The sequence below is a fragment of the Babylonia areolata genome, chromosome 25, assembly GCF_041734735.1.
Source record: "Babylonia areolata isolate BAREFJ2019XMU chromosome 25, ASM4173473v1, whole genome shotgun sequence".
Classification (NCBI taxonomy): domain Eukaryota; kingdom Metazoa; phylum Mollusca; class Gastropoda; order Neogastropoda; family Buccinidae; genus Babylonia; species Babylonia areolata.
The window spans coordinates 9,662,362-9,734,450 of record NC_134900.1 but is presented as its reverse complement, the minus strand read 5'-3'; the positions used below and the strand labels follow the sequence as shown (position 1 = coordinate 9,734,450).

The 72,089-nt window shown below is 47.2% G+C and overlaps 2 protein-coding genes across 7 annotated transcripts; one reads left to right on the top strand and one right to left on the bottom strand.

The window, feature by feature from the left end:
* The first annotated feature begins 15,403 nt into the window (after positions 1-15,403).
* Positions 15,404-31,477, top strand: LOC143299806 (uncharacterized). 6 transcript variants are annotated; one of them, XM_076613259.1, is made up of 4 exons: positions 15,404-15,531; positions 16,619-16,870; positions 17,097-19,720; positions 21,151-21,486. In XM_076613259.1, the coding sequence occupies exon 3, from the start codon at positions 17,450-17,452 to the stop codon at positions 19,700-19,702; it is 2,253 nt and encodes a 750-aa protein (XP_076469374.1). In that variant the 5' UTR covers positions 15,404-15,531; positions 16,619-16,870; positions 17,097-17,449; the 3' UTR covers positions 19,703-19,720; positions 21,151-21,486. The 6 variants fall into 6 exon arrangements, with proteins under 6 accessions (XP_076469374.1, XP_076469375.1, XP_076469370.1 ...); XM_076613260.1 differs by lacking the exon at positions 21,151-21,486 and adding an exon at positions 31,244-31,477 and having other exon boundaries at positions 16,619-19,720; XM_076613255.1 differs by having other exon boundaries at positions 16,619-19,720.
* Positions 31,478-36,996: 5,519 nt separating this feature from the next.
* On the bottom strand, positions 36,997-66,253 carry LOC143300032 (sodium- and chloride-dependent GABA transporter 1-like). The gene is made up of 14 exons (XM_076613588.1): positions 65,965-66,253; positions 58,638-58,769; positions 57,238-57,449; positions 55,247-55,362; positions 54,313-54,445; positions 51,897-52,031; positions 51,199-51,302; positions 50,230-50,354; positions 46,851-46,963; positions 45,360-45,491; positions 42,539-42,641; positions 41,095-41,195; positions 38,673-38,840; positions 36,997-37,104 (listed from the first exon to the last, which is right to left on the bottom strand). Exons 1-14 carry the CDS (start codon positions 66,251-66,253, stop codon positions 36,997-36,999), a joined length of 1,971 nt encoding a protein of 656 aa, XP_076469703.1.
* Between the last annotated feature and the right edge of the window lie 5,836 nt (positions 66,254-72,089).

Sequence of the window (72,089 nt, the reverse complement as noted above, 5' to 3'; positions counted from 1 at the left end):
GACGTCCCCTGCTCGCCTCTTCGCAAACAACACTGCTGTGTACCGTCTCATCACTGCCCCAAGTGACCACGACACCCTGCAAGATGACCTGAGGAAACTAGAGGCCTGGGAAGATGAATGGGAGATGAAATTCCACCCTGAAAAATGCAGTGTCCTCACGTGCACCACGAGGAGAAACAGTAGTCCTCGGGAGTACCATTGGCACGATCACTGGCTGGAGTCTGTGACAACCACTAAATATCTTGGTGTCACACTCCAGTCCAATCTTCGCTTCACGAACCATATTAACAGCATGGTGATAAAGGCAAACAGGACACTTAGCTTCCTACGAAGGAACCTGAGGAAGGCGTCAATCAAAATAAGGTCACTCGCCTACAAATCCCTGATACGCCCTATCATCAAACACGCCAGTACAGCATGCGATCCCACCGCCAGGAAAGAGATAGACAAAAGAGAAGCGGTCCAATGAAGAGCAGCATGATTTGCCCTCAATAAACACCAGAGGACTGTCAGTGTCACCGAACTGCTGCAGACACTGGGGTGGGAAACCCTGGAACAGTGTAGGAGGAGGAGAGCCAGACTGGTCATGCTGTACAAGATCAGCAGGGGCATGACCAAAGTCAAGTGCCCACACCTCCACCAGCAACAACAATGGGCCAGAAGGGCTCACATCAAAACATTTGACAGAATCCCCTGTAGAGTGGACATCAGGCTGAATGCCTTCCTTCCAAAAACAGTCTGTGATTTGAATGCCCTGCCCCAGGAGACTGTTGATGCCTCAACTCTTGCCACCTTCGTTAAGAAGGTGGCACTCTATTGATTCACTGCCACTTGATTTTTTTAAATTTTAAACTGGAACCCACCACCACAAAATGCCGATAACGGTCAACTGGTTGACCCTGGACATCATCTGGAAGAAGAAGAAGTAATCAGGGAAAGGTGTACGTTTAATTATTTCTTCTTTAAAAAAAAAATTATGTTTGTGTCTTACAATGCTATAATTGTTTTCTTACCTGAATATTCCTTTCGCACGGTGTTTGATATCTAGATGAATTGTATTGTATTGTAATCACAGAAAGATTGTTCGTTTATTTTTCACTTCACTCATCTATTGACGAGCATCTGAAATGAACACAAAGAAAAATATTTGGGCTGAATTTTTGAAGTAGACAATAAGATCTTTGGAAATGAACTGGAATTGAAAAGAACACGATGCTGATGAAGTTGGCATTCACAGCGACAAGAGTATCAGTTCGGTGTTTTTGTCCTCACGTGAGAGAGAGAGGGAGAGAGAGAGAGAGGGGGAGAGAGGGAGACAGACAGACAGACATACAGAAACAGAGAAAAGACATCGAGAGAGAGAGAGAGAGAGAGAGAGAGAAGGGGGGAGGGAGACAGACAGAAACAGAGAAAAGACATCGAGAGAGAGAGAGAGAGAGAGAGAGATGCAGAGCGGGTTTCACGTGCTGACAAACACCGCTATCTTTCTGCAACATGCGCGCTGTGCAGAATATTAGCTGGGTGCTGAAAACGATACAACGGATGTGTGAAGAGGGGAAGGAGGGGTGGGGGGTGGGGGTGGGGGGGGGCAGAAGGGAATGGAGGAGGTAGGAGGGGGTGTTTGTTGGTATGTTATGTCAGGCTGTTTGTCAGCAGTTGTGTGTGTGTGTGTGTGTGCGTTTGACAACGGACACACAGCACACCTACCTTTACTGGCTGGTACAGCGGTGACCTAGTGGTAAACACGCCAGACGTGGAAGTGAATGTGCACGCGTTCGAGTCCCATGTACAGACTGGAGTTCTTACTTTCCCATAGGCTAGGCAAGGCAAGGCTAGGCTAGGCTAGGGTAGGTAAAATAAGGCTAGGCTAGGTAAAATAAGGCTAGGCTAGGCTAGGCAAGGCTAGGCTAGGCTAGGTAAAAATAAGGCTAGGCTAGGTAAGGCAAGGCAAGGCAAGGCAAGGCAAGGCAAGGCAAGGTAAGGCAAGGCAAGGTAAGGCAAGGCAAGGCAAGGCAAGGCAAGGTAAGGCAAAGTAAGGCAAGGGAAGGCAAGGCAAGACAAGGCAAGGCAAGGTAAGGCAAGGCAAGACAAGGCAAGGTAAGGCAAGGTAAGGCAAGGCTAGGCTATGCTAGGCTAGGTAAAATAAGGCTAGGCAAGGCAAGGCAAGGCAAGGTAAGGCAAGGTAAGACAAGGCAAGGCTAGGCTAGGTAAAATAAGGCTAGGCAAGGCAAGGCAAGGCAAGGGCACGGCAAAATATTATTTACGAGGGTAATGGAAAATCGTGATGATGGACTGGTTTTGAACCTGTGCGGGGAGGTCCCTGCAGAGCCGTTCTGGTCTATCGCCTTACCCGCTGGGCCACGGCCACTTCCTTGGGAAAGACACTACTCCGATTTCACTCACCCCACCCAGCTGTGATGGGTACACAAGATAGTCAGTCGTGTCCGACTATGACCATCAGAACAGCAGAGGAGGCAACTGCTGTTTCGACTATTTGGGCTAGAATTTGATTATAGTGGAGAGTGTCTTGCCCAAGTACATCCCCACTCTCTCGGCCAAGAGGGTTTTAGGACAGTCGGCGTTGGGATGGTTCCCAAAGGCCAACTAGCCCCCAAGGCTGCAGCACTAAGAGCCAGTGCAATTTTGCCTCCTAGTTTGAGAGTCATAGTCCTTCACAAAAGACTAAGCTGTAAATGGTTTCCCCATTGACTGGAGAAACCATTGATAATACAGCTCTCACTTTGCTGTTGGCCCAAATGTAAACTTATGTCAATCTGTGATATAAGCCGAATGGTACATGAGGAAGGTTAAAAGCTGCAGAGGGAGGGATGGGGCCTCGCCTTTCTCTGCCCACCCTCACATACAGTGGATACCAGTTGGCTGTCCCTACGTCCATGGAAATACCATGGACCATTTAAAAACATTGAGAAGCAAGAATGTTGGTTTTTGTGGTAACCCAGTCCTCCCCCTGGCAAGGGACTCGAACCAAAGAGAGTTTGTAATTCTAAAGGGGGTAGGGGGGTGGGGGTGAGGTGTGGATGAAAACGCGATGTTGACACAAAACTGAAATCCCAACCCAGAACCGAACTCTAGTCATTGACGGAAGCACCACTCTTTCGCCTTTTTATTTGAAGGACACTGTACCATCTTGTAAGAGAGAAAGGGGCCTTTACAACGGTATGAACACCACAAGATTGAAGGACACTATACCATCTTGTAAGAGAGAAAGGGGCCTTTACAACGGTATGAACACCACAAGATTGAAGGACACTATACCATCTTGTAAGAGAGAAAGGGGCCTTTACAACGGTATGAACACCACAAGATTGAAGGACACTGTACCATCTTGTAAGAGAGAAAGGGGCCTTTACAACGGTATGAACACCACAAGATTGAAGGACACTGTACCATCTTGTAAGAGAGAAAGGGGCCTTTACAACGGTATGAACACCACAAGATTGAAGGACACTGTACCATCTGTAAGACGGAAAGAAAGGGGCCTTTAGAACGGTATGAACACAAGATTGAAGGACACTATACCATCTTGTAAGAGAGAAAGGGGCCTTTACAACGGTATGAACACCACAAGATTGAAGGACACTATACCATCTTGTAAGAGAGAAAGGGGCCTTTACAACGGTATGAACACCACAAGATTGAAGGACACTGTACCATCTGTAAGACGGAAAGAAAGGGGCCTTTACAACGGTATGAACACTACAAGATTGAAGGACACTGTACCATCTGTATGACGGAGAGAAAGGGGCCTTTACAACGGTATGAACATCACAAGATTGAAGGACACTGTACCATCTTGTAAGAGAGAAAGGGGCCTTTACAACGGTATGAACACCACAAGATTGAAGGACACTGTACCATCTGTAAGAGAGAAAGGGGCCTTTACAACGGTATGAACACTACAAGATTGAAGGACACTGTACCATCTGTAAGACGGAAAGAAAGGGGCCTTTACAACGGTATGAACACCACAAGATTGAAGGACACTGTACCATCTGTAAGACGGAAAGAAAGGGGCCTTTAGAACGGTATGAACACAAGATTGAAGGACACTGTACCATCTGTAAGAGAGAAAGGGGCCTTTACAACGGTATGAACACCACAAGATTGAAGGACACTGTACCATCTGTAAGAGAGAAAGGGACCTTGCGGTTGACGACCCAAATGGCGTGTTAAACGCTTCTCAGTGGAGCGTGCTCACCTCAGTGAGCCGCTCAGTTGCTCAGCCAGTGATGCTCATCGCTGCATGCTTCCTGTCAGACAGTAAACTTGCCGGCACTGGGGCGAGCAGTGTAGTACTGGAAGGTCTTTGACACACAGTGCCTCTCGCCTACCAGTACAGTCTGCAGTCAGTCAGTGCTAGTGACGGTGCTTCCAGTGTGTGCCAGACTGAATACCCATCTCCAGGACTGAACGTAGGAAGGGGGGGGACAGAGATTGAGAGACAGATATGGAGGGGAAAGAGACAGAGATGGGGGTTGCGGGGGGAAAGACAGAGCTGGGTGGAGAGACAGAGATGAAGAAGGAGACAGACAGAGATGCGGGGTGACAGAGATGGGAGGAGACAGAGATGGGGAGAGAGACAGAGATGGGGGAGACAGAGATGGGGAGAGAGACAGAGATGAAGAAGGAGACAGAGATGGGGGAGACAGAGATGGGGGAGACAGAGATGGAGGAGACAAAAACGGAAGGGGAGAGACAGAGATGGAAGGGGGAGAGACAGAGATGGAAGGGAGAGACATAGATGGAAGGGGGAGAGACAGAGATGGAAGGGGAGAGACAGAGATGGAAGGGGGAGAGACAGAGATGGGGATACAGAACAAGCGCAAGGTTCATGACGCTCCAACGGTAACGAGGACCAACAGTGACTCAGTGACCTTCAGTCCACCCCCCCTCAACCTGAAGCCAGTCCTTCACCCCGCCCCCCTCAGCCTGAAGCCAGACCTTCAGTCCACCCCCCCTCAGCCTGAAGCCAGACCTTCAGTCCACCCCTCAGCCTGAAGCCAGACCTTCAGTCCACCCCCCTCAGTCTGAAGCCAGACCTTCAGTCCACCCCCCTCAGCCTGAAGTCAGTCCTTCACCCCGCCCCCCTCAGCCTGAAGCCAGACCTTCAGTCCACCCCCCTCAGCCTGAAGCCAGACCTTCAGTCCACCCCCCTCAGCCTGAAGCCAGACTTTCAGTCCACCCCCCTCAGCCTGAAGCCAGACTTTCAGTCCACCCCCCTCAGCCTGAAGCCAGACCTTCAGTACACACCGCTCAGCCTGAAGCCAGACCTTCAGTCCACCCCACTCCCCTCAGCCTGAAGCCAGACCTTCAGTCCACCCCACCCCCCTCAGCCTGAAGCCAGACTTTCAGTTCACCCCACCCCCCTCAGCCTGAAGCCAGACCTTCAGTCCACCCCCTCAGCCTGAAGCCAGACCTTCACCCCGCCCCCCTCAGCCTGAAGCCAGACCTTCACCCCGCCCCCCTCAGCCTGAAGCCAGACCTTCACCCCGCCCCCCTCAGTCTGAAGCCAGACCTTCAGTCCACCCCCCTCAGCCTGAAGCCAGACCTTCACCCCGCCCCCCTCAGCCTGAAGGCAGACCTTCAGTCCACCCCCCTCAGCCTGAAGCCAGACCTTCAGTCCACCCCCCTCAGCCTGAAGGCAGACCTTCAGTCCACCCCCCTCAGCCTGAAGCCAGCATTTGAAAAAAGTAAAACAAAACAAAAACAAAAACTAATGCACCTAATATTACAAAGATCATATCGATAAACAACAGCCTACAAATCACACACACACACACACACACACACACACACACACACACACACACACACACACACACACACACACACACACACGTGCGCGCACGCGCGCGCACACACACACACACACACACACACACACACACACACCACCACCACCACCACCACCACCAACAACAACAACAACATTATCATCATCAGATTGACCAACCGGTAACCAAATACCAATTCTATCTGCTTCTATTTTGACCCTCAAAATAATCATTTGGGAAACAATTAATGTTTGCACATACTTTGTAATAACAGGCGTTTTGATCATTTTTCTTTTCTTTTTCCGAATATTCACTGTCTCTGAGACGTATTTGGCAAATGAGAGGATAACACTTTCGTCATTTGATGTTCAGGATGACAGATATAGCAAACATGATCTTATAAAAAATAAATCATATTATTTTGATAGGTAAAATGTGTATCAGTATTGCTAAAAAACCCAAAAAGACTGTCTATTTTACAACTGATCTTTGAACAGCAATTCAGTATTAGACATCGATATATTATATAATACCTTATGAATCTCAAAGAAAAAGGGAAAAAGAAAAAGAAATCTATATGTAAGTGGGGGAAAAACAACAATGACATAGTTATGGAATGCAGGGTATTGCTTCTGATTATTGTCACGTTATTTAAAAAATTTTTTTTTATGTGTGTGTGTGTGTGTGTGTGTGTGTGTGTGTGTGTGTGTGTGTGTGATTGCTTAGGTTCACTGTATCCTTTTTGTTGCTGTTATTTTGTTCCCCCCCCTTTTTTTTAATACTTTGAATTAAAATAATGAATTTATATACAAAATAAAACGGTGGTCGACCCAAGAAAGTCCGGGTAAAAAAAACAACAACCCAAAAAACTTTCGTCATTTGATGTTAAAACACTGCCTAGGTCTTTTCTCTTTGCTGCAGCTGTACTGAAGAGGGCACACCTTTCCCGAACCTCCTTACACCATTGCAACTGAACATGAAATGTTTCTCATCTTCTTTACCCTCGCCACACATTGGACAAGGAGATGTTGCTAATCCACCTGTCTCAAACCATTTTTGACTCACTTGTGTAAACAAAGTGAGTCTATGTTTTAACCCGGTGTTCGGTTCTCTCTCTCTCTCTCTCTCTCTCTGTGTGTGTGTGTGTGTGTGTGTGTGTCTGTGTCTGTGTGTCCGTGGTAAACTTTAACATTGACATTTTCTCTGCAAATACTTTATCAGTTGACACCAAATTAGGCATAAAAATAGGAAAAATTCAGTTCTTTCCTGTCATCTTGTTTAAAACAATACTGCACCTCTGGAATGGGCACAAAAAAATTAAAAAAAGAAGCCTAATTATATGCAAACTGCATTTACTGTTACATTTATATTTTTTGTATTCTCTAAACTTGGCACTTTGATCTCTTATTCTGACACAACAAGAAGAGGAGTCATTATTATCATTTTTTGTTCAAACAGGAACTTCTTTTGATAAGCATAGAATTTTTTATTTATTTTGCAAACGTTTTGGTGCAGATGGTAAAAAAAGGGAAATTACTCTGTAATTAATGCTAGGGGACTTGATTCATCACAAGTGAGTCTTGAAAGCCTTGCCTCTCTTGTTTTTTTATTGGCATTCAATCCAACTGTTCTCAATCCAAATCCAGCAAGATTGACTCTGTGCCACCTGTTTGTTACGATTGAGATGCATCCTTCTGTCTGAAATGCTGTCTTGAAAGAAAAGAACCAGCTATATTTATCGATTACTTTCCATTTCTCCATGCCAATTTTGCTTTGAACACGCTATCAATCTATCTTAGATAAACGCATTTTCGTGAGAGAGAGAGAGAGAGAGAGAGAGAGAGAGAGACAGAGACAGACAGGGAGAGAGACAGACAGAGAGAGACTGAGAGAGTTCTAGCCATATTCCGCCTTTCTTTCCCCGTCTGAAATGATTTGTTGTGAACAGACTTTAAATAACTGGAAAGAAGACACACACACACACACACACACACACACACACACACACACACACATTCACTGGGATAAATTCACAAGTTTACTTTCATCGTTTCAAATTTGCAACATAAACGACACAGACATCAACAGTTTATATTCGACATTTACAAATGTAGTCATCACCGCTGCAAATGAATCTATACCCAAGTACAAATCGGTTAAAGATCATAAGCACTCTGGTAATATCTGGTGGAATGAGGCTTGTGAAGCAGCAAAGAAAGAAAAGAAGTCAAAAATTCAAAATATACTTAAAAGTACAATCCATCCCAAATCATTTAGAGATGAAAAAGGCTAAAAATAAAGCAAATAGTGTTAACGCACAAGCGAAAAGGCAGTACTGGTCGTCTTTCTGCACAAATGAAGTTTTCAATCACAAAGATATGCAAAAGGTATGGGAAAAACTAAAATCAATGAAAAATGGAATATATTTACCACAATGCCCAATTAAACTGGACCATACAGATCTACCTTCAAATATTGAAAAGGCAGAAGTTTTTGCTGACATGTTTGGTAATCATAGTAGAAACACTGGTTTGTCAGAAGAAAATAGAAAGTTCAGAGAAAGCCAAGAGAAAAATGAAATATACCAAGGTTCAGAGAGCGTAAATCACCTATATATAAATAGTGAAATAACACCAGATGAAATAAAGGAATGTCTCTCAAATCTCAGCAGCAAAAAAACAGCAGTTGGTTTAGACGGAATTTCAAACGAAATGTTGAGACATTTGCCTGGAAATTTGACTGATTTCTTACACTTAATTTTAAAGAAATGTTGGTCTGATGGTGACATTCCTCTTGTATGGAAACAATCAATTGTTGTCCCAATACACAAACAGGGCAAACGCAGAACAGATAAAAACAGTTATCGACCAATTGCCTTAACATCGCATGTATGCAAACTAATGGAAAAAATTGTTCTAAAAAGACTTGTTCATTATTGTGAGAAGCATAGTGTAATTCCTGTAAACCAAGCTGGCTTCAGAAAAGGTAGATCCTCCACAGAACATCTAGTCAAACTGACTACACAGGTAAAGCAACAGTTTGCAAGGCGAAAAAACGTACTAGCGACTTTTTTTGATGTGAAAAAAGCATACGACCAAGTGTGGCACGCTCGACTTTTATATAAACTGAAAAATATCGGTATCACAGGCAACATGTATGATTATATTAGAAGTTTCTTATCAGATAGATTTATACAAGTAAGAATAGGAAACACCTACTCAAACCCCAGACAATTACATATGGGATTACCACAAGGATCAGTAATTTCGCCAATTTTATTCAATATATTATTAGCAGATCTACCTAACAAGCTAGCTAAAGATACAGTCTTGGTTCAATTTGCTGATGACATTTGTTTATGGATGAAGGTGACAATGAAAAATAAAACGCCTACTAGGACACTGAATTACATAAAGAAAATATACCAGCGGGAACTTGATAAAATCAGCAACTTTATGACGGAAAATGGCTTATCATTGTCCTTAGAAAAAACAAATATGATGCTATTTAACACAGGATCAGACCCAGAAAAGCTCCCTGTGTTTACAATAAATGGTTCTATCATCAGATATACACAATATGTTAAATTTTTGGGAGTTTATATTTCTTCAAAGCTTTCGTGGAATTATCATATTGACTATATACTAAACAAAGCAAGAAAAGGTCTAAATTTCCTTAAAATAATTTGTAAACAGCACTGGGGGCAAGATACCAAAGCGTTGATATCTCTCGCAACCTCTCTCGTACGTTCACGCTTGACATACGCTCAAGAGGTATTTTTCAGTGCTCCACTGCATTTGTTAAAGAAGCTGCAAAGCATCGATTGTAAGGCTTATAAACTTGCTCTAGGTGTGCCCATTCTTACATCAAATTTAGGGACCTACAGAGAAGCAGGTGTTTTATCTCTTGATGAACAAAGGAAAGCTTCAGCTGCGAAATTCGTTATCAAATCTTTAGCATATGAAACCTTTTCAAAAGAAGAAGTTAATTTAAGTTCACAAAAAGATTTTGCTAAACGAGCTAAGACGATACAGTCTATGACATCCATCAATACATTTGCATCAGATATCATTAGTGCTACGGAATCAAGAGACAAGCAAATTGCAAAAATACCTACTTTTTCACCAGTCCCTGAATGGGAGCAGTGTAAAGCTACCTTTGACATGGATTATACAGATTTATCCAAGAACCAGTCACCATTTTTGTTAAAACCTGAAGTGCTCTCCCATATAGAAAATCAATATTCTAATTATCTAAAAATATACACAGACGGATCTGTTCTAGAAGATGGTAATTCAGGAGCGGCTTTTGTAATTCCTTCATTTAGATTAGAAAAATTATACTATATTGGTAGACAATATTCCATTTTCACAGCTGAACTTATAGCCATACTTATGGCCTTAAATTATATTTCAGACATTCCGAAAACTGTCAGTGAAATTCTATTATGTGTAGACTCGAAGTCAGTATTAAAAGCTATAGAATCTCCAAATTCAAAGAAGCGAATAGAGATGACAATGGAAATAAAACATATTATTCACCAACTGACAAAACAGGGCATTAAATTAACTTTCTGTTGGGTACCTTCGCACTGTGGAATATCTTCAAATGAGTGGGTAGACCAAGCAGCTAGAAGAGCAGCACGTAATTTCGAAGGCGCAATACAACTTGACATCCAGTTAGATCTACATGAATACATTAGTTGTATAGAAAATGTCTCTAGAAATCGATTTAAGAAATTACTTATAGATTCAAATAATCAATATTACCAATGTTGTGTAAACACAAAGAATGCAGCTAATCCCAAACATTTTCTAAATTTGACACCAGCAGCACATTCAAGACAAATTACAAGTCTAATGTATAGAATTCGTTTAAATGCCTTTCGTACAAAATTTTCTAAAAATATAAAATGTGTATGCGGTAAGCAAATAACTGTAAGTCATCTACTCATTCATTGTCCGAGCATAAGACCGTTAATTCCTAAAGATGTAGTTGATGACTTTTCTTCCAATATTTCATTAGCCACTGAAAAGATTTTGAATGATTATTCATTGCTTAGAATGTTTTCGGAAATTTTTAACTCCAGTCCAGTTGGTATCCTCCTTTGATGTGTTATAATTAATGTTGTTATTTATATTTACATTGTTATAGGTTAATACTTGTTGATATGCATATACATATTCTCCTTCCCATGACACCTCATTCAATACACACCACAATCTCTTTAGACCTTTTTCTTATAATATACTTTTCCTCTGTTACATAACATGAATTTTTTTTTTTTTTTTTTTTTTTTTTTTTTTTACACTAATATTCACATGCATACCCTTTCCTTTATCCACTTCTTTACTCCTTTCCGTCTAAAAACACTTATAGTGAATAGACGTTAAACTGAAGATAAAACACACATTCACACACACTCCCCCACAGAAGGGGGTAAAAGTGTGTGCTGTTTGACTTACGGTTTCCAATTAACTTGTCATGGCTGAACAACTGGTTTGTCTCAGGCAAGGCTGAGGGCTGAGGGCTTTTTAATGTGCCCACCTCTGTCTGTTTGTATGCCTGTATCTGTCTGTCTGTCTGTCTGTCTCTACCTTTCCTATTTCTGTATTCATCTCTCTCAGTCTCTGTCTACCGGTCTATCTCTTTGTCTGTTTGCTTGCCTCTGTATCTGTGGCTCTGTCTGTCTGCATACTCCCCTCTCTTTGTCTGTCTGTCTGTCTGTTTCCTTATTTTACTGTCTGTCTGCATAACCCCCCCCTCCCTCTCTGTCTGTCTGTCTGTCTGTATTTCTCTCTCTCCCTGTTTGTCTCTATTTGTCAGTCTGTGAGTATTTCTCTGTCTCTCAGTGTTTCTTTGTCTCTGTTTGTCTGTCTGTCTGTATTTCTCTCTCCTTCTGTCTGTATCTAAAAAGGTCAATAGACGCTTCTAGTTAGTAAACTGTGCATTAAGATAGACAGAAGAAAAGAGAAGAAAAGAGAAAAGAGAAGAGAAGAGAAGAGAGAGAGAGAGAGAGAGAGAGAGAGAGAGAGAGAGGGACCCACAGTGACAGAGAAAGAGAGAATGAGACAACAACAACAGAGAAGAAGACAAGAGAGGCAGGGAGGAAGAACAGACGGAGAAAGATCCTCATGTCAGTTCGCAGAGTTGCTCACTAAACACACGCTGTGTGTGATGGGGTGGGTGGGGGTGGGGGGAATGGGGGGGGGGTGATCAAAGGGAGACTGTGAGTCCAGCCATTAGCAGCGTTCACACGTTGACAACAGAGCGCCCCAAGTGAAGTGATCATGTAATGTCCACTGTGTTGAAACATCCAGCCCCCCCCCCCATTCCTCCTTCCTTCCTTCCTTCCTTCCTCCATATCTCTGATTAGATGTCGGATGTATCACTGATTGCCAGCATGACACACACACACACACACACACACACGCACTCTCTCACACACACACATATAAACACACGCACGCACGCACACACACACACAACCACATACACACACACACACACACACACACACACAGACACACACTTCCACCCCCTCCAGCCCTGTGTGTGTGTGTGTGTGTGTGTGTGTGTGTGCGGAGGGTGTCTTGTGAATTACAGACAGCGGCAGTTTGGCGAGGTTCCAGAAACAACTGCTCTCTGATTTACTCCCCGCTTTGTTGCCCTGCATTCCAGGTACACTGCTAACTGGGGCAACACCACACCCACCCCTCACCACACCCCCCCCCCTCACTTCACAACCACCCCCTCCCTCACCACACCCCCACTTCTCACTTCACAACCACCCCCCTCCCTCACCACACCCCTACTTCTCACTTCACAACCACCCCCTCCCTCTACTTCTCACTTCACAACCACCCCCTCCCTCCCCACACCCCCACTTCTCACTTCACAACCACCCCCTCCCTCACCACACCCCCACTTCTCACTTCACAACCACCCCCCTCCCTCACCACACCCCTACTTCTCACTTCACAACCACCCTCTCCCTCCCCACACCCCCACTTCTCACTTCACAACCACCCCCTCCCTCCCCACACCCCCACTTCTCACTTCACAACCACCCCCTCCCTCCCCACACCCCCACTTCTCACTTCACAACCACGCCCCTCCCTCCCCACACCCCCACTTCTCACTTCACAACCACCCTCTCCCTCCCCACACCCCCACTTCTCACTTCACAACCACCCCCCTCCCTCCCCACACCCCCACTTCTCACTTCACAACCACCCTCTCCCTCCCCACACCCCCACTTCTCACTTCACAACCACCCCCAATCCCCACACCCCCACTTCTCACTTCACAACCACCCCCCTCCCTCCCCACACCCCTACTTCTCAATTCAAAACATCCACCTCCCTCCCCCCCCCCCTCACTTCACAACCACCCCCTCCCTCCCCACACCCCCACTTTTCACTTCACAACCATTCCCCTCCCTCCCCACACCCCCAGTTCTCACTTCACAACCACCGCCACCCTCGCCACACCCCCACTTCTCACTTCACAACCACCCCCCTCGCCACACCCCCTCTTCTCACTTCACAACCACCCCCCTGATATACCAGTGACTGTGACATCACACGGTAGATATATCAGTGACTGTGGCATCACACAGTAGATATATCAGTGACTGTGACTGTGGCATCACACAGTAGATATATCAGTGACTGTGGCATCACACGGTAGATATATATCAGTGACTGTGACATCACACAGTAGATATATCAGTGACTGTGGCATCACACAGTAGATATATCAGTGACTGTGGTATCACATGGTAGATATATCAGTGATTGTGGCATCACACGGTAGATATATCAGTGACTGTGGCATCACACGGTAGATATATCAGTGACTGTGGCATCACATGGTAGATATATCAGTGACTGTGGCATCACACAGTAGATATATCAGTGACTGTGGCATCACACGGTAGATATATCAGTGACTGTGACTGTGGCATCACATGGTAGGTATATCAGTGACTGGGGCATCACACAGTAGATATATCAGTGACTGTGGCATCACACGGTAGATATATCAGTGACTGTGGTATCACATGGTAGATATATCAGTGACTGTGGTATCACATGGTAGATATATCAGTGACTGTGACTGTGGCATCAACGGTAGATATATCAGTGACTGTGACTGTGGCATCAACGGTAGATATATCAGTGACTGTGGCATCAACGGTAGATATATCAGTGACTGGGGTATCACATGGTAGATATATCAGTGACTGTGGCATCAACGGTAGATATATCAGTGACTGTGACTGTGGCATCAACGGTAGATATATCAGTGACTGGGGCACCACACAGTAGATATATCAGTGACTGTGGTATCACACGGTAGATATATAAGTGACTGTGGCATCACACGGTAGATATATCAGTGACTGGGGCATCACACAGTAGATATATCAGTGACTGTGGCATCACACAGTAGATATATCAGTGACTGTGGCATCACACGGTAGATATATCAGTGACTGTGACTGTGGCATCACACGGTAGATATATCAGTGACTGTGGCATCACACGGTAGATATATCAGTGACTGTGGTATCACATGGTAGATATATCAGTGACTGTGACTGTGGCATCAACGGTAGATATATCAGTGACTGTGACTGTGGCATCAACGGTAGATATATCAGTGACTGTGGCATCAACGGTAGATATATCAGTGACTGGGGTATCACATGGTAGATATATCAGTGACTGTGACTGTGGCATCAACGGTAGATATATCAGTGACTGGGGCATCACATGGTAGATATATCAGTGACTGTGGCACCACACAGTAGATATATCAGTGACTGTGGTATCACACGGTAGATATATAAGTGACTGTGGCATCACACGGTAGATATATCAGTGACTGACTGTGGCATCACAGCAGATATATCAGTGACTGTGACTGTGGCATCACATGGTAGGCATATCAGTGACTGTGGCATCACACAGTAGATATATCAGTGACTGGGGGCATCACACGGTAGATATATCAATGACTGTGACTGTGGCATCACAGCAGATATATCAGTGACTGTGGCATCACACAGTAGATATATCAGTGACTGTGGCATCACACAGTAGATATATCAGTGACTGTGGCATCACACAGTAGATATATCAGTGACTGTGACTGTGGCATCACACAGTACATATATCAGTGACTGTGGCATCACACAGTAGATATATCAGTGACTGGGGGCATCACACAGTAGATATATCAGTGACTGGGGGCATCACACAGTAGACGATATACACCAATGCGAGACAAGGGCCGGAAACTACACGTCATGTTGACTGCGACTGAGGTGCCCTTCCCTCACCCATGCACCCCACTCCCTCTCTCTCTCTCCCACCCTCTCCCTTCACCACCACCTTCCTTCCACACGAGCAGGAGTGGCGGGAAAAGAACGGTGCTGTGCAGTGAGGCTGAAGGAGGGGGTGGGGGGCGGAGTGGAAGGATGTGCCCGGTGCCTTGTGGTCGCTGTTTTCATTCTCTCCACTTGCCTCCTTTTACCTGAGGAGGAGGGCAGGAAGGGGTGAGGAAGGAGGAGGAGGAGGAGGAGGAGGAGGGGGTTTAAAAGATGTGGGGTGGGTGGAAGGGAGGTGGAGGTGGAGGTGGAGGTTCTGGGTTCTCACAGCCATCAGAGAGAGAACTTCGCTCATAGCCTGTGTCTTCTCTCCGCCTTCACTCTGCTCGTGAGTGCAAGGTGGTAACGGTGCTCCTGTGTTTCACTGTGACAGAGTTGGTGTTGTTCCGCTTTACTGTGACAGTGTTGGTGTTGTTTCTCACACAGTGACAGTGTTGGTGTTGTTCCTCACACAGTGACAGTGTTGGTGTTGTTCCTCACACAGTGACAGTGTTGGTGTTGTTTCTCACACAGTGACAGTGTTGTTTTTGTTCCTCACACAGTGACAATGTTGTTGTTGTTCCTCACACAGTGACAGTGTTGTTCCTCACACAGTGACAGTGTTGTTGTTCCTCACACAGTGACAGTGTTGGTGTTGTTCCTCACACAGTGACAGTGTTGGTGTTGTTCCTCACACAGTGACAGTGTTGTTCCTCACACAGTGACAGTGTTGTTCCTCACACAGTGACAGTGTTGTTGTTCCTCACACAGTGACAGTGTTGTTGTTGTTCCTCACACAGTGACAGTGTTGGTGTTGTTTCTCACAGTGTGACAGTGTTGGTGTTGTTTCTCACACAGTGACAGTGTTGTTCCTCACACAGTGACAGTGTTGTTCACAGTGTTGTTCCTCACACAGTGACAGTGTTGTTCCTCACACAGTGACAGTGTTGTTCCTCTCACAGTGACAGTGTTGTTCCTCACACAGTGACAATGTTGTTGTTCCTCACACAGTGACAGTGTTGTTCCTCACACAGTGACAGTGTTGGTGTTCCTCACACAGTGACAGTGTTGTTTTTGTTCCTCACAGAGTGACAGTGTTGTTGTTGTTCCTCACACAGTGACAGTGTTGTTCCTCACACAGTGACAGTGTTGGTGTTCCTCACACAGTGACAGTGTTGTTCCTCACACAGTGACAATGTTGTTGTTCCTCACACAGTGACAGTGTTGTTCCTCACACAGTGACAGTGTTGGTGTTCCTCACACAGTGACAGTGTTGTTCCTCACACAGTGACAGTGTTGGTGTTTCTCACACAGTGACAGTGTTGTTCCTCACACAGTGACAGTGTTGTTGTTCCTCACACAGTGACAGTGTTGTTGTTCCTCACACAGTGACAGTGTTGTTGTTGTTCCTCACACAGTGACAGTGTTGTTGTTGTTCCTCACACAGTGACAGTGTTGTTCAAAGAAGAAGGCGCGTCTTTCCAACCAATGTGAATGGACGTGTATTCATGGAGAAATGCAGAAAGATGAAATCTGTTTCCCGTCCTTGGAATAACAGTTTAGTTTCGTGGAAGTGGTTCACAATTCAGGTCATGCAACTTCTTTCCGTACCTTCTTAGCGCACGTAATTCAAGTACTGTCACCGTGTTTGCGCACGTGAAGTAACCCCTTGTGCTACCTTCTTAGCGCACGTGCATCGGTACTGGCCTGGAGAGTGACGTGACAGCGGGAATGTTGTGTGAAGAGCAGAGTTCCCTCAGTGTGTCGCCCAGTGATCGTTCTGTGTACCACGTGTTAACAAGCAGCAGAGAAGAGTGACCGTGTGTGTGTGGTAGGGGGTTGTGGTGTGTGAAGGGTGTGGTGGGGGGCAGGAACGAATCACAGGATGTGAACCTCAACCATCCTCCATCTTCCTGTCTCTCTAGATCCATGAAGACAGGACAGTGCAGGTGTCAGAAACCATGAACTCCGGACAGTGCAGGTGTCAGAAGCCATGAAGACAGGACAGTGCAGGTGTCAAAAGCCATGAAGACAGGACAGTGCAGGTGTCAAAAGCCATGAAGACAGGACAGTTCAGGTGTCAAAAGCCATGAAGACAGGACAGTGCAGGTGTCAGAAACCATGAAGACAGGACAGTGCAGGTGTCAAAAGCCATGAAGCCCGGACAGTGCAGGTGTCAGAAACCATGAAGACAGGACAGTGCAGGTGTCAAAAGCCATGAAGACAGGACAGTGCAGGTGTAAGTCATGAAGACAGGACAGTGCAGGTGTCAAAAGCCATGAGGACTCAAGCCGTGTCCTGCTGTGTGCTTGGCCTGTTGCTGGCGGCTCTGTCTTTCCACCTGTGTGGGGGGTGGGTGAGGACGGGGGGCAGCCCAGACCAGACCTCCCCCTCCCCTCCTCCCTGCCCCCAGCCCTGTAACTGCTCCCTCTCCCCCTTCCCCTCCTTCGCCGCCCCGCTATTCACGCTGCGCTGTGCGGGGGAGGGGGAGGGGGCGGGGGGTCGGTTCACGTGGCCTGTCGTCACGTGCAACGCCACCCAGGCCCTGGTGATGCCCCACAGTGACCTGACCTCCCTGTCCCCCCTCCCCCCGCTCCCCCACCTCCGTGTGCTGGATGTGTCCTCCAACCGGCTGACCTGCTCTAGCTGTGGGCAGGTGCTGCCTCACCTGGGGATGCTGGTGCGCCTCAACCTGAGCGGCAACGTGGTGCAGGTGGTGCACAACGACACCTTCCGGGGCCTGGCGGACCTGGAGGTACTGGACTTGTCCCGGAACGGCCTCACCCTCCTCCACCCACACGCCTTCCGCGGGCTGCTGCAGCTGAGCGTGCTGCGTCTGGAGCACAACTCGCTGTACCGCCTGGATCGGGCCTGGCTGGCGCCGCTCGCCTCCCTGCAGGAGTTGTACCTTTACGACAATCACCTGGGGGACGTGGAGGGCTTCACCTTCACCCACAACCCCCTCCTGCTCCACCTGGACCTGTCCAACAACGCCATCAGCGCCGTGTCCGACAACGGCTTCCTTGGCCTGCAGAGGGTCAAGGTGCTCAACTTGTCCTTCAACGACCTGGACACGGTCCCTTCCCGCGAGCTGCAGCGACTGAGCGGCGTGGCCATCCTGCTGATGGACGGCGTCACGGTGCGCGTGCTACAGCCTCGAGCCTTCAGCGGGCTGCCCGTGTCCTCCCTCTCCCTCTCCTTCCTTCCCCACCTCACCCTTGTCAGCCGCGCCGCCTTCTCCAACCTCACCCGGCTGCGCACGTTGCAGATGCATGACAACTACGGGCTGGTGTTCATCCACCCGGGGGCCTTTGAGCACGTGCCGGCGCTGCACCGACTGGCCCTGCACAACAACGGGCTGGTGACGCTGTCCTCTGATGTAAGGGACTCGCTGCCCAGCTTGGACGAGCTGCACGTGTACCACAACCCGCTGCACTGTGACTGCGGCATCCACTGGCTGCGCAGCGACATGGTGGCCATGGACGGAGGGGGGGTGGAGGGGGGTGGTGTGGGGGGCAGGGGGGCCTACATCCGGCACTGGGACAAGCTGGAGTGCAGCTCTCCAGGCACCGCCGCCATGGTGCACGTGGCCCTCCACCCCCTCCCCCCCTCCTGTCCCCCCACCTCCCTGCCCTTCTTCTCGGACAGCTATCACGTGACTGTAGGGGACCAGGTGGTATTGGTCTGTCAGGCCCTGGGCGTTCCCCCTCCCTCCCTCACCTGGCAACTGCCCGATGGACACGTAATCAACGGCACCACGAGCCCGGGTCAGGACGGGGGTCAGGGTCAAGGTCGGCGGGTGTCAGCGGACGACACGGTCTTGACTCTGCCCGCCGTGGGGCTGCAGGATAAGGGAAGCTACTCGTGCCGTGCAGAGAACGGACTGGGCTCAGACACCAGCTCCACGCTGCTGCACGTGCACAACCAGGACCTCCGGCTGACAGTGGTCAGCGCCTCCGGCACGCGGGTCACCGTGACCTGGGAGGGCTCCGTGCCCCACCAGCAACTCGGTCACTTTCAGCTGCGCTTCTGGCAGATCGGGGTGGAAAGCCGGGTGCACAGTGGGGTGGATGGCGGGATGGACAGCGGAGTGGATAGCGGGGTAGATAGTGGGGTGCACAACGCAACAGGGCGGGTGGACCTGGAGGCGGACATGGCCAACTGCACGCTGACGGACCTGCGGCCTGTAACGTCGTACCGCCTGTGCCTGGTGTTCCGCAAGCTGTTCACTGTGCATTGCCTCAACGTCACCACGGGGAGGCGCGTCACGCCGGACTTGACCCCCAGAGCCGGTGACGTCAGCAGCGCCGTGCTGGGTGCGGGCGCCGTGCTGACCCTGGTGGTCGTCCTGGTCCTTGTCCGCTGCCTCAGGCGGCGGGAGAGGCGGCGGAAGGAGCGGGAGCAGCGGCGCGACTCCCTGGCTGAGGACAAGGAGATGGAAAAGATCCTGCTGGAACCCATCGACCTCCGGACCCCAGACTCCCCGCCCTCCACTCCCCGCGCAGCCCTCCTGCCCAGATCATACGTCTAGGGCACGGCTGGGGCACAGGTGGGTACAGGTGGGCACAGTTGGGTACAGGTGGGGGTACAGATAGGGCACAAGTGGGTACAGGTGGGGGTACAGATGCGGCACAGGTGGGTACAGGTGGGCACAGGTGAGGCACGGGTGGGTACAGATAGGGCACAGGTGGGCACAGTTGGGTACAGGTGGTGGTACAGACGGGGCACAGGTGGGTACAGGTGGGGCAAAGGTAGGGCACAGGTAGATGACAGGTGGGGCACAGGTAGAGGACAGGTAGGACACAGGTGGGGCAAAGGTAGGGACCAGGTAGAAGACAGGTGGGACACAGTTGGGGCACAGGTAGAGGACAGGTGGGACACAGGTGGGGCAAAAGTAGGGACCAGGTAGAGGACAGGTGGGACACAGGTGGGGCAAAAGTAGGGACCAGGTAGAGGACAGGTGGGGCACAGGCAGAGGACAGGTGGGGCAAAGGTAGGGCACAGGTAGAGGACAGGTGGGGCACAGGTAGAGGACAGGTGGGACACAGGTGGAGCACAGGTAGAGGACAGGTGGGGCACAGGTAGAGGAAAGGTGGGACACAGGTGGGGCAAAGGTAGGGCAAGGTAGAGGACAGGTGGGGCACAGGTAGAGGGCAGGTAGGACACAGGTAGAGGACAGGTAGGACACAGGAGGGGCAAAGGTAGAGGACAGGTAGGACACAGGTAGAGGACAGGTAGGACACAGGAGGGGCAAAGGTAGGGCACAGGTAGAGGACAGGTGGGGCACAGGTAGAGGACAGGTAGGACACAGCAGGGGCACAGGTGGGTACAGGTGGGCACAGGTGGAGCAAAGGTGGGTAATGGTGGGTACAGGTGAGGTGGGTACAGATGGGACACAGGTGGGTACAGCTGAGGTGGGTACAGGCGGGCACAGGTGGGTACAGGTGGGGTACAGGTAGGATGCAAGTGGGGCACAGATGAAACAATAAACTGGAATCCCTTGTGCAGCATGCAATAAGTGCACGTCAAAGAACCATCTGCAAGAAAACAGTTGTTTCTGGATTTTTTTTCCTTTTCTTGTGGGTTACTTTCTGTTTGAACAACGTAGTTCACATCACGTGGGTTACTTTCTGTTTGAACAACGTAGTTCACATCACGTGGGTTACTTTCTGTTTGAACAACGTAGTTCACATCACGTGGGTCACTTTCTGTTTGAACAACGTAGTTCACATCACGTGGGTCACTTTCTGTTTGAACAACGTAGTTCACATCACGTGGATCACTTTCTGTTTGAACAACTCATCACGTGGGCCACTTTCTGTTTGTACAAAGAAGTCTTACATCACGTGGTTAACTTTCACCTCCAGTGCACGTGGTTCATAGCCACAATCGTCAGTGTTTTATGCTAAGTTATTGAAGTAGAAAGATTGATTTATTGATTGGTTGGTTGATTGATTGATTGATTGATTCTGTTTTTAGTTTACAAACTGTGGAGGTGTGGCCGAGTTTGCAGTGTGCCAGACTAGGAAGCGAATGTCCACCAGTTCGATTCCTGCACTTTCTCCTCCATTGGAGGACTTTGTGTGGTGATCTGGGTGATAGTCTTTCAGATGAAACAATAAACTGGAATCCTGCTTGTGCAGCATACAATAAGTGCACGTCAAAGAACCATCTGCAAGAAAACGGTTGTTTCTGGATTTTTTCCTTTTTGTGTGTGTGAAAAAACCCATTTGGACAGCAAAAACAAAGTACACTTGCTGACAGCAAAAACAAAGTACACTTGCTGACAGCAAAAACAAAGTACACTTGCTGACATCAAAAATAAAGTGCACTTGCAGACAACAAAAATAAAGTGCACTTGCAGACAGCAAAAACAAAGTACACTTGCAGAAAGCAAAACAAAGTACACTTGCAGACAGCAAAAACAAAGTACACTTGCAGACAGCAAAAACAAAGTACACTTGCAGAAAGCAAAACAAAGTACACTTGCAGACAGCAAAAACAAAGTACACTTGCAGACAGCAAAAACAAAGTACACTTGCAGACAGCAAAAACAAAGTACACTTGCAGAAAGCAAAAACAAAGTACACTTGCAGACATCAAAACAAAGTACACTTGCTGACAGCAAAAACAAAGTACACTTGCTGACATCAAAACAAAGTACACTTGCTGACAGCAAAAACAAAGTACACTTGCTGACAGAAAAAAAAGGTGGCGTTGCACTGTGGCGACATGATTTCCACAGAGACAGCAGCCTGAATTCCGGCTACACAGAGATATGTGTTGTGACAGTGCGACACGACACAACACGACACGACACAGAGATATGTGTTCTGGCAGTGCGACACGACACGACACGACACGACACGACACAGATATGTGTTGTGGCAGTGCGACAGGACACGACACAACACAACACAACACAGATATGTGTTGTGATAACACAACACAACACAACACAACACAGAGATACATGTTGTGACAGTGCAACACAACACAACACAGAGATATATGTTGTGACAGTACAACACAACACGACACAACACAACACAGAGATATATGTTGTGACAGTACAACACAACACGACACAACACAACACAGAGATATATGTTGTCACAGTGCAACACAAAACAACACAAAACAGATATATGTTGTGACAACACAACACAACACAGAGATATATGTTATTACAACACAACACAACACAACACAACACAACACAACACTGAGATGTATGTTGTGACAGTGCAACACAACACAACACAACACAACACAACACAACACAACACAGAGATACATGTTGTGACAGTGCAACACAACACAACACAGAGATATATGTTGTGACAGTACAACACAACACGACACAACACAACACAGAGATATATGTTGTGACAACACAACACAACACAGAGATATATGTTATTACAACACAACATAACACAGAGATATGTGTTGTGACAGTGCGACACAACACGACACGACACGACACGACAGAACACAATACGACACGACACAAAAAGTACAACTGTATTGCTAATGTTCACAAAGAGAGCCTTTTCTTGGATTGGCTTTCGTGTCTGAAGACGTTTGACTTTTTTTCAGAAATGTTTTCTTGCTATTTATTTTCTTAAACCCTAAGAGTGTTTAAAGAAATGTTGTTTAATTGTCATTCATTTTCTTAAACCATAACAGTGTTTGAAGAAATGTTTAATTGGTATTTATTATAATGAATGTCACCACCAGTAAATAAATGTATTGCATATATTCATAAAGACAGATTTATTTTTTCATGCAAATTAACTGATTGATGTTATGTTACTATTTGATGTAAAATGATTTTCCTTATTGCTATTGTACGAGGGCCGTATTGATCAGTTTCATCATGCATCCATGTTGGCATACACATGAAATATAATTTTTGGCTGTAGCTTGATGAAGCCTTATGTACAAGAAAGTGTGTCTTTACAAGTGACTGAGAACGTTGATGTTTTTGACTTTTTGCATTCATTATCAGTTGTTTCGCTTGTCAGTTTAACGACTTCTCTTCTACGAAGTCCTTTAAAAGTAATTTCCTGTAATTGTATTTAGATTTTTTCTTCTTTTTTTCAAATTTCACCCACATTTCACCCTCATTTGCCCAGTTTCCCCCAGCACTCCATTCATTCACATCTCCCACCCCTTCTAACCGATAATACTCAAATGTATTCATAAATACTTTAACAAAATGTCTTGAATCACCGATATGTGTGACGGGACATTAAACAAAATTCCTCCTACCCATGAAATGACTATTCCATTTCATTGATGCGTTCTCCCTTAGCTTTCACGCATTTTACCATTCTTTTAAACCACGTGTACATTACACCCGATCGTGATGATTTAACTGTACCTAAAATAACGTTCTCGAAGAAAGCTCGAGCGTCTGAAGCACTCTGGAACTGCCTTCCTCTCAGCTGTCGCTTGTCCAAAGGGAACATGAACCAATCCCAATGGACAAATCCAGGAACTATGGGGGTTGTGGGTGACCAGCTGTACACACTGGTTTCTGTCAGAAAGTGGAGTTGCTGATGCAGTGTGTGCACTGGCATTGTCTTGATGCAGCCCGTCACATAGGGTTCCAATTGTGGGTCACTGGCTGCACCGTGCCTCAGACAGTGAGGTAGACAGTGGCTGACACACCAGTCTGAGGTCGCTGTCTGCACCATGCCTCAGACAGTGAGGTAGACAGTGGCTGACACACCAGTCTGAGGTCGCTGTCTGCACCATGCCTCAGACAGTGAGGTAGACAGTGGCTGACACACCAGAGGTCGCTGTCTGCACCATGCCTCAGACAGTGAGGTAGACAGTGGCTGACACACTAGTCTGAGGTCGCTGTCTGCACCATGCCTCAGACAGTGAGGTAGACAGTGGCTGACACACCAGTCTGAGGTCGCTGTCTGCACCATGCCTCAGACAGTGAGGTAGACAGTGGCTGACACACCAGAGGTCGCTGTCTGCACCATGCCTCAGACAGTGAGGTAGACAGTGGCTGACACATCAGTCTGAGGTCGCTGTCTGCACCATGCCTCAGACAGTGAGGTAGACAGTGGCTGACACACCAGTCTGAGGTCGCTGTCTGCACCATGCCTCAGACAGTGAGGTAGACAGTGGCTGACACACCAGAGGTCGCTGTCTGCACCATGCCTCAGACAGTGAGGTAGACAGTGGCTGACACACCAGAGGTCGCTGTCTGCACCATGCCTCAGACAGTGAGGTAGACAGTGGCTGACACACCAGTCTGAGGTCGCTGTCTGCACCATGCCTCAGTGAGGTAGACAGTGGCTGACACACCAGAGGTCGCTGTCTACACCATGCCTCAGACAGTGAGGTAGACAGTGGCTGACACATCAGTCTGAGGTCGCTGTCTGCACCATGCCTCAGACAGTGAGGTAGACAGTGGCTGACACACCAGTCTGAGGTCGCTGTCTGCACCATGCCTCAGACATGAGTGTTCCTGTAGCTGTTCTCTGGTCAGACACATCATGAATGTTCCTGTAGCTGTTCTCTGATCAGACACATCATGAATGTTCCTGTAGCTGTTCTCTGATCAGACACATCATGAGTGTTCCTGTCGCTGTTCTCTGGTCAGACACATCATGAGTGTTCCTGTCGCTGTTCTCTGGTCAGACACATCATGAGTGTTCCTGTCGCTGTTCTTTCTTCAGACACACCATGAGTGTTCCTGTAGCTGTTCTTTCTCCAGACACATCATGAGTGTTCCTGTAACTGTTCTCTGGTCAGATACATCATGAGTGTTCCTGTAGCTGTTCTCTGGTCAGGCACATCATGAGTGTTCCTGTAGCTGTTCTCTGGTCAGACACATCATGAGTGTTCCTGTTGCTGTTCTCTGGTCAGACACATCATGAGTGTTCCTGTAGCTGTTCTCTGGTCAGACACATCATGAGTGTTCCTGTAGCTGTTCTCTGGTCAGACACATCATGAGTGTTCCTGTAGCTGTTCTCTGGTCAGACACATCCTGTAGCTGTTCTCTGGTCAGACACATCATGAGTGGTCCTGTAGCTGTTCTCTGGTCAGACACATCATGAGTGTTCCTGTAGCTGTTCTCTGGTCAGACACATCATGAGTGTTCCTGTAGCTGTTCTCTGTTCAGACACACCATGAGTGTTCCTGTAGCTGTTCTCTGGTCAGACACATCATGAGTGTTCCTGTAGCTGTTCTCTGGTCAGACACATCCTGTAGCTGTTCTCTGGTCAGACACATCATGAGTGTTCCTGTAGCTGTTCTCTGGTCAGACACATCATGAGTGGTCCTGTAGCTGTTCTCTGGTCAGACACATCATGAGTGTTCCTGTAGCTGTTCTTTCTTTAGACACACCATGAGTGTTCCTGTAGCTGTTCTGTGGTCAGACCCACCATGAGTGTTCCTGTAGCTGTTCTCTGGTCAGACACATCCTGTAGCTGTTCTCTGGTCAGACACATCCTGTAGCTGTTCTCTGGTCAGACACATCATGAGCGACCCTCGTGCTGGCAAGGAGTTCCACATTGGTTTTGTTTCCAAAGAAGTGTTTGTTGTTATTACCATGACATATTTGAGATTAACGAGCACAATATAATATTGTCACCACATTATGAACTCTGGTTTGTTCTGCATATGAAGATGAAATGATACTTATAAACATCTCTAATAGCATACGTCAACTTCGCTGGTTGCTCATCCAGTACATATTTTTGTACAAAGTTGCGTATTGCATAATCTCCACTTCGAGAGATATCTTCCATCTTACTTATCTTCTGTCCTTCATATCTACATCCCTTCCAGCTCTCTCAGATCTGGGGAAAAGCTCCTTCGAGTCCCCAAAGTCGCTTCAAAGACATTTGGTCAAAGGGTTTTCGGTACCATGCACACTGTATCTGGAATTCTCTTCCTGTGGATCTCCGTTACTCGCCAACTCCGTCATCTTTCAAAACTAGTTTAGAGCCTGACTTTTTTCTTTTTGTTTGTTTGTTAGCGTGTTTGTTTTCCTCTTTGGAGTCTTCATGTAGCGTGTGTGCTTGAAGATGTATAATTTCTCTAATTTCTCTCTCTCTCTCTCTCTCTCTCTCTGTGTACACACACAACACAGCACATCACAGCACAGTATGATACAGTGTGTATTTCTCCTTTGTCTGCATTGCAGAAAAGCACATGGGTACTGCATTACTGATGTCCACTGACAAAGAGTGCCATTTTAATCAATAAAGTTGTCTTTAAAATGGTAACAATGTTTGTAGAAATGTTTAATTGTCATTATTCATTCTCATTGCATATCACCACCAATACGAATTTTTATACATACTAACTGTGATGAATAGTGTGTCGCTAATGATTTTAAAGACCTTATGATTATTGTTATTATGTTAACACCAATGAGTTTTGTATCACTATTGTTTCCAAAGAGATTTTTATTATCATTGCCATGACATGAATGATATTAAATTAAGGTACACCGCGTAATACTGCCATCAAATGATGAACTTCGAGTTGGTGCTGTATACAGATATGTAGTGATGGTTACATTAAACACGAATGATATTATGCGGTGGTGTTGCAAAGAGATCATTATCTTTATTGTCACTGTGCGTGTGTGAGACTGTCGTGAGAGAAATCTCCTTGCTTTGGCTCCGTATACTGCAATAGAAATACGGTGGGTTTTTTTTTAGTATCAGTATCATTTGATTAACATCTGATTCATTTTGGATTCTGTATTGCTGATGTGAGCAAAATCTGTCTCTTTATTCATAATGCAGTTGTGAATGTGGAAAGATATTGTGACATACATATACATTTATTGTGACATACATGCACAGACATAAAGCACTTATGCGCATTTATAGTCTCCAACTCTTGACCAACACGCACACACACACACACACACACATAAACACACACACATAAACACACACAAACACACACACACACACACGCACACACACACACACACACACACACACACTTAGATAGATAGATAGAGAGAGAGAGAGAGAGAGAGAGAGAGAGAGAGAGAGAGAGAGAGAGAGAGAGAGAGACGTTTATCCACAGTGTGGGTGTAAGAGAGGAATGAAGTGCTTTTACGCCACATCAGTGACAAATAGCATGCAGGTGTGAACGTCATCCCAAGAGCCACTGGTGTGGGTTATATGTATATGTATATATATCAAATGTATATGTATGTACATTAAATACACAGTTGACCTACCAGAGGGGAAGAAACACCCGGAAATCACCAGCAAGGGCGGCTCCACTCTGATTGAGCTCACTGTGCCATACGAAAGCACATCAACAGTCTTGCCAGCAGCCTGAGAGAATCTGGCTTCCAAGCCAAAGTCCTCGCCATAGAGATTGGTGCAAGAGGGTTTGTGGGCGCATCTGCCTACAGCCTCATGAAACAGCTGTGGATTTCTCATGGCAGAGAGAGGACATGGGCTCTCAAGGCAGAAGCAGCAGAAAAGAGTTCCAGCTGCATCTGGTCTAGGAGGAATGAAAGGACTAAATTTCCCTACTCAAACTAGGCGTACGATGGCTCAGTGATTAAAACGTCTGCCAGAAAAGGTGACTCAGTCCTGAGTGAAGTGGCGACCACCCTGGAGGCGCGGGTTCGAACCTGATGAGGACCAGGAAAAAAAAGAAGAAGAAGAAGAAGGAGAAAAAAAAGGCGGCAATACAAGGGCATCCAGGAGTCATGACCTGGGTGCGGCCTGGCCCCCTTAAAGTGTGAGGAGTTAAACACTTGACGGAGGGAGGCTTCTTCTCTGAGGACCTTGTACTGTCCAGCTCTCCCTTGAGTTTCTTATCACTACACACACACACACATACACACACACACACACACACACACACACATGCACACTAAGTATGTAGGACAGTGACTGTGGTTGTATATATTAAGTATTGCAATAGTGGTTAGACATACAACTACCTGTGTATTCAATGAACTCAAATCAAATCAAGTAGGACTGTTGACATATTTGTCCATAAGGTGTGTATGGTATTAAAAAAAAATTCTTGATTGCTTTTCTGTACATCAAAATTGGATGAAATTTTACTCCATAAACAGCCTCCTAAATAAACGGGACTGGATTTAAACAGATCTACTCTTGGAATGGGGATCTTAATCTTGTTGGACTGATGGATTAGTGTGATGGGAAATCTATTTCTCAAAGATGGAGCGTGATTAGACATGATTTTATGCATAAAAAATGCTTTGTTTTATTCAAGTTTAAGCTTTAGGGGAAGAATATTTAAGTGTCTGTAGTCGTCAGCAGTCAGTGATGAAGATTTCAGGAAGGACTGATTAAGGAGCTCGTCTATGTAGATTCATTAAAGGTTTAAATACATTATCGCCAGCTGAATCCCTGAGTGTATACGCATAGTTAATATGTGATTCAATATAAGCGAAAAGAATTATTTTTGACAATGTTAATCAAGAAAATGTTTAATTCTGGATAGCTGATCAAATCGTTTTAGATGGAGTTTTGCATAATGATATAATATGATTAGACCAAGATAAGTTGTTATCAATGGTGACTTCAGAGAACAGTAAAACAGGACTTCATCCTCACAACAACAGCAGCAACAACAACACTCACCATCATCAGGGATACAGTCCACTGTCAGCTACCGTGTACCTCACAGATTTCACAGAAGTTCACACTCCAATGAAAACGAAGTATTCAGTCAGCAGTATCAAAAAACACAACACAGTTTAACTCAGTACGGCCAGTCCTCTCTTCTCCTCTACACAGACCCCTCGGATGTCCAGTGGGTGTCTGAATGACCCAACCTTTAGCTTCCGTCGTCAGAATTGTGGTATTCTTTGTCAACATTCACGCCTTCAATATAAGAGCCTTCCGCTTGCAATATTTTGATGATGGTAATTGGGGTGAAACGCTGTTAACGTCGTCTCTTTCGCCGTTCGTATGGAAAGAGTTAACCAGGTCAGCAGCTCTCTTCTGTCACACTTTCAACAGGAGCTACTTTCTTCTTTCTGTTCTTCTTCCCACCTCACAGCTCAAACGAAGAGCTTGCTGCTGGCACGAAAACAACGCGGACTCCAATCCAACAGCAAACCGCTTTCCTTGAACTCTGAAGCCTGACTGCCGATTGAAAGTCTGTCCAGGCCTGTGTCCAGTTAAAACAGTCACCCGTGAAAGAGTCGTGTTTCACGTGCAGCACGTGCAGAAAGTGTGAGTGGGTGTGGTTGGGGGTGGAGAGAGGGCTCTGCTTGCGCAAGTTGTAAGAGCGTGATCAGCCAGACCACCCGTGAGATGAGCAAGCAGTGATGTCCGTCCTTACCACAGGGAAAAGATAGCGCACTGTCATACCGGGGTGGACGTTCGCTCAATCCTCACTGCTGTCTGTGTTCAATCCTCACTGCTGTCTGTGTGGCTGTTCAATCCTTGTTGCTGTCTGTGTGGCTGTTCAATCCTCACTGCTGTGTGGCTGTTCAATCCTCACTGCTGTGTGGCTGTTCAATCCTCACTGCTGTCTGTGTTCAATCCTCGCTGCTGTCTGTGCGGCTGTTCAATCCTCACTGCTGTCTGTGTTCAATCCTCACTGCTGTCTGTGTGGCTGTTCGATCCTCACTGCTGTCTGTGTTCAATCCTCGCTGCTGTCTGTGTGGCTGTTCAATCCTCACTGCTGTGTGGCTGTTCAATCCTCACTGCTGTCTGTGTTCAATCCTTGCTGCTGTCTGTGCGGCTGTTCAATCCTCACTGCTGTCTGTGTGGCTGTTCGATCCTCACTGCTGTCTGTGCGGCTGTTCAATCCTCACTGCTGTCTGTGTTCAATCCTTGCTGCTGTCTGTGTGGCTGTTCAATCCTCACTGCTGTGTGGCTGTTCAATCCTCACTGCTGTGTGGCTGTTCAATCCTCACTGCTGTCTGTGTAGCTGTTCAATCCTCACTGCTGTCTGTGTAGCTGTTCAATCCTCACCGCTGTCTGTGTTCAATCCTCACCGCTGTCTGTGTTCAATCCTCACTGCTGTCTGTGTGGTTTCAATCCTCACTGCTGTCTGTGTAGCTGGGTCGAAGGGCAAGTTAACAACCAGCCGACTGTTGCTGATGCTATTACAACTCCTCTGCTGCTATTGCTGCTGCTACTACAACGTTTAGACTGCTATTGCTGCTGCTGCTGCTACAACGTTTACACTGCTATTGCTGCTGCTACTACCACCTTTACACTGCTATTGCTGCTGCTGCTACAACCTTAGACTGCTATTGCTGCTGATGCTACTACAACCTTTAGACTGCTATTGCTGCTGCTACAAGTACCACTGCTGGTGCTGTTATTATTACGCATCCACTGCTAATTTTGCTACCAAACACCATTACTATTGATTGCGCAGCAACTACTGCTTGTGTATACGTGTTTGCGTGTTTGCGTGCGCGCTCGGGCGCGCACGCGCGCGAGTGCGTGTGTGTGTGTGCGTGCGCGCGATGAAAAGACGTGCAAGAAAATGAATAGTACAGATGCACAATATTTGTATATGCATGACAAATTCACACACACACACACACACACACACACACACACACGCACACATACACACACACACACACAACGCGCGCGCGCGCGCGCGCGCACACACACACACACACACACACACACTATCTCTCTCTCACGCACACACACTCTCTCACATTTTCTCTCAACACAACTACCTTTTATAATTTTATTGAATAATGTTTATAAAAGTACCAGACAACACATACTTGTTGTGGCAATGTAGAAATACATGAGCCCACGGTTTAGCATTGTGTAATTGTTACATGTACACATGTTAACTGCTACATGTACTAGCAAACGTTACATCAATACTGTGTGTGTGTGTGTGTGTGTGTGTGTGTGTGTGTGTGTGTGTGTGTGTGTGTTAAAATGTGTTCTATAAATTGCATGATTATAGTCTCAAAAGCATCACCCATGGTGTGGATGTGGGTATGTACCCAGCATCAGTGACCTCATGCCAAAAGGTCGCACTGCACATCCACCATTAACTGTGTCCACATTGTCCTCCTGTGACCTGTTCATATTTCCAGGGACACCCAACGAAGAGGCACAACCAGAACCTCAAGGCCAACCTCAAACGGAGCAAACACTCAGCCATGGCAAACTGCTGCTGACACTCAGTAGGAGCTGACGTGTCCCGACAAACACTACAACCAGGACGTTTGAAGGAGACTGCCGCCAGCTGCTGGAGACGGGTGACACAGAGTTGTCTGCCCCTGCCCTGCCTGCTGGCGTTCCTTGTCCCTCCTGTGACCCTGTGTGCTGCAGACCTCTGGTTGTGAAGACATGTGTGTCCACCGGCCATGTTTACTGCAGACCTCTGGTTGTGAAGACATGTGTGTCCACCGGCCATGTTTACTGCAGACCTCTGGTTGTGAAGACACATGTGTGTGTCCACTGGCCATGTTTACTGCAGACCTCTGGTTGTGAAGACACATGTGTGTCCACCGGCCATGTTTACTGCAGACCTCTGGCTGTGAAGACATGTGTGTCCACCGGCCATGTTTACTGCAGACCTCTGGTTGTGAAGACACATGTGTGTCCACCGGCCATGTTTACTGCAGACCTCTGGCTGTGAAGACATGTTTGTCCACCGGCCATGTTTACTGCAGACCTCGGGCTGTGAAGACATGTGTGTCCACCGGCCATGTTTACTGCAGACCTCTGGTTGTGAAGACACATGTGTGTCCACTGGCCATGTTTACTGCAGACCTCTGGTTGTGAAGACACATGTGTGTCCACCGGCCATGTTTACTGCAGACCTCTGGTTGTGAAGACGTGTGTGTGTCCACCGGCCATGTTTACTGCAGACATCAGGCTGTGAAGACGTGTGTGTGTCCACCGGCCATGTTTACTGCAGACATCAGGCTGTGAAGACACATGTGTGTCCACCGGCCATGTTTACTGCAGACCTCTGGTTGTGAAGACATGTGTGTCCACCGGCCATGTTTACTGCAGACCTCTGGCTGTGAAGACATGTGTGTCCACCGGCCATGTTTACTGCAGACCTCGGACTGTGAAGACATGTGTGTCCACCGGCCATGTTTACTGCAGACCTCGGGCTGTGAAGACATGTGTGTCCACCGGCCATGTTTACTGCAGACCTCTGGTTGTGAAGACATGTTTGTGTCCACCGGCCATGTTTACTGCAGACCTCTGGCTGTGAAGACATGTGTGTGTCCACCGGCCATGTTTACTGCAGACATCAGGCTGTGAAGACATGTGTGTCCACCGGCCATGTTTACTGCAGACCTCGGGCTGTGAAGACATGTGTGTGTCCACCGGCCATGTTTACTGCAGACCTCTGGCCATGTTTACTGCAGACATCAGGCTGTGAAGACGTGTGTGTGTCCACCGGCCATGTTTACTGCAGACCTCTGGCTGTGAAGACATGTGTGTCCACCGGCCATATTTGCCCTTGATTGCACAACACCCTCGGTTTTCCAGGGACAACCATGGCGTTTGCGCAAATCATACAATGATGGTGTTTACGAAAAGTGCGTCAAAAGTGAAAGCAGTTCCAGCATGTGTTCTATGTATCACCTGCTGTGTTCTATGTACAACACACACTACATCACATGGATGGTGTCTATGTGTTCTATGTACTACCTGGCGTGTTCTATGTACAGCACGCTCTACATTACGTGGATGGTGCTTTTGTGTTCTATGTACCGTGTTCTATGTACAACACATACTACATCACATGGATGGTATCTATGTGTTCTATGTACCATGTTCTATGTACATCACACATAACAGCACGTGGATGGTGTCCATCATGTGTTCTATGTACCATGTTCTATGCACATCACACATAACAGCACGTGGATGTTGTCCATGTGTTCTATGTACCATGTTCTATGTACAGCACACAGGACTAGAGAAGAAGAGGAACACTGAGGGATACAAGTAATCACCGAACTGTGCTGAACATGGAGAACTTCTCAAGATCCCCATAGAAACACACTAAAACGTATACAAGTCTTCACTAACACTCTAAACTCTTACCAGGATATTGGTTAAAAAAAAACTGTACAGTTTTACGCTAATTCTGAACTGGGTCGGGCATGAAAGAAGAGATGTAAAAGTACAAAACATCATCGCACTGGTTTGGAAGTGCACAAAACATGGTTCGCTGAATTCAGTGTCTCACGATCAGGACTCCAACATCACCGCCACTGTCCCGCTGTACAACCACTGTCCCACTGTACCACCACTGTCCCACTGTACCACCACTGTCCCACTGCACCACCACTGTCCCACTGCACAACCACTGTCCCACTGTACCACCACTGTCCCACTGCACAACCACTGTCCCACTACTGTCCCACTGTACCACCACTGTCCCACTGTACCACCACTGTCCCACAACACCCCCACTGCACCACCACTGTCCCACTGTACCACCACTGTCCCACCACTGTCCCACTGCACCACCACTGTACCACCACTGTCCCACTGCACCACTGTCCCACAACTGTCCCATTGTACCACCACTGTCCCACTGCACCACCACTGTCCCACTGTCCCACTGCACAACCACTGTACCACTGTCCCACTGTACCAACACTGTCCCACTGCACCACCACTGTCCCACTGTACCACCACTGTCCCACTGCACCACCACTGTCCCACTGTACCACCACTGCACCACCACTGTCCCACTGTACCACCACTGCGCCACCACTGTCCCACTGTACCACCACTGTCCCACTGTACCACCACTGCACCACCACTGTCCCACTGTACCACCACTGTCCCACTGTCCCACCACTGTCCCACTGTACCACCACTGTCCCACTGTACCACCACTGCACCACCACTGTCCCACTGTACCACCACTGTCCCACTGTCCCACTGTACCACCACTGTCCCACTGTACCACCACTGTCCCACTGTCCCACTGTACCACCACTGTCCCACTGTACCACCACTGTCCCACTGTCCCACTGTACCACCACTGTCCCACTGTACCACCACTGTCCCACTGCACCACCACTGTCCCACTGTACCACCACTGTCCCACTGCACCACCACTGTCCCACTGTCCCACTGCACCACCACTGTCCCACTGCACCACCACTGTCCCACCACTATCCCACCACTGTCCCACTGTACCACCACTGTCCCACTGTACACACAAATTCCTGTCCATCACTGCGACAAGCCTCGTGTCTCTGTGCAGGAACCAGAACAGCACCATCACTGTCAGGTCAGCGGCCTCTCATACATGCACCTGATGTACATCCGGATTTTTGTTCCCCGTGTTTAAAGCTGTAGCCTAACAGGTACATGGGGTCATCTATAAGGAAAAGATAAAAGACAGTGTCATGACCAGAAGAGAGTGTATCTGTGCGTTAAGGGTCCGCTGTGCACACGTGGCCCAAAGTGTGTCGCGCATGGCGTGACCTGGCAACATCAATCACAGGATGCCGCTGTCCCTGACTCTACATCCCTTCACAGCCACTCAACCTACTGTCAATATCTCTGCTTGCTTTACAACTCACTCAACCTACTGTCAATATCTCTGCTTGCTTTACAACTCACTCAACCTACTGTCAATATCTCTGCTTGCTTTACAACTCACTCAACCTACTGTCAATATCTCTGCTTGCTTTACAACTCACTCAACCTACTGTCAATATCTCTGCTTGCTTTACAACTCACTCAACCTACTGTCAATATCTCTGCTTGCTTTACAACTCACTCAACCTACTGTCAATATCTATGCTTGCTTTACAACTCACTCAACCTACTGTCAATATCTCTGCTTGCTTTACAACTCACTCAGCCTACTGTCAATATCTCTGCTTACTTTACAACTCACTCAACCTACTGTCAATATCTCTGCTTGCTTTACAACTCACGCAACCTACTGTCAATATCTCTGCTTGCTTTAGAACTCACTCAACCTACTGTCAATATCTCTGCTTGCTTTACAACTCACTCAACCTACTGTCAATATCAATGCTTGCTTTACAACTCGCTCAACCTACTGTCGATATCTATGCTTGCTTTACAACTCACTCAACCTACTGTCAATATCTATGCTTGCTTTACAAGCTGCCCAACCCACTGTCAATATCTCTGCTTGCTTTACAAGCCACCCAACCCACTGTCAATAGCTATGCTTGCTTTACAAGTCATCCAACCCACTGTCAATATCTATACTTGCTTCACAAGTCATCCAACTCACTGTCAATATCTATGCTTGCTTTACAAGCCGCCCAACCCACTGTCAATATCTATGCTTGCTTTACAAGTCATCCAACCCACTGTCAATATCTATGCTTGCTTTACAAGCCACCCAACCCACTGTCAATATCTATGCTTGCTTTACAACTCACTCAACCTACTGTCAATATCTATGCTTGCTTTACAACTCACTCAACCTATTGTCAATATCTATGCTTGCTTTACAACTCACTCAACCCACTGTCAATATCTCTGCTTGCTTTACAACTCACTCAACTTACTGCCGATATCTATGCTTACTTTACAACTCACTCAACCTACTGTCCATATCTCTGCTTGCTTTACAACTCACTCAACCTACTGTCGATATCTATGCTTACTTTACAACTCACTCAACCTACTGTCGATATCTATGCTTACTTTACAACTCACTCAACCCACTGTCAATATCTATGCTTGCCTAACAAGCCACCCAACCCACTGTCAATATCTATGCTTGCTTCACAAGTCATCCAACTCACTGTCAATATCTATGCTTGCTTTACAAGTCATCCAACCCACTGTCAATATCTATGCTTGCTTTACAAGTCATCCAACCCACTGTCAATATCTATGCTTGCTTCACAAGTCATCCAACTCACTGTCAATATCTATGCTTGCTTTACAAGTCATCCAACCCACTGTCAATATCTATGCTTGCTTTACAAATCATCCAACCCACTGTCAATATCTATGCTTGCTTTACAAGCCGCCCAACCCACTGTCAATATCTATGCTTGCTTTACAAGTCATCCAACCCACTGTCAATATCTATGCTTGCTTTACAAGTCATCCAACCCACTGTCAATATCTATGCTTGCTTCACAAGTCATCCAACCCACTGTCAATATCTATGCTTGCTTTACAAGTCACCAAACCCACTGTCAATGTCTATGCTTGACTTTCAAGCCACTCACCCTCCTGTCAATGTAAATACTTGCCTTACAAGTAACACAATTCTACTGTCAATATCTATGCTTACCTTACAAGTAACACCATTCTACTGTCAATATTCACACTTGCCTTAACGTTAAACAACCTGTTGCAATATCTACGCTTGCCTTACAAGTCACCCAACCCACTGTCAAAAACATTCTTGCCTTATATGTAACCAGAACTATTATCAATATTTGTGCTTGCCTTACAAGTCACCCAACTCTACTGTCAATATCTATGCTTGCCTTAAAGTCACACAACCTGTTGTCAATATTTATGCTTGCCTCACAAGTCACTCAACCTGAAGTCTGTTTCTCTTACAGTCTCACACTGGTGCCGAAGCAGAGAAACCACACAGAACACCAACCGGCCTGGTCAGGGAGTTTCAAAATGCACGTGACGTCACAAAAGGACATGACGTCACCAGACGACATTGCATCACCAGAGGAGATGACGTGAGCAGAAAACATGACATCAGCAGCGGGCACAACGTCATCAGAAGACGTGACGCCAGTAGATGACATGACCTCACCAGAGGACATAACGTCGGTATAGGACGTGACGTCAGTATAGGACGTGACGTCATCCAGTGGGGGGGGGGGGGTCAGTGACATCACAGCGGGACGGCCCCCGTGGAGGTGGTGCGGGGAATGCTGCTGTAGGGGGGAGGGGCGTCCCCCCTCATCACTTGCACCTCGGGCCGGAACAGGAACTTCAGCCTCTGTACACACACACACACACACACACACACACACACACACACACACACACACAGAGCACCTCATGCTTTTGTTTAATGTCTATCCACAATTGTGATTTTAGACGAAAATCCAGCCTACGACATCCGATCCATCCATGCCTCATGCCATCACTACCTTCAACATTCCTCGCTCCTCAATTAACATGAAAAGAGTATCAACTAACGGGTCAACTGTTAATTAAATTATAACAAAGAGCCAATGTGGCCACTAATTATGCTCTGAGCTATTTCAAAAACAAATTGATTGTCACATAAAACGTTTCCAATGGAAACAGACGGTACTGCAGATTTTGTAAACGAAAGAGGTAAAGGTGTGTGTGTGTGTGTGTGTGTGTGTGTGTGTGTGTGTGTGTGTGTGTGTGTGTGTGTGTGTGTGTGTGTGTGTGTGTGTGTGTTGCCTAGCTACACTTTTGGAATTAAGTGACACTGTTGTGTATTTGGAAATGTTTGTTCTGGGCATGAAAACATTATTTTGCAGTAATCCTTCATACTCCAATGGGAGTGAAAGGATAATTAAAACTTGAAATTTGAAACCTCTCTCTCTCTCTCTCTCTCTCTCTCTCTCTCTTCAGGTGTTATAATACCCCTTCCCATGCCCACCCCCAGTCCCCTAGTTTTGAATTGTGGTCCATGGCCAAAGTTCATTAAAACAATTTCGTTCGTTCGTTCGTTCGTTCGTTCGTTCGTTCTCTCTCTCTCTCTCTCTCTCTCTCTCTCTCTCTCTCTCTCTCTCTCTCTCTCTGTGCCTTGGCGAGGGGCCCCTTAGTGGAGAGGATCTTGTAGACCATGTAGAGGTGATGATGACGATGATGACGATGACGATGATGACGACGATGATGATGATGATGATGGTAATGATGATGACATGTGTACCTTGGCAAGGGGCCCCTTGGTGGAGAGGATCTTGTAGACCATGTTGGGGTGATGATGACGATGACGATGATGATGATGATGATGGTAACGATGATGACATGTGTACCTTGGCAAGAGGCCCCTTAGTGGAGAGGATCTTGTAGACCATGTAGAGGTGATGATGACGATGATGATGATGATGATGATGATGGTAATGATGATGATGATGGTAATGATGATGACATGTGTACCTTGGCAAGGGGCCCCTTGGTGGAGAGGATCTTGTAGACCATGTAGAGGTGATGATGACGATGACGATGATGATGACGACGACGACGACGATGACGATGATGATGATGATGATGATGATGATGGTAATGATGATGACATGTGTACCTTGGCAAGGGGCCCCTTGGTGGAGAGGATCTTGTAGACCATGTAGAGGTGATGATGACGATGACGATGATGACGATGATGATGATGATGATGACGATGATGACGATGATGATGATGATGATGGTAATGATGATGATGATGGTAATGATGATGACATGTGTACCTTGGCAAGGGGCCCCTTGGTGGAGAGGATCTTGTAGACCATGTTGAGGTGATGATGACGATGACGATGATGATGATGACGATGATGATGATGATGGTAATGATGATGACATGTGTACCTTGGCAAGAGGCCCCTTGGTGGAGAGGATCTTGTAGACCATGTAGAGGGGGATCATGGAGATGGAGGACAGGGCCATCAGGACTCCGATCACGTGGGCCCAGGTGGGGAAGATGTAGTCCACGTACTTCACGGGGACGTAGGTCAGGATGTTGAACATCACCACGCCCTGTTACATCACACGTCACCTCGCCCTGTTACAGTGTTACATCACCACGCCCCTGTTACATGACACGACACGTCACCATGCCCTGCTACATCACACGTTGGTCAGGATGTTGAACATCACCACGCACTGTTACATCACACGTCACCTCGCCCTGTTACAGTGTTACATCACCACGCCCCTGTTACATGACACGTCACCACGCCCTGTTACATCTCACATCACCACGCCCTGTTACATCTCACATCACCACGCCCTGTTACATCTCACATCACCACGCCCTGTTACATCACACGTAGGCCAGGATGATGAACATCACCACGCCCTGTTACATCACACACCACCAAGCCCTGTTACAGTGTTACATCACCACGCCATGTTACATCTCACATCACCACGCCCTGTTACATCACATGTAGGCCAGGATGATGAACATCACCACGCCCTGTTACATGACACACCACCAAGCCCTGTTACAGTGTTACATCACTTCGCCGTGTTACATCACCCTGTTACAGTGTTACATCACTTCGCCGTGTTACATTTCACATCACCACGCCCTGTTACATCACACGTGGGTCAGGATGTTGACCGCGTCCTCTTACACACACACACACACACACACACACACACACACACACACACACGCTGTTCTCCTCCCATCTGTACCAACAATCTGACCGATGCCCCCCCATCCCTACTTGTGGACCCTCCTTGATGGCAATACATTTTGAGGCATTAACACTGGCCCTAAAATAACTCCCATGAAGTCTTTTGGGGACACGTGATGGAGTCATTGTAGTTCTATCACAGACTGACCCCTCACTCCCCCCCCCCCTTCCTTTTTGTTGTTGTTGCAAAATGCGGGGTTTGGGGTGTTTTTTTTTTGCTTTTCTTTTTTAATGCGTGTTATTGCTCAGCCGTTGGGTGGGAGGAGACATGTGTTATTGCTCAGTGGAAGGAGACATGTGTTATTGTTCAGCCGTTGGGTGGAAGGAGACATGTGTTATTGTTCAGCCGTTGGGTGGAAGGATACATGTGTTATTGCTCAGTGGAAGGAGACATGTGTTATTGCTCAGCCGTTGGGTGGAAGGAGACATGTGTTATTGTTCAGCCGTTGGGTGGAAGGAGACATGTGTTATTGCTCAGTGGAAGGAGACATGTGTTATTGCTCAGCCGTTGGGTGGAAGGAGACATGGCTTGGAAGGGAGTGATTAGGGATCAGCCTAGAAAGGGTCCCTCCATATCTCTGGTATCTTGCCTTGTCAGCGCCATGATACGCAATTTTCAAAATGAGCATTTGGCAAGATGGAGACTTTCCTGTGGAGGAAGGGGCCGGAAGTGGAGGACAAACCATCACCTGTCCTGAACTAACTCCTAGGGGAGTGTTTCATGGTGACTCCAGGGGAGTCAGATCGTAAAGGGGAGGGGGGGGGGGTGGGGCACACTTTCAGGCGGTACACCGGCACACCCCACCACCCTGTCTGTCAAACAGGCCCGGTTCGCCTGCTTTTCTTCCTTGGTGGTGGCACCACCTTGATGACTCTTTGAGAGTGACTCTTTGGCCTGTTCCGCCTATTTTCCATGTATCTGTCTGTCCGTGCCTCATTCTGTCTGTCTGTATATCTGTCTGTCTCTCTCTCTCTCTCTCTCTCTCTCTCTCTCCCCCTTTCATACACAGACACTACACTCTCTCCCAGGCATACACAGACACTCTCTGGCATACACACGTATGCGTGCGTGCACAAACACTAAAACACGTACACAACACACACACACATATATACATACAACGACAGAACATCATCATTAACAATAACTGAATAGAATGGGCGATCTGGGAATAGACGTGATCGGGACCACCACTCTAGTGATCGGTTTCAGTTTCAGTTTCAGTAGCTCAAGGAGGCGTCACTGCGTTCGGACAAAACCATATACGCTACACCACACCTGCCAAGCAGATGCCTGACCAGCAGCGTAACCCAACGCGCTTAGTCAGGCCTTGAGAGAGAGAGAAAAAAAAGGGGTGGGGAATAAATAATAGATAAGCTTACATAAATAAATAAATAAATAATAATTATAATATAGAAAAAAGTAGTAGTAATAATAATAATAATTTATAAAAAAAAGAAGAAAAAAAGACAAAAATGATGATAAATAAGCATTGTGCTAGTGATCGGCGAATCGGGACTGAAGACAGCCTATCCAGTAAAATGTCCACAGGGGAGAGGGCAAAACAGGGTCTGGCAGCACGTACCCCCGTGATGAGTGGCGTGGTGACCGTCCAGCAGACCTTCCACAGGAAGCACGGGTAGAAGCCGAACATGTCGCGGAGGTTCTCGTAGAAGCGGTTCACACCTGCAACAGTCACACCTCCACCTGTCTCACTCAGCCGCTTTAGACACCTGTGATCTCCACGCACGCACGCGGCAAGCACGCACACACGAACACACACACACACACACACACACACACACACACACACACTCTCTCTCTCTCTCTCTCTCTCTCTCTCTCTCTCTCTATATATATATATATATATATATATCTCACACACACACTGTCTCTCTCTCAGTCACACACACACACACACACACACACACACACACACACACACACACACACACACACACACACACACACACACACACGGGCGCGCGCTTACTAACCGAATTAACAAATGATTTTGAAAAATCCACAATTCCATATGGCTATTACCTGCGTCCTCGCATTTCCATTTGAAAGAAAGCAAGAAACGAAACGAAACGAAACGAAACGAAACGAAACGAATTCTTATTTGACGAGGGTAGTGGAGCAAGCACAGCTGTTTTACATCCCGCCATCAGGGGCAAAGAAGAAAAGCCAAAGGCAAAAAAAGCAAAGGCAACACACACACACACACACACACACACACACACACACACACACACACACACACACACAATTACATATGAAAATAAAAGGCATAAATGAAAACATGAACGTTACCTAATTAAGTACGACACACCGACAGACTGTAGTATAGCAAACATCATTTTCTGTATTCATAAAATAGTAATGATATTGAAACATAATCAGTACATTTTAGGAAAAACAGGTGCCAAGTTTGAGAGATTCATTAAGTGTACATTCAAGTTAGATTTGAATTTTTAGAAAATTTGATTCAGGTTTTTAAAGTTTCTGGGATGTGATTCCATAAACAACCCCCTGAATAGCAAGGCTTGATCTACATAAAAAGATAGTAGTAAATGGAAGATTTATCTTATGTGACTGTCGATAATTATCAAAACTAAACATATCTGTCACATAGGATGGAGTGCATGAAGAGTCCTTTACTGTGTAATAGTTTAGCCTTGAGTGGAAGGATACCAATTTGTTTATAATCAGTTTCTGTCAATGTAGAAGATTTGTCAACGGTTAGTTTCGGGGCTCTTTTGTGGTTAGTAATCATTGGTTTTAGTGAGACAGAGACAGAGAGAAAGAGAAGTATATAAAACAGAAATAAAAGAAAAAGTCAGACACAAGGGGAAGGAGAGGTGAGTCAGATGAAGAAAACACTGAACGAGAGGAAGACAGACAACAGAGTGACAGAGAAACAGAGGCAGAGTGAAGAAAATAGAGGAAAGGGGAGGAGGAGGAGGAGAAGAAACCCCCCCAAAAAAAAACAACAACAGAAGGAAACGTAAATAGTTCCAGCTTACCATAGGACCAGCCAATGGCGATGCACTCAAAGAAGATGAGCATGAGAAGACCAATGCCGCTGGCAGAGTATGTGTCAAAGATGGTGTATACATACATCCCTCCCTGTAACACATCACCTCACAGTCTGCAGGTTAAGTACACAGAGAGACAGACAATGACAAAGATGGTGTATACATACATCCCTCCCTGTAACACATCACCTCACAGTCTGCAGGTTAAGTACACAGAGAGACAGACAATGACAAAGATGGTATATACATACATCCCTTCCTGTAACAGCATCACTCACAGTCTGCAGGTTAAGTACACAGAGAGACAGACAGTGACAAAGATGGTGCATACATACATCCCTTCCTGTAACACATCACCTCACAGTCTGCAGGTTAAGTACACAGAGAGACAGACAGTGACAAAGATGGTGTATACATACATCCCTCCCTGTAACACATCACCTCACAGTCTGCAGGTTAAGTACACAGAGAGACAGACAATGACAAAGATGGTGTATACATACATCCCTTCCTGTAACACATCACTCACAGTCTGCAGGTTAAGTACACAGAGAGACAGACAATGACAATCTATCACCCAATCACAGGCTGTAGCTTAATTGCATGATAGTCAAGTCATGCCCAACAATGACCATCAGAACAGCAGAGGAGGCAACTTCTGTCCGGACTATAGGCTAGAACTGGATTATTGTGGAGAGTGCCTTGCCCAAGGTACATCCCCACTCTCTCGGCTTTGTGGAGAGTGTCTTGCCCAAGGTACATCCCCACTCTCTCGGCTTTGTGGAGAGTGTCTTGCTCAAGGTACATCCCCATTCTCTCGGCTATGTGGAGAGTGTCTTGCTCAAGGTACATCCCCATTCTCTCGGCTATGTGGAGAGTGTCTTGCTCAAGGTACATCCCCATTCTCTCGGCTATGTGGAGAGTGTCTTGCCCAAGGTACATCCCCACTCTCTCGGCTATGTGGAGAGTGTCTTGCTCAAGGTACATCCCCATTCTCTCGGCTATGTGGAGAGTGTCTTGCCCAAGGTACATCCCCATTCTCTCGGCTATGTAGAGAGTGTCTTGCCCAAGGTACAATCCCATTCTCTCGGCTATGTGGAGAGTGCCTTGCCCAAGGTACATCCCCACTCTCTCGGCTATGTAGAGAGTGTCTTGCCCAAGGTACAATCCCATTCTCTCGGCTATGTGGAGAGTGTCTTGCCCAAGGTACATCCCCATTCTCTCGGCTATGTAGAGAGTGTCTTGCCCAAGGTACAATCCCATTCTCTCGGCTATGTGGAGAGTGCCTTGCCCAAGGTACATCCCCACTCTCTCGGCTATGTGGAGAGTGCCTTGCCCAAGGTACAATCCCATTCTCTCGGCTATGTGGAGAGTGTCTTGCCCAAGGTACAATCCCATTCTCTCGGCTTTGTGGAGAGTGTCTTGCTCAAGGTACATCCCCATTCTCTCGGCTATGTGGAGAGTGCCTTGCCCAAGGTACAATCCCATTCTCTCGGCTATGTGGAGAGTGTCTTGCCCAAGGTACATCCCCACTCTCTCGGCTATGTGGAGAGTGTCTTGCCCAAGGTACATCCCCATTCTCTCGGCTATGTGGAGAGTGTCTTGCTCAAGGTACATCCCCATTCTCTCGGCTATGTGGAGAGTGTCTTGCCCAAGGTACATCCCCACTCTCTCGGCTATGTGGAGAGTGTCTTGCTCAAGGTACATCCCCACTCTGTCGGCTAAAAAGGCTGTAGGACAGCCGGCGTTGGGATGGTCCCCAAAGGCCAACAAACCCCGAAAGCCGCAGTATTAAGGTGGCACCTGCAGTCGATTTTTGGTGAAAATTTGTTAGAAATAATGTTTTGGGATTATGACTGATTATGGTTCAATCAAGTGTCAAGAAACTACTTTTATCTGTAATTAGAATAAAAATATGCCTCTAAATGTGTATATTTTGTTGTTTTGTTAGGTGGGTGTGCGTGAAAATCATGAAAAAAAATCCAAAAGTTCTGGAAGAAACGCCAATTTTCGACCGCGTTCTCGTCTGCTTTCAGTTTGTCAACCCTCAAGGCCGACCACTCAGAATGTAGGGCAATGAACGGCCTTCACCTTGATGTGTACTGTTACTCATGAACAACTTTTACTAAGAGACACGAAGCCGAAATGTGGGCCAACTGTCAGCACCGGAAAATAGCCGAATTCAGACTGGTACGAAGTCTCATTGGCCGAAAATGACATCATTGCCTTTTCTTGCATTCTGATTGGCTGAGTGGCTATGAAACAGCCACTTCCGTCGATAGCGTGTGCAGTTTCGTTCTTGTCGATTCGACACTAGTTTTCATTGATTTAAGGCATTTTATTCTATTCACATTTTTATAAGAAATGACTGAATGTCATCAACGGAAGACGTTTGTGACCCTGCATAAGTTTGGGATATGCAAAAGAATGGGAAAGCAGCGAACGTTCACGGAAAAACCACCGTCAACTGCCGTGAGTGAACCATGCCAGCGACGAACCTCAGTCCATCACTTCGGAAAGAACAATACACATGTTTTTCACTGATGAAAAGAAAGTTAGAGTCAGACTCCGACAGCGATGTAATCATCGAAGCGAGTGACATGCCTCAATCTGGCGATCATGGCCCACAAGAAGACCAACAGGAACCGGTACAGGGAGTGATTGTGATCGTCTTATCTGATGTCTTTAGTCTCTGATCATACAGTCTGTGACCAGACTGCAAAAAAGCGGTGAGCAAACTTACCTCCCAAATGTCTGTGGTTTCTGTGGTACACAATACAGGACAGACCAATCAGGTGACAGCACCTACCTCTGTGATGCAGGACAGACCAATCAGATAGGAGCACGTGCACACGGCCCCAATGAACAGTTCACGGTGACGTCTCAGGTAGCGGGGGAACTCATCCACTATGGCCGTGAAGAATCCCTCACAGGTACAGAACTGGCACGCACACACACACACACACATGCACACACACACACACACACACACACACACATGCACGCGTGTAAACACGTATAAAGACTCGCACAAATGCACATATAGTTTATTCATAAATAAAACGAGAAAAGAAGCTTGGGCTTTGATATGTATCCTGTTTGTCATACACAAATAACGCATTTAAAGATATATCCCATTTCACCCTCACGTAACATGTCATATATATATATATATATATATATATATATATATATATATATAGAGAGAGAGAGAGAGAGAGAGAGAGAGAGAGAGAACAATAACAATAACGATAACGATATTTTTTAATTCAGATAATGGTCAAAAGCCCCTTTCCGAGGGGGGTAACAAGATGGATGAATAACATTAACAAGACACAATGAACCATCAACACAAACCAACCAAAACTAGCCAAACACAAATGTTCAACGACATTCAAGACGTAACATTTCACACTCTCTTCAATGCTTCTTACATATCTCGCCAAATTAAAACAGAGTAGACTCATGTCTTGTCCAGTACCGACTCAATGTATGGTTTAAGGACATGCGATGTTTTGAAAAGTCTAAGCTGCAAATCTATCACTGATTTGCATGTGTTCGTGCCAGTCTTGCCACCTGCAATCAATAACCCCTCCTGATTATTCCACACGAATCTAAACACTGACGAACACCCGTTGCCCACGTCTTCTTACCATTATCATCTAACATGAGCGAGTAAGAGAGTGAGATAGATAGATAGATAGATAGAGAGAGAGAGAGGAGAGAGAGAGAGAGAGAGAGAGAGAGAAAATGGTGAGTAGATAGAGACAGAAAGAGACAGAGAAAAAGACAGGCAAACAGACGGATAGTGAGGAAAAGACTGAGAGCGACAGACACAGACAGACAGACACAATTCATTACAACGCACTACAACACAGCACAGCACATCACAGCACAACACAGCACAGCACAGCACAACACAGCACAGCACAGCACAACACAGCACAACACAACACAGCACAACACAGCACAGCACAACACAACACAACAGCACAGCACAGCACAGCACAGCACAGCACAGCACGACAAAACACAGCACAACACAGCACAATAATAATAATAATAATGGTATTTATATAGCGCTGAATCTAGTGCAGAGACAAATCAAAGCGCTTTCGGACCCGTCATTCACACGCATGCGTAACTCTTAAAGTGTAGAAACTAAAGACAAGGAAGATGCAGGCAAAGGAGGCTATTTTTGGGAAGAGGTGGGGTTTAAGGCCAGACTTTAAAGAGCTGAGTGTGGAGACTTGACGAAGCGAAAGAGGAAGTTCATTCCAATAACAACACAGAACAACACCTGACTGTCCAGCCCCAGCATGATGATCATGAAGAAGAAGAGCACCGCCCACAGGGGGGACACTGGCAGCTGACTGACGGCACTGGGGTAGGCCAGAAAGGCCAGGCCTGGGCCTGTAACACACACACACACACACACACACACACACACACACACATACACACACACACACACACACACACACACAGGCATACACAGACACAGACACACACACACACACGCACACACACACACACACTCACACACGCACACACACGCACACACACAAACATACACAGACACAGACAGACAGACAGACGGACAGACACACACACACACACACACACGCACACACACACAGACAGACATTCACACACACACACACACACACACACACACACATTCCCTCAAAACACAAAATACACTAGCAATGAACTAATATCACACTATGGAAGACACTTCTCCAATGACAAATGAAGCAATACAACAGCAGTGCTGAAGGCCAGGTATTCAGCTGAGCTGGGGGCTACACCTGGCCTCCACCACTGGTCTGAAAGCCTGACCTCCACAACTCGTCTGAAAGCCTGGCCTCCACAACTGGTCTGAAAGCCTGGCCTCCACAACTGGTCTGAAAGCCTGGCCTCCACAACTGGTCTGAAAGCCTGGCCTCCACCACTGGTCTGAAAGCCTGACCTCCACAACTGGTCTGAAAGCCTGGCCTCCACAACTGGTCTGAAAGCCTGGCCTCCACAACTGGTCTGAAAGCCTGGCCTCCACAACTGGTCTGAAAGCCTGGCCTCCACAACTCGTCTGAAGGCCTGGCCTCCACAACTGATCTGAAGGCCTGGCCTCCACAACTGGTCTGAAGGCCTGGCCACAACTGGTCTGAAAGCCTGGCCTCCACAACTGGTCTGAAAGCCTGGCCACAACTGGTCTGAAAGCCTGGCCTCCACAACTGGTCTGAAAGCCTGGCCTCCACAACTGGTCTGAAGGCATGGCCTCCACCTCCACAACTCGTCTGAAAGCCTGGCCTCCACAACTGGTCTGAAAGCCTGGCCTCCACCTCCACAACTCGTCTGAAAGCCTGGCCTCCACAACTGGTCTGAAAGCCTGGCCACAACTGGTCTGAAAGCCTGGCCTCCACAACTGGTCTGAAAGCCTGGGCTCCACCTCCACAACTCGTCTGAAAGCCTGGCCTCCACAACTGGTCTAGAGGCCTAGCCTCCACCTCCACAACTGGTCTGAAAGCCTGGCCTCCACAACTGAAGGCATGGCCTCCACCTCCACAACTGGTCTGAAAGCCTGGCCTCCACAACTGGTCTGAAAGCCTGGCCTCCACAACTCGTCTGAAAGCCTGGCCTCCACAACTCGTCTGAAGGCATGGCCTCCACCTCCACAACTCGTCTGAAAGCCTGGCCTTTAACTGATCTGAAGGCCTGGCCTCCACCTCCACAACTCGTCTGAAAGCCTGACCTCCACAACTGGTCTGAAGGCCTGGCCTCCACCTCCACAACCCATCTGAAAACCTGGCCTCCACAACTGATCTGAAGGCCTGGCCTCCACCTCCACAACTCGTCTGAAAGCTTGGCCTCAACTGGTCTGAAGGCCTGGCCTCCACCTCCACAACTCGTCTGAAAGCCTGGCCTCCACAACTGGTCTGAAGGCCTGGCCTCCACCTCCACAACTCGTCTGAAGGCCTGGCCTCCACCTCCACAACTCGTCTGAAAGCCTGGCCTCCACAACTCGTCTGAAAGCCTGGCCTCCACCTCCACAACTGGTCTGAAGGCCTGGCCTCCACCTCCACAACTCGTCTGAAGGCAGCTGGGGAGTTGGTGGAGAAGGCAGTACAGGAAATGACATTCCTGACACCGATAGCTGAGGGGGAAAAAAGAGCGATGTTGAATGGTCAGTGTTCAGAGTGCTACTCTTATCACTTCCAAATGAATGAATGACATACGAGGGTCATTCAATAAATAAGGTGAATTTTTCGGTATAAGGACTTCTAATACAGATAGAAGCTTACTTCTTCTTTTTTTTTCAGCGTAGTCTCCCAGCATTGTCACACACTTTTCCCATCTGTGCACAAGCTTCCGTATTCCCTCAGCATAAAAATCTTTGGACTGATGTCTCAGCCAGTCGCTCACAAAACTTTTGACTTCATCGTCACTTTCAAACTTCGTGCCTCTCGTGAACGCTTTCAAGGGACCAAACAGGTGAAAGTCTGAAGGGGCAAGGTCTGGGCTGTGAGGGGGATGAGGGAGCAGTTCCCAGCCCAGCTCGTTGATGGTTTGCACCGTTCGGGCTGCTGTGTGAGGCCTTGCGTTGTCATGATGCAAGATGACTCCTTCTGACTGATGACCCCTGCGTTTGTTCTTTATGTCTTTCTTGACCTGCCTCAGCAGTTCACAGTAGTTGGCACTGTTCACAGTGCTTCCTTTCTCAAGGAATGAAATGGTGATTGGGCCTTGCATATCCCAAAAAACGGTGAGCATCACCTTCCTTGTGGACCGCTGGGACTTGAACTTCTTCTTCACTGGAGAGCCTACGTGCTTCCACTCCATGGACTGCCGTTTGGACTCAGGCTCATAGTGCCAAACCCATGTCTCGTCACATGTGACCACCTTCTTCAGAAACTCATCACCATCCTTCTCATAGCGGCAGAGACACTGCTGGGACAACTCGACCCTCCTCTGTCTGTGCTCTGGAGTAAGCATCTTTGGCACCCACCGGCAGCTGACCTTCGAGTAGCCAAGGTCATCATGGACAATTTTGTGTGCTGTCCCAACAGATAAGCTCAAAGTCCTTGCAATGTCGTCCACTGTCACCCTTCTGTCAGACTGAATGAGGTCATTGACTGATTCGATCACCTCAGGAGACCTCACTTCTGTAGGCCTTCCAGGCCTGTCTTCATCCTCAACACTACTCCGTCCTTCTTTAAACAATTTAGCCCACTTGTAGACATTTTTTCGGCTGAAACATGTGGCACCATACACAGTTGACATTCTCCTATGAATTTCAACTGGTTTGCACCCTTCAGCAACCAAAAACTTGATAACTGACCGCTGTTCAATCCTGGAGCATGCTTCTTGGTCGGCCATCTTTGTTAATCGCCAAAACTCTTAAAGTTTTTGTTTTTTTTAATCTGCAAAACAAATTAAATCCATGTGAAAAAGAAGTAAAACAAACAAAAAAAAAAAGAAAAAAAAAAGAAAAAGAAAAAAAAGTAAGCTTCTATCTGTATTAGAAGTCCTTATACCGAAAAATTCACCTTATTTATTGAATGACCCTCGTATATTACATTCCATGAACCTTTGTCTGAATAAATAACTGTTGGAAAACAATGACCCCAGGGAGGGCAGCGGGCAGTGCGGTCAGCAAGCAAGAAGGACAGAACACTGACCACTCTCGGCCACCTCGCTGACCGGTCGTTTCTGCTCGTGAGCCATGAAACCCACGATGGAGAAGATGACGAAGCCCGCGAAGAGACTGGTGGAGCTGTTGAGGCACGAGATCATCACGGCGTCCCTGCACACACACACACACACACACACACACACACACACACACACACACACACGGATGTACGCACGGACACACGCACCCACCACAACACACACACACACACACACACACACAGACACACACACACACACACACACACACACACACACACACAACTATTAAATCATTCAATCCTTTAATCTTTGCAAGACACTTTTGAAGATCCTATCTGTAGGCGTTGTGGTGATAATGAACATCCTACCTGTAGACGTGGTGATAATGAACATCCTACCTGTAGACGTGGTGATAATGAACATCCTACCTGTAGACGTGGTGATAATGAACATCCTACCTGTAGACGTTGTGGTGATAATGAACATCCTACCTGTAGATGTTGTGGTGATGATGAACATCCTACCTGTAGACGTGGTGATAATGAACATCCTACCTGTAGACGTTGTGGTCAAAATGAACATCCTGCCTGTAGACGTTGTGGTGATAATGAGATAATGAATATCCTACCTGTAGATGCTGTGGTGATAATGAGATAATGAACATCCTACCTGTAGACGTTGTGGTCAAAATGAACATCCTGCCTGTAGACGTTGTGGTGGTGATAATGAACGTATTACCTGTAGACGTGGTGATAATGAATATCCTGCCTGTAGACGTTGTAGTGATAATGAACATACTACCTGTAGACGTTGTGGTGATGATGAACATCCTACCTGCAGACGTGAATGGACATCCTACCTGTTGACGTTGTGGTGATAATGAAAATCCTACCTGTAGACGTCATGGTGATCATGAGATAATGAACATCCTACCTGTAGACGTCATGGTGATAATGAGATAATGAACATCCTACCTGTAGACGTTGTGGTGATATTGGTTGTAACTGCCCAAGGCGATCATAGTCCCAAGACCCAGACCGTAGGAAAACATCACCTGAGAGGCCGCGTCTATCCACACCTGGAATACACGGTTAGATTGTCAACACCTGGTCTTTCTACACCTATATATAGTCAGGCTGTCAACACCTGGATATAGTTTGTCAACACCGGGATATAGTCTATCAACACCTGGACATAGTGAGACTGTCAACACCAGGATATAGTCTATCAGCACCTGGGATACACAGGCTGTCAACACCTGGGATACATAGGCTGTCAACACCTGGATATTGTCTACCAATACCTGGACATACATAGTCAGGCTGTCAACACCTGGGATACATAGTCAGGCTGTCAACACCTGGATATAGTCTATCAACACCTGGGATACATAGTCAGGCTGTCAACACCTGGATATAGTCTATCAACACCTGGGATACATAGGCTGTCAACACCTGGATATTGTCTACCAATACCTGGACATACATAGGCTGTCAACACCTGGATATAGTCTATCAACACCTGGGATACATAGTCAGGATGTCTACACCTGGATATAGGCTATCAACACCTGGACATACGTAGGCTGTCAACACCTGGATATAGTCTATCAACACCTGAACATACAGAGACAGTTTACCACTACTACCGCTGCTACTACAGACACACTCACGGAGGAATCGCTGAGTTTGGAGACGTCAGGCACAATGTAGAACTTGATGCCCTCCAGGGCCCCGGGCAGAGTGACCCCCCGGATCAACAGGATGGTCAGCAACAGATAGGGGAACAAGGCCGTGAAGTACACCACCTGCAGTACACCATTCACATTGTGCTACACCATTCACATTGTGCTACACCATTCACATTGTTGACACACAACAGGAATGGTAACAGGGCCGTGAAGTACACTACCTGCAGTATACCATTCACATTGTGCTACACCATTCACATTGTTGACACACAACAGGAATGGTAACAGGGCCGTGAAGTACACTACCTGCAGTATACCATTCACATTGTGCTACACCATTCACATTGTGCTACACCATTCACATTGTTGACTCAGAACAGGAAGGGGAACAGGGCAGTGAAGTACACAACCTGCAGTACACCATTCACATTGTGCTACACCATTCACATTGTGCTACACCATTCACATTGTTGACACACAACAGGTAGGGGAACAGGGCAGTGAAGTACACTACCTGCAGTACACCATTCACATTGTGCTACACCATTCACATTGTTGATACACAACAGGAAGGGGAACAGGGCCGTGAAGTACACTACCTGTAGTACACCATTCACATTATGCTACACCATTCACATTTTGGCACACTATTCACATTGTGCTACACCATTCACATTGTTGACACACAACAGGTAGGGGAACAGGGCAGTGAAGTACACTACCTGCAGTACACCATTCACATTGTGCTACACCATTCACATTGTTGACACACAACAGGTAGGGGAACAGGGCCGTGAAGTACACAACCTGCAGTACACCATTCACATTGTGGTACACCATTCACATTGTGCTACACCATTCACATTGTTGACACACAACAGGTAGGGGAACAGGGCCGTGAATCTACACACCTGCAGTACACCATTCACATTGTGCTACACCATTCACATTGTGCTACACCATTCACATTGTGCTGCATCATTCACATTGTTGACACACAACAGGTAGGGGAACAGGGCCGTGAATCTACACTCCTGCAGTACACCATTCACATTGTGCTACACCATTCACATTGTGCTACACCACTCACATTGTGCTACACCACTCACATTGTGACACACAACAGGTAGGGGAACAGGACCGTGAAGTACACCACCTGCAGTACACCATTCACATTGTGCTACACCATTCACATTGTGCTACACCATTCACATTGTGCTACACCATTCACATTGTTGACACACAACAGGAAGGGGAACAGGGCAGTGAAGTACACTACCTGCAGTACACCATTCACATTGTGCTACACCATTCACATTGTTGACACACAACAGGTAGGGGAACAGGGCAGTGAAGTACACAACCTGCAGTACACCATTCACATTGTGCTACACTATTCACATTGTTGATACACAACAGGAAGGGGAACAGGGCAGTGAAGTACACTACCTGCAGTACACCATTCACATTGTGCTACACCATTCACATTGTTGACACACAACAGGAAGGCTAACAGGGCCGTGAAGTACACTACCTGCAGTACACCATTCACATTGTGACATACTATTCACATTGTGCTACACCATTCACATTGTAGTACACGATTCACATTGTGCTACACGATTCACATTGTGCTACGCTATTCACATTGTTGACACACAACAGCTAGGGGAACAGGGCAGTGAAGTACACCACCTGCAGTACACCATTCCCATTGTGCTACACCATTCACATTGTGCTACACACACCATTCACATTGTGCTACACCCTTCACATTGTGCTAAACGATTCACATTGTGCTAAACGATTCACACGATTCACATTGTGCTACACCCTTCACATTGTGCTACACGATTCACATTGTGCTACACGATTCACATTGTGCTAAACGATTCACACGATTCACATTGTGCTACACCCTTCACATTGTGCTACACGATTCACATTGTGCTACACGATTCACATTGTGCTAAACGATTCACACGATTCACATTGTGCTAAACGATTCACACGATTCACATTGTGCTAAACTATTCACATTGTGCTACACCATTCACATTGTGCTACACCATTCACATTGTGCTGCATCATTCACATTGTTGACACACAACAGGTAGGGGAACAGGGCCGTAAAGTACACCACCTGTAGTGTTCACACACACCTGTAGTACACCACTCACATTGTAGTACACCACTCACATTATAGAACACCATTTACATTGTTCAAACAGAACACCATTTACATTGTTCAAACAGAACACCATTTACATTGTTCAAACAGAACACGTTGGGGAGCAGTGCCGGAGAGTGCACCACATAAGACACCACGCTACCCGCTCAAACACTCGAGCTAGAGGCTCTAGAGGACTCTGGACTGGTCCCAGTGGCCTTGACCTACCTTTCCTGTCCACTTGACGCCCTTGAAGATGCACAGATAGGCCACAATCCAGATGAAGAGCAGACACAACGCCAGCTGCCATCGGACAGGACCCGGCAGGTCGATGCCTTTGGAGATCTGCAGGGCGTTACGTCTGTAACAACCAACGCCTGCTGTTACGTCTGTCACCAGGTGTCAGAGTACTGTGGGTTGTGGATACAGTCCAGTGTCCAGCATGTACCATACATGACAGTCATCACGCACTGATGTTGATGGAGCAAGAGTAAGAAGACCGTAAAGCAGGGGTATCAAAACATTCAAACTGGAAAAAAAACAACACAAGAAACTACACCCGGATCATAAAATGTCAAGCTGGCATGCAGAAGAGGGCAGAAGAAACAGTCCATACTGTTCACACATACAGCAGTTTCAGCTGATGAGTAATTTCTTAGGCATGCATCCATGCATGCATCCATGCATGTGCGTGTGTGTGGGGGGTGGGGGGCGGAGGGGGGATTGTGGGTGTTGGTGTGGGTGTGTAGGTGTGTGTGGGTGTGCGCGCGTTTGACAAATGGGGTATGAGAAAGTGTGCTGTCGACAGAGACAGACAGACAGACAGACAGACAGACCCAAGATTCCTGATCCAACTTCCTTTCACCCGTTTTGTGTCCAGATGACGACAGTAACATGAACCGAAACAACACAATACAGGAAGAGAGGAGAGGTGGGTGGGCCACACGGCTGGGAGAGAGGGTGAAGGAGGACGGAGGGGGAGAGGGGGGGGGGAGTCATACGTACTCCCAGAACTCCTTGACAACGGAAGAGGTGTGGTGGAGGGGTGTGGGGGTGGGGGTGGGGAGTACGGGGGGGTGAGTCATACGTACTCCCAGAACTCCTTGACAACGGAAGAGGTGGGGGAGGAGGGGTGTGGAAGGGGGGGGGGAGTCATACGTACTCCCAGAACTCCTTGACAGGGGAAGAGAACCGCGTGGGGTCGTAGATCTGGCTGCAGTTGTAGTCCTTGTACTGCTGGAAGAGGTAGGTGGCGTTGTACTCTGACGTCACGTTCACCTGTCACCAACAGCGTTCCCCTGTTAGCACCGCCGGTAAATAAGAACACAAGTCACGTTATACCAAGTCACCAACAGCGTTCCCTGTTAGTACAGCCGGTAAATAAGAACACAAGTCACGTTATACCAAGTCACCAACAGCGTTCCATGTTAGTACAGCCGGTAAATAAGAACACAAGTCACGTTATACCAAGTCACCAACACGTTCCCTGTTAGCACCGCCGGTAAATAAGAACACAAGTCATGTTATACCAAGTCACCAACACGTTCCCTGTTAGCACCGCCGGTAAATAAGAACACAAGTCACGTTATACCAAGTCACCAACAGCGTTCCCTGTTAGCACCGCCGGTAAATAAGAACACAAGTCACGTTATACCAAGTCACCAACACGTTCCCTGTTAGCACCGCCGGTAAATAAGAACACAAGTCACGTTATACCAAGTCACCAACACGTTCCCTATTAGCACCGCCGGTAAATAAGAACACAAGTCACGTTATACCAAGTCACCAACAGCGTTCCCTGTTAGTACAGCCGGTAAATAAGAACACAAGTCACGTTATACCAAGTCACCAACACGTTCCCTGTTAGTACAGCCGGTAAATAAGAACACAAGTCACGTTATACCAAGTCACCAACACGTTCCCTGTTAGTACAGCCGGTAAATAGGAACACAAATCACGTTTTTCCTGTCAAGGCTAGTCAGTGGTCTTCTTCATTTATCTGCTGCCACTCCCACGTTTGCTCATATACTCCACTGGGTTTTACGTGTATGACCGTTTTAACCTACACAATATAGGCAGTCATACTCCGTTTTCGGAGGGAGGTTATTATCTCATTATGAGAAATTACTTGTGGCCTCTAACCCCCCCCCCCCACCCCCCCACATGTTTATTAGATTACATGAGCCATCATACCGTAGATTATAGATTACACATCCGGAATTTTTTTTTTTTTTAATATCATAATTACCAAACTCAAATAAAAATATATACTTTAACACTTTAACACTTTTACACACACACACACACACACACACACACACACACACACACACACACACACACACACACAGTATAAGCAATACACTTCGCTGATTCACAGTAACCATGTCCCATATGTAACGATAAGTGATGCAGCAATAGAATGACCACACAGACTGCTCGAAAAAATTTGGCTCGAACTGTTGACACTGCTCACACCAGCATGACTTCAGACTTTAGTTACATAAGAACATAAAGAAAATGTATGGTTTCATGGGAAAACATTATCATAATGATTTTCCTAAGAGGCAAATCATTTCTCTAATCTGCAGATGGAAAATGAATTGTTTTAGGACAAAATATGTCAGTAATGTTTCTTGCATCTGTGGTGCTCACATAACAGCCGGTCATATACCAACTTGCGATATGTTAAAGTCTCAAATCCCTGAACTGAAATCATCTTCAGTGTTGACGATCTTCAGCAGTCCATTGCTAATGTATGAATTTTTCAACTCCTTGTTAAACAGTCCAGTTGGTTCGCTGTTATAGTTGTTAGTTTTTCATTAGAAATATGTTATATTGTTATGATTTTTTTGTTTATTTTTTAAACAAAACTTAAATCAATAATTTTCACACACACACACACACACACACACACACACACACACACACACACACACACACACACACACTTTCACTTACTCGTATGCGTACACAGTAACCCCCTCCTCCCACTCGATTTTTTTTTCCTTCCCTCGTCTAATATCACTTACAGTGAAAAGACGTTAAACTAAAGAACAAACCATGACTTCAGCAATGATGGCTGCTGCCATGAAACCTCACCACGAATACACAGACAGACAGACAGACAGACAAACAGCGGGGTGACGTCACCTCGAAGTGCACAGAGCCGTTGGTGCAGGTGAGGGGCAGCTTGTGACGGTCGTACTCGGACAGACAGTTGGGGGTGTTCCAGGTGTTGTCACAGGCCGCCCAGGGCAGGTTTCTGGTGAGGGAGGACACCAGGTAGAACACCGCCCAGGCTAGCACTACTATGTAGTACGTGTTGAGCCAGGCTGCCATGATGGTGGCTGCGTAGCCCACACCTGGGTGCTCACACACACACACACGCCACACACACACACACACACACACACACACACACACACACACACACACATGTTCCCAGTAAGTTGATGCTAGTAAGCGATCAATCAAGCGATCAACCAAGATGAGGAAACGTTGTGCTTGACTGCTGTATCAACATATGACCATTATCCTTCTTTCTTTCTTTACTCATTTATTTGTATGCGTCTTATAAACCCTAGCTGTTGGTGAGAAATAAAAACTATTCTATTATCTTTCTATTCTTAAGCACGCACACACACACACACACACACACACACACACATCACTGACAAAATGTGGTATCAACAGTAGACTCCAAAGAGGAAACAGTTGTGTAGCACGTGCAGCTGACGCAGGACAACAGATAATTATAATCCACAGTGTAGGACAGAAGTCAGGTCACAGTGTAGGACAGAGGTCAGGCCACAGTGTAGGACAGAGGTCAGGTCAGGCCACAGTGTAGGACAGAGGTCAGGCCACAGTGCAGGACAGAGGTCAGGTCAGGCCACAGTGTAGGACAGAGGTCAGGTCAGGCCACAGTGTAGGACAGAGGTCAGGTCACAGTGTAGGACAGAGGTCAGGCCACACAGAGGTCAGGCCACACAGAGGTCAGAGGCCACACAGAAGGTCAGGCACACAGAGGCCCAGTGTAGGACAGAGAACGTCAGGCCACAGTGCAGGACAGAGGTCAGGTCAGGCCACAGTGTAGGACAGAGGTCAGGCCATAGTGTAGGACAGAGGTCAGGTCAGGCCATAGTGTAGGACAGAGGTCAGGTCAGGCCACAGTGTAGGACAGAGGTCAGGTCAGGCCACAGTGTAGGACAGAGGTCAGGCCCGGTACAGGCCATGTCGACATGTCCTCACACCTACCTGTCCTCACACCTACTTGTCCACACACCTACCTGTCCTCACACCTACCTGTCCACACACCTGTCCACACACCTACCTGTCCTCACACCTACCTGTTCTCACACCTACCTGTCCACACACCCACCTGTCCACACACCTACTTGTCATACCTACCTGTCCTAACACCTACCTGTCCTCACACCTACTTGTTTGTAAAGCGCTGAGAGGTTGGGTCTGACCGAGGATAGGCGACATAAAAGTGTCTATATCCATCCTCACACACACCTGTCCTGACACACACCTGTCCTGATACCTACCTTTCCAGATGGGGGCGATCTGCCAGACCCCTAGCCCCCCCACACTGAGCCACTGCCCCAGAGCAAGCTCCATGAAGTACATGGGGATCCCGGCCAACAGGGCAGTCATCACGTAGGGCACCAAGAAGGCTCCTGTCACGATAATGATGATCATGTTAATGGTGATGTTGATGATGATGGTGGTGATGATGATGATAGTGATGGTGCAGTGCAGTCAGAGCAGGTGTGTGGTGTGTGTGTGTGTGTGTGTGTGTGTGTGTGTGTGTGTGTGTGCGTGCGTGCGTGCGTGCGTGCGTGAGTGAGAGAGAGAGAGAGAGAGAGAGAGAGAGAGAGAGAGAGAGAGAGAGAGACACACACACACACACACACACACACACACACACACACACACACACACAAGCACGCGCTCACTCAAGCGCTATGAGAGGAAAAAGACAGACATGTATGGTAACTGCATGGAATGCAGAATTCCTTCAAAATTCATAAAATAAAAGTAAGACAAAGAAGAAGAAGAAGAAGGAAGAGAAAGAAGAAGAAGACAATGAACACGGAAGCAACAAAGAGACAAAGAACAATTCCAGACAAGCGCGAGACAGGATCTTGTTTTGTGTCACAGCTTCACCAATTAATGACCTCATCAACTGAGGCCTGTTTGTTGTTCGGGTCGTCGCGATTCACCCAGCAGACTGATCGGCATCCTGCCCGTTTCACAGACATCCCAACTCACGTGCTGTTCCTGAACACTGATCGGAATCCTGCCCGTTTCACAGACATCCCAACTCACGTGCTGTTCCTGAACACGGCGTCAGCCCCACCTGCTGACCGGAAGTGGGAGGGGCAAGGGGGGTAACTCGGGTCGCTGGTGATCGGTGATGGGCCCTGAGGATGCTTCACACATCCTGTGAGAGCCTGGAGTGTTTGTGGGGAGAGGGTGGGGGGTGGGAGGGGGGGAGAATGTGTGATGCTTTTGGGATGAGGGGGGCTGGGGTGATGGATGCGTTCCAGTCCTCCTCCTCCTTCTTCTACTTCTCCTCTGTGAAGAGTCACTGGGACGCCACACAAAATAGTGTACACCAGATTCCTCCAGGTCTGTCGGTAGTGTCAAAGCCTGGGTCTCTGCAGAATGGTTTTTCTGTCCATTCTGCAATGCTGCCAGTCCATCGTTTTGTTTTTTTCTGTCTCCCGCTCCATCTCCCTCCCTATCAGTGCTGTGGAGGACTGTGTCAGACAGACAATTAGATCATGTTACCTGGCTATACCAGCATAGCTTTCTCCCTGACAGTGCTGTGGAGGACTGTTTCAGACAGACCGTTGGATCATGTTACCTGGCTATACCAGCATAGCTTTCTCCCTAACAGTGCTGTGGAGGACTGTTTCAGACAGACCGTTGGATCATGTTACCTGGCTATACCAGCATAGCTTTCTCCCTAACAGTGCTGTGGAGGACTGTTTCAGACAGACCATTGGATCATGTTACCTGGCTATACCAGCATAGCTTTCTCCCTGACAGTGCTGTGGAGGACTGTTTCAGACAGACCATTGGATCAAGTTACCTGGCTATACCAGCATAGCTTTCTCCCTAACAGGGCTGTGGAGGACTGTTTCAGACAGACCATTGGATCATGTTACCTGGCTATACCAGCATAGCTTTCTCCCTAACAGTACTGTGGAGGACTGTTTCAGACAGACCATTGGATCATGTTACCTGGCTATACCAGCATAGCCTTCTCTGTAACAGTGCTGTGGAGGACTGTTTCAGACAGACAATTGGATCATGTTACCTGGCTATACCAGCATAGCTTTCTCCCTGACAGTGCTGTGGAGGACTGTTTCAGACAGACCATTGGATCATGTTACCTGGCTATACCAGCATAGCTTTCTCCCTGACAGGGCTGTGGAGGACTGTTTCACACAGACCATCGGATCATGTTACCTGGCTATACCAGCATAGCTTTCTCCCTGACAGTGCTGTGGAGGACTGTTTCAGACAGACCATTGGATCATGTTACCTGGCTATACCAGCATAGCCCTCTCCCTAACAGTGCTGTGGAGGACTGTTTCAGACAGACCGTTGGATCAAGTTACCTGGCTATACCAGCATAGCTTTCTCCCTGACAGTGCTGTGGAGGACTGTTTCAGACAGACCGTTGGATCATGTTACCTGGCTATACCAGCTAGCCCTCTCCCTAACAGTGCTGTGGAGGACTGTTTCAGACAGACCGTTGGATCATGTTACCTGGCTATACCAGCATAGCTTTCTGCCTAACAGTGCTGTGGAGGACTGTTTCAGACAGACCGTTGATCATGTTACCTGGCTATACCAGCATAGCTTTCTGCCTAACAGTGCTGTGGAGGACTGTTTCAGACAGACCGTTGGATCATGTTACCTGGCTATACCAGCATAGCTTTCTCCCTAACAGTGCTGTGGAGGACTGTTTCAGACAGACCATTGGATCATGTTACCTGGCTATACCAGCATAGCTTTCTCCCTGACAGTGCTTAGAGGGACTGTTTCAGACAGACCATTGGATCATGTTACCTGGCTATACCAGCATAGCTTTCTCCCTGACAGGGCTGTGGAGGACTGTTTCAGACAGACCGTTGGATCATGTTACCTGGCTATACCAGCATAGCTTTCTCCCTAACAGTGCTTAGAGGGACTGTTTCAGACAAACCATTGGATCTTGTTACGTGGCTATACCAGCATAGCTTTCTGCCTAACAGTGCTGTGGAGGACTGTTTCAGACAGACCATTAGATCATGTTACCTGGCTATACCAGCATAGCTTTCTCCCTAACAGTGCTGTGGAGGACTGTTTCAGACAGACCATTGGATCATGTTACCTGGCTATACCAGCATAGCCTTCTCTGTAACAGTGCTGTGGAGGACTGTTTCAGACAGACAATTAGATCATGTTACCTGGCTATACCAGCATAGCTTTCTCCCTAACAGTGCTGTGGAGGACTGTTTCAGACAGACCATTGGATCATGTTAACTGGCTATACCAGCATAGCTTTCTCCCTAACAGTGCTGTGGAGGACTGTTTCACACAGACCATCGGATCATGTTACCTGGCTATACCAGCATAGCTTTCTCCCTAACAGTGCTGTGGAGGACTGTTTCACACAGACCATTGGATCATGTTACCTGGCTATACCAGCATAGCTTTCTGCCTAACAGTGCTGTGGAGGACTGTTTCAGACAGACCGCTGGATCATGTTACCTGGCTATACCAGCATAGCTTTCTGCCTAACAGTGCTGTGGAGGACTGTTTCACACAGACCATCGGATCATGTTACCTGGTTATACCAGCATAGCTTTCTGCCTGACAGTGCTGTGGAGGACTGTTTCAGACAGACCGTTGGATCATGTTACCTGGCTATACCAGCATAGCTTTCTCCCTGACAGTGCTGTGGAGGACTGTTTCAGACAGACCATTGGATCATGTTACCTGGCTATACCAGCATAGCTTTCTCCCTGACAGTGCTGTGGAGGACTGTTTCAGACAGACCGTTGGATCATGTTACCTGGCTATACCAGCATAGCTTTCTGCCTAACAGTGCTGTGGAGGACTGTTTCAGACAGACCGTTGATCATGTTACCTGGCTATACCAGCATAGCTTTCTGCCTAACAGTGCTGTGGAGGACTGTTTCAGACAGACCGTTGGATCATGTTACCTGGCTATACCAGCATAGCTTTCTCCCTAACAGTGCTGTGGAGGACTGTTTCAGACAGACCATTGGATCATGTTACCTGGCTATACCAGCATAGCTTTCTCCCTGACAGTGCTTAGAGGGACTGTTTCAGACAGACCATTGGATCATGTTACCTGGCTATACCAGCATAGCTTTCTCCCTGACAGGGCTGTGGAGGACTGTTTCAGACAGACCGTTGGATCATGTTACCTGGCTATACCAGCATAGCTTTCTCCCTAACAGTGCTTAGAGGGACTGTTTCAGACAAACCATTGGATCTTGTTACGTGGCTATACCAGCATAGCTTTCTGCCTAACAGTGCTGTGGAGGACTGTTTCAGACAGACCATTAGATCATGTTACCTGGCTATACCAGCATAGCTTTCTCCCTAACAGTGCTGTGGAGGACTGTTTCAGACAGACCATTGGATCATGTTACCTGGCTATACCAGCATAGCCTTCTCTGTAACAGTGCTGTGGAGGACTGTTTCAGACAGACAATTAGATCATGTTACCTGGCTATACCAGCATAGCTTTCTCCCTAACAGTGCTGTGGAGGACTGTTTCAGACAGACCATTGGATCATGTTAACTGGCTATACCAGCATAGCTTTCTCCCTAACAGTGCTGTGGAGGACTGTTTCACACAGACCATCGGATCATGTTACCTGGCTATACCAGCATAGCTTTCTCCCTAACAGTGCTGTGGAGGACTGTTTCACACAGACCATTGGATCATGTTACCTGGCTATACCAGCATAGCTTTCTGCCTAACAGTGCTGTGGAGGACTGTTTCAGACAGACCGCTGGATCATGTTACCTGGCTATACCAGCATAGCTTTCTGCCTAACAGTGCTGTGGAGGACTGTTTCACACAGACCATCGGATCATGTTACCTGGTTATACCAGCATAGCTTTCTGCCTGACAGTGCTGTGGAGGACTGTTTCAGACAGACCGTTGGATCATGTTACCTGGCTATACCAGCATAGCTTTCTCCCTGACAGTGCTGTGGAGGACTGTTTCAGACAGACCATTGGATCATGTTACCTGGCTATACCAGCATAGCTTTCTCCCTGACAGTGCTGTGGAGGACTGTTTCAGACAGACCGTTGGATCATGTTACCTGGCTATACCAGCATAGCTTTCTGCCTAACAGTGCTGTGGAGGACTGTTTCAGACAGACCGTTGATCATGTTACCTGGCTATACCAGCATAGCTTTCTGCCTAACAGTGCTGTGGAGGACTGTTTCAGACAGACCGTTGATCATGTTACCTGGCTATACCAGCATAGCTTTCTGCCTAACAGTGCTGTGGAGGACTGTTTCAGACAGACCATTGGATCATGTTAACTGGCTATACCAGCATAGCTTTCTCCCTAACAGTGCTGTGGAGGACTGTTTCACACAGACCATCGGATCATGTTACCTGGCTATACCAGCATAGCTTTCTCCCTAACAGTGCTGTGGAGGACTGTTTCACACAGACCATTGGATCATGTTACCTGGCTATACCAGCATAGCTTTCTGCCTAACAGTGCTGTGGAGGACTGTTTCAGACAGACCGCTGGATCATGTTACCTGGCTATACCAGCATAGCTTTCTGCCTAACAGTGCTGTGGAGGACTGTTTCACACAGACCATCGGATCATGTTACCTGGTTATACCAGCATAGCTTTCTGCCTGACAGTGCTGTGGAGGACTGTTTCAGACAGACCGTTGGATCATGTTACCTGGCTATACCAGCATAGCTTTCTCCCTGACAGTGCTGTGGAGGACTGTTTCAGACAGACCATTGGATCATGTTACCTGGCTATACCAGCATAGCTTTCTCCCTGACAGTGCTTAGAGGGACTGTTTCAGACAGACCGTTGGATCATGTTACCTGGCTATACCAGCATAGCTTTCTCCCTGACAGGGCTGTGGAGGACTGTTTCACACAGACCATCGGATCATGTTACCTGGCTATACCAGCATAGCTTTCTCTGTAACAGTGCTTAGAGGGACTGTTTCAGACAAACCATTGGATCTTGTTACGTGACTACATCAACGTGGTTTTCATTTCTGAACTGATGTCAGCATTTGTTCAGCACTGATGTGACACTTCACATCGCGTGGTTTGACGTGGCGTTTTACACACAACAGAACAACAAGACAGGTATGTGGAAGAGAGAGTGGCGATAGAAAGTACAATACAAAACATAGCACAACACTATACAATACAATACAATACAATACAATACAATACAATACGACACAAGCTTTCCAATTGCTACATTACATCAAACATTTACAAAGATATCAATCATCTGCAACATGTCAACAAATTGATACAAAGAAATAGATGTGGCAGAGACACATTTTCTGACACATGGAACAGCGTGCGGTACATACACACACACACCCACCCACACACACACACACACACAGACCCATCTCTCATCCTCACACACACATTCCTCTCCCCCCACTCCCCGCACACAAACACACTCACCTCCGAACCCCATCCACCCCACCCACACCCACCCACTCACCCAGACGCCACCCACACACCACATCCACCCACTCACCCACACACCACACCCACCCACTCACCCACACACCACACCCTCACCCACACACCACACCCTCACCCAGACACCACCCACTCACCCACACACCACACCCATCCACTCACCCACACACCACACCCATCCACTCACCCACACACCACACCCACCCACTCACCCACACACCACACCCACCCACTCACCCAGACACCACGCCCATCCACTCACCCACACACCACACCCACCCACTCACCCAGACACCACGCCCACCCACTCACCCACACACCACACCCACCCACTCACCCACACACCACACCCACCCACTCACCCACACACCACACCCACCCACTCACCAAGACACCACACCCACCCACTCACCCACACACCACACCCACCCACTCACCCACACACCACACCCACCCACTCACCAAGACACCACACCCACCCACTCACCCACACACCACACCCACCCACTCACCCACACACCACACCCACCCACTCACCCACACACCACACCCACCCACTCACCAAGACACCACACCCACCCACTCACCAAGACACCACACCCACCCACTCACCCACACACCACACCCACCCACTCACCAAGACACCACACCCACCCACTCACCCACACACCACGCCCACCCACTCACCCACACACCACACCCACCCACTCACCATCACACCACACCCACCCACTCACCCACACACCACACCCACCCACTCACCAAGACACCACACCCACCCACTCACCAAGACACCACACCCACCCACTCACCCACACACCACACCCTCACCCACACACCACACCCTCACCCACTCACCCACACACCACACCCTCACCCACACACCGCCCACTCACCCATACACCACACCCACCCACACACCACACCCACCCACTCACCAAGACACCACACCCACCCACTCACCCACACACCACACCCTCACCCACACACCACCCACTCACCCACACACCACCCACTCACCCACACACCACAGCCTCACCCACACACCACACCCTCACCCACACACCACACCCTCACCCACACACCACCCACTCACCCACACACCACACACACCCACTCACCCCCGCCGTTCCTGTAGCAGAGGTAGGGGAAGCGGACCACGTTGCCCAGCCCGATGCACTGCCCCACACAGGCCAGCACGAACTCGATCCGACCGTTCCACGTCTCCCGCTCAGGCACCCCCTCCTCAGCCTTGCTCGCCTCCAGGGGGCGCCCGTTGGCCTCCAGAGGGAGCGACACCTCCCCCGGAACCCCTCCCGCACCCCCGCTGCCCCCCACAGGGGGCCCACGACCCCCCTCCACCGTCATCTCGAAGCACTCCTTCCCCTCGGCTTGTCCCGAAGTCTTCATCCCCACAGGCACAGGGCGACCTCCGCCACACACACTGAGGTAGGGGCTGGGAGGGGGTGCTGGGGGTGGGGGGCAGGAGAAGGAGGAGGAGGAGGGAGAGGAGGAGGAGGAGGAGTAGGGGGCGGAGGAGGAGGTAGGCAGGGGGGGACGCACAGCTCTTCTAGACCCGCACGACCGGCCCGAGTTGGCGACAGCGATGGACTGGAGAATCGTGGCTGGGGACACACACACACACACACACACACACACAGAGGTTGTCATAGGCAGTGACTGCTTCCTGACAAAGCGGGGTTTCTGTTCCTGTTGTTGTTGTTGTTGCTGTTCTTGTTATTGTTGTTGTTGTTGTTGCCTGTTGTCATTGTTTCTGATGTTCTTGCTGTTTTGTTGTTGTTGTTGCTGATGTTCTTGCTGCTGTTGTTGTTGATGTTGTTGGTTTTTATTCTATTTTATTTCATTTTATTGTTTCGTAATTATTGTTGCGCCTACATCCGAGCCATTGCAGTAGAATTACCCTCGCGATACACGCCCTGAGTACCCCGCTACACACCACAGTCAGTACATCTTACACGGCAACACTGGGGTTCAACTGCAGCGTAGTGAACTATCGATGTCAGGTCGCCAGAAGGCCACACACAACAGGAGACCCTGAGCTGACGCTGAGTCACTGTGGGGGGTGTTCAGTGGTGCTTGTTCTGATTTCACATACGTATGACACACTGAACTGGGTGGCCAACTGCGTGGTCCCAGTCTTCCCATTTGAACCAACCACTAATGGTCACCCGTGCTGGCAACGCGCCAGACCAGGGAGCCACTGTTAACTCACTCAGTACGGCCAGTCCTCTCTTCTCCTCTACACAGACACCTCGGATGTCCAGTGGGTGTCTCAATGACCCAACCTTTAGCTTCCGTCGTCAGAATTCACCTCTTCAGTGTAAGAGCTTTCTGCTTGTAATATTTTGATGGTGGTAATTGGGGTGAAACGCTGTTAACGTCGTCTCTTTCGCCGTTCGTATGGAGAGAGTTAACGAGGTGGATTCCCATGTACGGACTGTTTTTATATTCTTTTATTTTTACTCCCTCTTCCCCAGACATTGAGTGGTGAGACGATAAACCGAGGTCTCGTCTACAGCATAAAGCTTACGCACGTGCAGAACCCACGGCAACAAACGGGTTGTCCATCGCAAAAAAAAATATGTAAAAAGAAAAGAAAAAAAGAAGAAGAAGATAAAGGAAGAAATGCACTTACAGAGAGAAACAACTACGAGTAGAAAGATGGCGCGACACTGTAGCGATAAGCTCTCCTCGCGGACAGCTGCCCGAATGTCACACAGAGACATCTGTTGTGACTAAAAGTAACACATCACAACACGACACAACACGACATGACATAAGATAGGCTATGATACGATATGTCCACACAGAGACATCTCTTGTGACTAAAAGTAACACATCACAACACGACACAACACGACATGACATAAGATAGGCTATGATACGATATGTCCACACAGAGACATCTCTTGTGACTAACAGTAACACGACACAACACGACACAACACGACATGACATAAGATAAGCTATGATACGATATAATATAATATGATATAATATAATATAATGTAGCAATCCAGTATACAATGCAATTCAGTACAAAACAATACAGCGTGAGGTAGCTATCCATCATGTGTGTGTGTGTGTGTGTGTGTGTGTGTGTGTGTGCGTGCGTGCGTGTGTGTGTGTGTGTGTGTGTGTGTGCGTGCGTGCGTGCGTGTGTGTGTGTGTGTGTGTGTGTGTGCGCGTGCGTGCGTGTGTGTGTGTGTGTGTGTGTGTGTGTGTGTGAGATATATATATATATATATATATATATATATAGAGAGAGAGCGAGAGAGAGAGAGAGAGTCGACAAAACTACAACAGCAACGAAAATTATAACAACAACAACAACAAAAACAACAATTGTAGTAGTGGTAATAATAATGATAATAATGATGATGATGTTGATGGTGATGATGATACTACTACTACTACTACTACTACTACTACTACTACTACCACTATTACAAAATGTATATATGTGGCGCTGAAACTTGTGCGGAAACAAAGGAAAGCACATTGACACCCACCTTTGACATGCATGACTCTGAAACAGGATGAAAAACACAGCCAGCACACGTACTATAAAGACAGAAGGCTCCAGAAACTGTGGACGGAAAGTGGAAAGGTAAGGGAGGTGTTGTTTTTTTTTAGGAAAGAGGCGGGGTTTAACCCTTTCACCGCCAGTGAATTATGAGTACAAAATTCCCTTGTGGTATAAACACAGAAAAGACAGTGGCTAAGAATAGCTGTGGATTTCCTCTGCTGCGATGTTTTGAAAATATGGCCTATCCTACCACCGAACATTAAGAGCAGTAGGCTTATGTATAACAGACCAGAGAATGGTCACCTTTCAGTGACATGGGTCCTCTACCACGCCTGTGTATAAATGCGAGCTTGGTGGTGAAAGGGTTAATTAAGGCCAGACTTGAACGAGCTGAGTGTAGGGACTAGACCAAGTGGGTGATGTTTTCTGAGACATGTAGGACTTCAATGATCACTTGATTGATCTGATATTGATATTCTGATAATTCTGCTTCTCAGGACCTCTCTCACTGTTTTACTTTGACCGTGTGAGAGCTGGTGTAGCCTGAAAACAGCTGTACAAATCTGCTGGTATGCGTGTGTCTACGTGCTGGTGTAGCCTGAAAACAGCTGTACAAATCTGCTGGTATGCGTGTGTCTACGTGCTGGTGTAGCCTGAAAACAGCTGTACAAATCTGCTGATATGCGTGTGTCTACGTGCTGGTGTAGCCTGAAAACAGCTGTACAAATCTGCATATATGCGTGTGTCTACGTGCTGGCGCGTCTGCTGTATGCGTTGTCTTTGACACAGACTATTAATTTTGTCTTGCTTGTAAGTCTTTATCATTATGTATTGGGTTGTTGTAATCGTTTTTCTTTAACAGCTGCTAATCGCTAACGCTCTGGGCCCCTTCAGGTAGAGCGCAGTATAAATACCCTTGAATATTATTAATAGTAGTGGTGGTATTGGTATTACCCTGGTAGGAAGAAAGTTCTTTAGATCTTGATATGCAGAAGATGAAATCAATACTGACCGATTTTCGGCAGAATTCGTCCACTGTGCCAGACATTTTTGTTCACGGCGCGACAGTTCAGCGAGTTAATAAAATAAGTCACGGCCATAGGCGTAGTAAAACAATTTACAGCCAACACCCACGTTATTGATTAAATAAAAAAAAAATCAGCTCAGAATCTATCGTTCACATTAACCTCGATTTCTTCATGACAGCGACAAAGTTTGACAGAGCTGTTACAGGTGTTTTATAGAATGCGTGTTGATGTCCTCTGCCGTGTGGCTGTATGGAAAAGACGTGGAACAAGCTCCCTGATAACCTCCGTTATTCTGATTCCCTCGCATCTTTTAAATCTCGTCTCAAAACTCACCTTTTCCCTAAGCAATAAGTTCAATTGTGGCAGGTCCACTTCCTTTGCGTTAGCTGTGCTTGACTATGTGTGCATACATATGTATGTGTACATAACTACATGCATGTATATGAATGTGTATTGTGTGTGCGTGTGTTAATGTAAGTTTGTGCCTGCCTCTGCGTGCGTATGTGTTAGGGTAGCTGTTAGATACACGTGTATGTTAAAATGTATGTATGCAGTGTGTGTGTGTGTGTGTGTGTGTGTGTGTGTGTGTGTGTGTGTGTGTGTGTGTGTGTGTGTGTGTGTGTGTGTGTGTGTGTGTGTGTAGTCACATTTTGGTGTGTGTATGTAACATAGATATAATGTTTTATGTTAACAAAAGTGTTTGTAAAGCACTTAGAGCAGATTTCTGGATAGTGTGCTATATAAGTATCCATTATTATTATTATTATGGAAGCCGAGGGTTGAGACTGAAGAAATGTCTGCAGCCCCATTGTAAGAGCCTGACGGGGTTGTCTAACTTTGCTCTAACAGCAGAGGGGTCTAGTTTCAGTTTCAGTTTCAGTGTCAGGTAGCCATTACAGCGTACGGATTGATCCGTATACGCCACGCCACATCTGCTTAAAAAAAGAAGAAAAAAAAGAGAAGGAAATGAAAAACAAAGAGGGTGTGGCATAGGGTGGGAGTGAGTGAGGAGGGTGTGACATTGTTATTTTGTGTTGTTCCTTTGCTTTTAACTCTCTCCATACGAACGGCGAAAGAGACGACGTTAACAGCGTTTCACCCGAGTTACCATCATCAAAATATTGCAAGAGGAAGGCTCTTATACTGAAGAGGTGAATGTTGACAAAGAATACCACAATTCTGACGACGGAAGCTAAAGGTTGGGTCATTCAGACACCCACTGGACATCCGAGGGGTCTGTGTAGAGGAGAAGAGAGGACTGGCCGTACTGAGTGAGTTAAGGTGAGTTGTGTGTGTGTGTGTGTGTGTGTGTGTGTGTGGTGGGGGTGGTGGGGTGCGGGGGGTGGTGGGGTGGGGGGGGGGGTGGGGTAGATAAGCTTCCTTTAGTTTGTGTAGCAAAGATATTATGTAAACTATGTAAGATGTACCATCAACAACAAGAAACCAACAGAGAAAACAAGTGTGCAAAGCGAGAAGAAAAGCCAAAGTTCCTGACCACGTGTACATGTATGTCATTTTGTAATAACACAACTGACAGAAGAAGTGTGGGGTATGCTACTTCTAATAATCACAGTTTACTACTCGCTGCTTTGCCTTCTGGTTGGATGTCTCACCTTCAGATGACCTTCAACAATGCTGCAAGAGTCAATATAAAAAAAACCCCGTCACGTCAGCCCACTCTAACATCACCTTTACTAGTTATCAAGCCAGCACTTTTCAGTGCGAAACTGGCATTCCACCCCTTCCAGTTCTCTCAGGTCTTCTAAAGAAAAAACCCCCCTCTTTCCAGTCCCCAAAGTCTCCTTAACTCTCTCTATACGAACGGCGAAAGAGACGACGTTAACAGCGTTTCACCATCATCAAAAAATTGCAAGCGGAAGGCTCTTATACTGAAGACGTGAATGTTGACAAAGAATACCACAATTCTGACGACGGAAGCTAAAGGTTGGGTCATTCAGACACCCACTGGACATCCGAGGGGTCTGTGTAGAGGAGAAGAGAGGACTGGCCGTACTGAGTGAGTTAAAGACATTCAGCCAAATGACATTTCAGCATCAAGCACATTCTGTCTAGGTTTATCTTCCTCTGGATCTCCGTCACTTACCAACTCTGTACCTCTTTCAAAGCAAACTTCAAGACCTGCCTGTTCAAAATGACCTTCTTTCAAAGCAAACTTCAAGACCTACCTGTTCAAAATGACCTTCTTTCAAAGCAAACTTCAAGACCTACCTGTTCAAAATGACCTTTGGATATGACAAAGCATACTTGTCTGGTCTCCTGCCATTCCAACACCCCTACATTTTGTGCCCCCCTTCTGGTTATCTTCACGTGTTGCTGTGTTCCATCATGCACTGCTACATATGTACTGATTCATGTGAGGCGTTTAGAGCCCATTATAAGGGAAGTTTGCGCCATATAAGTAGTCCTTCTTCTTCTTTTCAGTAATAATAATAATAATAATTATTATTTATTATTATCATCATCATCATCATCATCATCATCATCATTATTATCATTACTAATTTGTAGTGTCCATTATAACAATATCATAGTTTGTCTGCAAGGAAAGCTAACAGGTATATATATATAACAGGACATGTAGACATTTTTACGTTGTCAGTTTCTGTGAGAGCCGCACAATACAGTCATTCTATCTGAAACACGCCAT

What these genes read in the sequence shown, in the direction of transcription:
- LOC143300032 (XM_076613588.1), bottom strand. Translation starts at nt 66,253, where the DNA reads ATGAAGACTTCGGGACAAGCCGAGGGGAAGGAGTGCTTCGAGATGACG. An exon ending in CAGCGAGGTGGCCGAGAGTG is followed by an intron (nt 46,964 to 50,229) that starts GTCAGTGTTCTG and finishes TGTGTGTTACAG; the next exon opens with GCCCAGGCCTGGCCTTTCTG. An exon ending in GTCTGTCCTGCATCACAGAG is followed by an intron (nt 42,642 to 45,359) that starts GTAGGTGCTGTC and finishes GATGTGTTACAG; the next exon opens with GGAGGGATGTATGTATACAC.
- LOC143299806 (XM_076613260.1), top strand. Translation starts at nt 17,450, where the DNA reads ATGAGGACTCAAGCCGTGTCCTGCTGTGTGCTTGGCCTGTTGCTGGCG.